Source organism: Arvicanthis niloticus, chromosome 6 (assembly GCF_011762505.2).
Source record: "Arvicanthis niloticus isolate mArvNil1 chromosome 6, mArvNil1.pat.X, whole genome shotgun sequence".
Taxonomy (NCBI): domain Eukaryota; kingdom Metazoa; phylum Chordata; class Mammalia; order Rodentia; family Muridae; genus Arvicanthis; species Arvicanthis niloticus.
In genome coordinates, this window is record NC_047663.1 from 38,857,645 (window position 1) to 38,916,895 (window position 59,251).

General features: G+C 44.4%; 2 protein-coding genes and 1 long non-coding RNA gene across 3 annotated transcripts; 1 reads left to right on the top strand and 2 right to left on the bottom strand.

Moving 5' to 3' along the window:
• Positions 1–10,557: 10,557 nt before the first annotated feature.
• Positions 10,558–16,314, bottom strand: LOC117710933 (schlafen family member 2-like). The gene is made up of 2 exons (XM_034506253.2): positions 15,833–16,314; positions 10,558–12,077 (listed from the first exon to the last, which is right to left on the bottom strand). Exons 1-2 carry the CDS (start codon positions 15,880–15,882, stop codon positions 10,994–10,996), a joined length of 1,134 nt encoding a protein of 377 aa, XP_034362144.1. The 5' UTR covers positions 15,883–16,314; the 3' UTR covers positions 10,558–10,993.
• Positions 16,315–22,395: 6,081 nt separating this feature from the next.
• On the bottom strand, positions 22,396–30,715 carry LOC143442725 (uncharacterized). Its single transcript, XR_013111141.1, has 2 exons — positions 30,188–30,715; positions 22,396–23,443 (listed from the first exon to the last, which is right to left on the bottom strand). It is a non-coding gene; the product is annotated as an uncharacterized LOC143442725 (long non-coding RNA).
• A 94-nt stretch (positions 30,716–30,809) lies between these two features.
• Positions 30,810–41,905, top strand: LOC117711173 (schlafen family member 9-like). The gene is made up of 5 exons (XM_076936163.1): positions 30,810–30,984; positions 33,577–34,643; positions 37,915–38,067; positions 39,570–40,293; positions 40,463–41,905. Exons 2-5 carry the CDS (start codon positions 33,584–33,586, stop codon positions 41,337–41,339), a joined length of 2,814 nt encoding a protein of 937 aa, XP_076792278.1. The 5' UTR covers positions 30,810–30,984; positions 33,577–33,583; the 3' UTR covers positions 41,340–41,905.
• Positions 41,906–59,251: the final 17,346 nt, after the last annotated feature.

Consider the following 59,251-nt stretch of genomic DNA (forward strand, 5'->3'; position numbering starts at 1 on the left):
TAGGGACTTTGTCAATTTCAAGGTGTAGCTGACTTTCACCATCAGGGTCCACTTGGCAAACATTCCCATCAGGCTCCTCTGTGGACAGCGGCTGGTAATCCTGTAACAGGAACCGATTAATAGTTTGCTTAGAAATGTTTTGTATTTGTAGTTGAAGGAATGTAGAAACAAGATTAATGAGGCAGGAAGCAAATAATAATTCCAGGAAGATGACTAGGGAAGGTGTTAGGACTGGGAGCATCCAGGGACTGGAGAGATGGCTCATTGGTTAAGAGCACTGACAGCTCTTCCAGAGGTCCTGAGTTCAATTCCTAACAACCACATGGTGGCTCACAACCATCTGTAATGGAATCCTATGCCCTCTTCTGGTGTGTCTGGAGAGAGCGACAATGTACACACATACATAAAATAGCAAATAAATAAATCTTTTTTTAAAAAAAGAAAGGAAGGAAGGAAGGGAGAGAGAGAGGGAGGGAGGGAGGGTGGAGAGAGGGAGAGAGAGAGGGAGAGAGAGAAAGAGAGAGAGAGAGAGCGAGAGAGAGAGAGAGAGAGAGAGAGAGATAGAGAGAAAGGAGTATCCACTTCCATATAGGGTTTTCGAATATCCAGGAATTGGAGGCCTCACATTGCCTGCAATTCTGCATATCTGATTGTAGCTGTTGGATTTTATTCCTCACTATCCCAGATTGGTTGACATAGAAACAGCATTCTTCTTGGAGGAACAGGCTAAGACCACCTTCTTTGGCTGTTAGGACATCTAGCTCCCATCGGTTCTGAAGCACCACAGCTGCCAAAGAATTGATCTGTTTCTGGATGATAAGCATGGTTTCAGACATCTCTTGAAAACCAGTGCTAAGCTCGGAAGTGAACTTATACTGGGTCATGGAAGTCACTATCCCTGCAATTCCAGTACCAGCACCTATAGCTATTCCCTCAGTGACCAGAAGTGGCACGACCTGAACTGCCCTCTTATGTTGGGCAGCTATCATATCTACAACTGGGACTGACAGAGGCTCATTTCCCTGGATTACTCCTAGTTCAGGGAAAAGGAATACCAACGTGCAAACTCCTGACCAGCTGGCAGGTAGGCGATGATATACCTGAGTGCCACAAAGAATTGCTATATTTTGGACTGCAGGAAACTGTGGCAGAGATGATATATCAAGCGTGGTTATACTGCAGTCTAGGGAGCTTAGCGTTCCTATAGAACATGTCCTGGAGGTCTTGAAACAGTTTGCCATGCTGAAAAGAGGGATAGAGGAAAGATATGGAGCCATGTCAACATCAGAGTCAGGGTAGCTGACAAAAGGTGAGGTAACACTATCTGGCAGTATCACCAGAGAGGTTGTAAGTTGGCAACTGTGAGTTAGTTCCAGGGGGTACGCATAGTTACCAATCTTTAAAGCGACCTGGTCGGGTGACATTAAGGATTTGGTACACTAAGGTCAAGGTGTGAAGCAAAAGGCGAAATCACAAGTTAGTGCCAATTATGAGGGAGGCTATCAAGGAGGTAAGGACCTCGGAAGAGTGTTTGATTACTTCTACTTTTCCAATATCTACAGGTTGGGCAATTGAGACATATTTTCTCTGGATGTGGATAGTACTTACTGGAGACACAGCTTAGTTTTTATGGTAGAGCTTACTAACAACTCCTGTCTCCCACCTGCGATTCCATGGGTCTTGTATGTAGAAAAAGAGTGTCTTGGGTTGTTGATAGAAGAAGTGATTGGACCATGATCCTAGCATATGTATCTGGCAAGACCATTATGGGCAGCCCTCGTATTCATCTGGCCAATTCTACAATCATATTTTGTCTGGTCCGAGGAAAAAAGCAAAGAGATCATAATATTTAGATAGGATAACAGATACAGAGATGCCAGCACTTTAGATTGGTTTCTGGAATCCAGCTATGGAGGAGTTTCCTGACCCTCCAGAGGTAAGGGCTACCCTGGATGGAAACGAACAGCAAGGGGAGGATGAGAAGCCCATGTCTAATCCAGTGTGGTTGAGCGCAGCTGCCGGAGGGGAGTGTCATTTTCTGGGATTGGGGACCAGGTGGGTGGTTTCGATGTCTTCTGGAGTTTAACAGAGCATGGTCCTCTTAAGGTCCACGTGTATGAAAAATTTTTAGGTGGAGGGATGAAAGGTTTGAGATGAGACAGGTGGACAAATGAGTGAGTCCCTCAAGTGTGGCAGCTGTAGGGGTCACAGGGATTACTTTGAAAGGGCCCTGCCATTTAGGAGAGAGGGGTGAGGCCTGATGGTCTGGAGAGGATACAAGGACTTGGTTTCCAATGTTGACAGGCAGTGAACAGGGGACAGTGTGTGGTCGTGGTAAATGATGGTCAGCAAAGTTCCATAGGAGAGAGCAGAGGTGGCAAAGTAATAGGGTGAGTAGATGATCTGGGAGCAGGGAGCATTTAAGTGAAAGACCAGGAGTTAGGACTGGATGTCTATACATGAGTTCAAAGGGTGATATGAGGAGAGGTCACTTGGGGAGAGCTCATAGCCTGAAAAGAGCCAGAAGTAGGAGTTTTACCCAATTGAGGTGAAGTTCCTGTGACAGCTTGACAAGATTGGTTTTTAAAGAGTGATTGGTTCTTTCTATCTTATCTGAGGATTGAGGGTGGTAGGGAATATGAAAATGCCAGGGGATGTCTAGGGCCTTAGATAGCATTTGAGAAATTTGGGAAGTAAATTCAGAGCCATTGTCTGACTTGAGGGAGGTTAGGACCAAATCAGGGGATGATTTCTTGGAGGAGGAGACCAGAAACTGTCTGAGTTCTTTTGTTGATTTTGGGAAATGACTCCACCCACCCCAAGAAGGTGTCCACCAAAGCCTGGAGGTACTTGGCACATTTGACAGTGGGCATATGGGTAAAGTCAAGTTGCCAGTTGGTTCCAGAAAAGGAACCTCTAGCCTGATGGGTAGGAAAAGGGTTGCTATGATACCTTGAGTTGGAGTCTGGCATCTGACAGATTTTGCAAGAGGCAGTGATAGATTTTCAGAAACTTAACTCCTCAGGAGTAGGCTGTAGGTGGGTCTTAACAGAATAAGACAACGCTTGGCTGATTGGATGAAAGAGTTGGTGATGATAGGACAGAGTTTGAGAGTGTCAGGGAGTGAGGGTGAGGATGTGGGTTGCAGTGTAAGAATGTCCTGGGGAGGGTGAGATGAGTCTAGGCCCCTAAGGGCTGAAGCTCTAGCTGCCTCATCGGCTCGGTTGTTTCCCCTGGAGACAATAGAGTCATTTGTCTGGTGGGATCTGCAGTGGACAATCTCAGTATCTGTGGGGAGATGGAGACCTTTAACATGGCCGTTAGTTGCATTAGTTACTGATCCTCCTTTGGTCACATGTAACCCTAGCTCCTTCCAGACAGCTGTGTGAGACAGGAGGATATGGAAAGCATATTTGGAATCTGTGTAGATGTTGAGGGATTGTTCCTGTGCCAGTTGAAGAGCATGGGGAAGGGCTAGTAGTTCAGCCTGTTGATTGGTGGTATGAGCAGGAAGCACCCGTGCCTCAACCACTTCTATGTCTGACACTATGGCAGAGCCAGCTCTTCTGGCCCCTTCATATAGAAAGGAGCTTCCATCTGTATACCAGGTGTAGATGGCCTGAGGCAATGTGCCCTCCTGTATGTGTGAAGGATGAGGTAATAGTTCCTCTAACGTTTCAGTGCAAGAGTGAGATACGGAGTGGTTAGTATTTGGTGGAGGAAGAAGATTGGAAATATTAAGAGACAGGCATGATTAGAAGGTGAGTGTGGAGTCTTCTATTAGAGCTACCTGAAGAGAAAGAACCCTGGAGGGAGGTAGAGTCTGTAAGCCTTTGTAAGTTAGGAGCTGTGACAGGTTATGAGAAGAGAAGCCATAGGCAACCCAGAGGTTAGTTTTCTTGACTCTCAAATAAGGAGTTGAACAGCTGAGAAGGTACCAATACAAGGTGCCCATTCTGGATGGTTAGATCTAGTGTTTCTGACAAGTGTGCCACAGGGGCATAAGAGGGTCCCACTTGGTGACCTAGGAATCTAAGGGCAAAGCCCTCGTTTATAGTTATGTAGAGAGAAAAAGGGCAAGTTAGGTCAGGGAGATGTAAGACTAGGGCCTTGAGGAGAGTCTGTTTAGCAACAGAGGGGTTCTGGGTGTCCCAGACTCAGGGTCTACTTGAGAAGCTGGTAAAGGAAACAGCATGTTAGGGTTAGTAGGTTGACTGGCTAGAAGAAGGAGCAAGGGGCTGCTGGCAAGCTTGGAATTAGGTGAATGTGGGGAGAGCAAAGGAAATAGAGGATCCCAACTTAGCTAGAGGGTCCCCTTCCAATAAGGGGAGAGGACGCGTTGGCTATATTAGAAAGGGATGGGTGAGAGGTACACTCCTAAAAATGTAACTAAGTGGTGAGGTCTGGTGAGGAAGGTAAGGTTGTCCTACCCTGATGAGAGGGAGATGAGAGGGGGAATGTAGGGCCCCAAAACTCAGAAATGAGTAAATGGCCCAGTGTCCAAGAGGAAAGAAATGGGCCACCCACATACCATGATGACTACCCAGGGCTCCCTGCTAGTGATGGCCGTGATCGGGTCAAGGGAGCTCAAGCCTCTTCAGTCATCCATAGCCAAGCCTAGGAGATTGGCTGGAGGGTTACTTGAGAGTGATGTTCCTCTGTCCTGCGCGACATGAGGGCAATCGACAGCCCAATGTCCCACATGATGGAACCTAGGAAGTGGCCTCTTTGGCTTGCAGAGGTTAGGGCAAGCCCTCGCCCAGTGACCTTGTTGACCACATCTGTAGCAGGAGCCTGGTGGTCTCTGAGTCTTAGAAGACCAGAAGTCTGGGGCAGTGACTGGTCGCACAGACTTTGCCAGCATATGGTATTTTTGTCTGAGGGCCTTTTCATCTCTCTAATGGTACACTTGGAAGGCCAGTGCCAAAACTTCTGCCTGTGGAGTTAGGGGCTGCTTCTCCAACTGCCTAAGTTTTGCTGTTATGTTGGGGTAGCTCTGGGGGAGCCGGGGGTGGGGGAATGTAGGTCATCAGAAGCTGCTTACCTTCTGGGTTTTCAGCATCTAAATTAATATATTGTAATAAGGCTTTTGTAAGGCGTTCTAAAAACTGAAACAGGTTTTCTTATTTGTCCTGGGTGACATCTTGGAGTTTTTCAAAGTTTACTATTTTTAAGACTGCCCTCAGAGACCAGCCAGGAGGCAGGTTATGAGTCTATCTCGGGCTAAAATACCACCTGTGGAATGACAATTCCATCAAGGATCCTGGTCAGGTACTCAGATCCAATTGGATATCCATCTGTTTGATGAGTCTCATCTGCACACATTCTTGCCTGCTCCCAAACTCACCTGTGTTCATCAGGAAGTAAATTATTAGTGAGGATCATATGTACATCGTGGAAAGTCAAGCTATAAGGATGAGTATTGTACTGAAACACTTTAATAAAGGTGGGGGAGGGGGATTAGAGGTATAGGAACCCAGTCTGCTTTCTGTTTGAGGGAGTTCACTCAGCGAGAAAGGAACATGTACTCTGACAAGGCAATCTACTCCAGCAACTTCCCTTAAGGGAAGGGCTGATGCTGGGTTAGGTGTCCCAGGGGTAGAAGGACTTGGGAGTTTAGCTGTGGCCTTAGAGCAGGTGATCAGAGGGCTGAGGGTAGGTGCCAATGTAGGATGATTAGAGCGACCTGCAGCTGGCACAGGAGTAGGAGACGGGTCTGAAGAGGTCGTGGATGGAGGCTCTGGGGTACCCTGGAGAAGGAGAAAGTGAGAGGGTGATTTGGGTTTTCAGAGGTGTGGAAACAGGACTGTGGCAGAAAGGAGGTGGAGAAAGTTAGCTGGATGGAGGGTTGTGGTGTCATCTGGTGGAGGTTTCATGGCTAAGAGAAGTGGGGTTGGGGGAGAAGAACAGACATGGGTTGGAGCGAAGATAGGTAAACGTTTGGGCATAGGGGACCTCTTTCCATTTACCAGACCGCTGGCAGTATGTATGAAGATTCCGTAAAGTAATTGTATCTAATGTGCCATCAAGTGGTCATTTAGAGCCGTTGTCTAATGGGTACTGAATCCAGACCTTATTGCAGAGGTGTACTAACTCTGATACCCTCAAGTAGGACATTAACCTTAAAGATTTGAGATTTTGCAGGAAACGTCCCAGTGGGGAGCCCAAAGGCACAGTTGAAAATGACAATGAGACGCCCATTAGGTGACAGGGATATTAATAAGCGATTCATACAGGCGTCCTGAGAAAGTTGAACAATTAGTATAAGTCAGGCTAGATGTCCAGGTCATCACATGGACCATCTAGGGGCTACACAGCGAGTCACGGACTCACCAGAAAGCATTTCTACCTAGGCCTAGGTGTTTCTGAACAGCTACAGAAGCTGGAGGTTGGGGGGCATCAGAAACTGCTTTCAAGAGAGAAATCACCAAAGGGTCAAAGTCCTTATCTTGCACATCAGCGAGGAGGCTGATCATAAGGACCGTGACCATGAAATGCCAACCCCTTAGCCCATAGAGGCTTGGCAGGCCTTTTCTGGAAAATCAGGCCCTCCCTGCCAACTGGAGGAAAAACCTTACGAATCTTCTGGTGTTTGTGTGAGAATTTTAGCAGTCTGGGAGCAGGAAAAGTGGAACTGTATGGTTGGCAGGCCCATCCAAATGATGTTTGGCCCATGGGGCTTGCCCACGTGGCAGGAGCTAGCCCACGTGGTAGACCACAGTGCCAGTAGCTCACACGGTGGAAGTCTGTGAGTCCCGCAATGGCCGGTGGTCTGTAGCTGCCATGACATAAATCCATGTGGCAGTGTCGGTGACTGTAGCGGCAGTGGCTGGGGCAGGGTTGCGGCTAAAGTCAAAATCCAGGCATGTGTTGGCGACGGCAGGCGCATGGCAGCGGTGTAGCATTCCACGTGGTAGTGGTTGTGGTAGTCAATCGGTCAGGGTCAATCGCCAGGTCACTGGGTCTCTGCAGCACACCTGGATTTAGCAATTTCTTGAATCTCTGCAATGTTGTGTTAGAACCGAGGCTTGTCTGGACAGATCACACCAGACCAGTACAGTTCCATGGGAGAGGTTTCTTGTGGGGGGGAAAAGGACAACAGGGGGCAATGAAGACAAAGAGATAAAGGGACAAAGGTCAGGAGAGGTCTGCCTTTTATTTGGGCTGTGACATAACTGCTCGTAGATAAAGATGGGAGGTGGACCAGGTGAATGCTGGAATGTGTGGTAATTGCCATGGCAACAGATGCGTGGTTCTTGTCGCCCATGGGTGACATCACCATCATCACTGGACTCAGAGGTGACTTGCTGGCTCTTGACTGTAAAGCCAGTTCCTGATGCCAACAGGGTTGGCAACCACCTGAATATCCAGGTGCTGTGCATAACTGGCCCTGCTCCTCACTAGTTATGGTGCTCCAGAGAACTGGCTCCATCTCTCACAGGTGGCAGCACTCAGGAGAGCAGGCCCTATACATCAACCAGGCAGCATAGTGGAGCTGACCCTAGTCAGGGGTGTGACTGAGCTGGCCTCAAGAACATGAGTGTGGGAGAGCTGACCCTACCACTGTCTGCTGTGGGGTGGCACAGGCACAGAGACAATGCCTCCCCCTCCCCCACCTTGACACCTCTGGAAGCCAGATACAATGCCCACAAGGGTCATGAGCTCAGGACAGCTAGCCCTGCACCTCACTAGCTGTAGCACTAGGGAGAGCAGAGCCCTGCACCTCACCTGGGCAGGACAGCAGAACTGACCCTGGTGGTGGTGGCACAGGTGAGCCAGCCCAAGGGCAGGATCAAGGAAGAGCTGGCCCTGCCACTCCTCTACTACGAGGTGGTTTGGACGGGGGTTTGGGGAGATATGTCCTCCACCCACTAGCTCCATACCACCGGAGGTAGTCAGGAGAGCTGGCCCTAGGTTCACAAGAGCAGGTCAAGTGGCCTTGCTCCTTACCAGCTGTCGCACTGAGTAAAAGGGCCCTGTGCCTTATCTGGGCAGCACAGTAGAACTGGCCCTGGTTCCGGGAACAGAGGGTTGAGCCAGCCCTGACACCCAGAGTACAAGAGAACTGATCACACCACTCCTCTGCAATGAGGTGGTGTGGGTGCTGAGGTAATCCATTCCCCCCTCACTCCTAGCCCACCCCCCACACCTTGCCACCTGCAGCTCTCTGGAAAACAGGCCTCAGGGTCATGAGAGCTGGTGAGTTGACCCTGTTCATCACAGGTTGCAGTGACATTAGTACAATTTGATTGGCTACTATGTTAGTTCTATATTTAGACAGTGTTAGGTGATCTAAAAGTTCATTGGTAAGTGCTGAGAAGGTGACATGAGTCAGCTTCTGATTGGCTTGTGCCAGGCAAAGTCTGCATTCCTATGTCATGAACTGACCACAGGATATGATCACCATAGGATGAGATAAGAGTGCCCAGCACAGACAAACAGCCCATCCTAAGATAAAATATTTTCCCTTCCTTGTGGTTATCTCCAGCCTGTTCTTTGGCACAGGGATTTTATGATCTTATTTCTGGAATTTATGGTCTGTTCCTGGAACGGGTGACTTATGGCCTAGTTCCTGGGACTGGTGACTTTTCTTTAGAAGTAAGGCCTGGTTCTAAAATGGGGACAAATGGGGTTTATGTCATTCTTACAATATGAGGGGACAGGGAAATGAGCAGGATTGGGTTCCATGATTTGGAACTCACAAAGAATCAATAAAAAGTTAAAAAGAAATATACAAACAACTCCCAAGATAATCAGCTATCACAACTCTCCAGAAGATGGCTCCAAAATAACTGATTCAAAAACTACAGACACTAAGGTTTTCGGTAAAGAGAAACAGAGATTCTCTTGGGGGAACACCCCTTGTAGGGTGGGTAGGAAGGATACAGCTTCCCTGAACCATTACCCACAACACCCTTCACTTTTGATAATATGTTGCCTTGGTGTGATCCACAGTACTGTAAGTAACCCCATAATATCTTCAATTCACCAAGCTAGACTGGGGTACAGTTAATTCTTTGGATTGTGTTCAGAGCCCATCTGGGATGAAAATGAGTTTATTCATATCTTCCTAAGAAAAGTCACAGCAATGTGCCAAGTGAAGACTAGAGAAAGCAAAGCTGTGTTGGGCCTGGGAGGTTTAATCACTCCCACCCAGCAGAACTGATCTTCTATCCCACAGTTAGTGAAAAGATGGAGCAACGTGTCCTCCTCGGGCCCACGCAAACACGGGTGTAGCTGGAGCCTCTATAGCCACAGCGCAGGCTGCACCTCTCAGTTCCTGGGTCTCTTTTCTGACCGTCCTTTCTATTGAGAGTGTATGGTGTAATCTCTCCAAATAATCTGGATTTACCTGGGGAACTAAGAAGTCCCACACATCTGCTCTCCTGAAAACAGAGAAAGGTTCTGAAACCCTGATCAGGAAAACATCCAGGAACCTGTTCAGGAGTCCTGAGCTGGACTGAGCTGGACAGAGCTGGACAGAGCTGGGTGGAACCCTTCAGGAGGAGGGAAGCAAGTCCAGGCAAAAGGCCAGGTTTGACTTCCTTTCTGAGGCCTTGCCCTTGTTAGGTTTTCATTTCTTCATGTTAGGTTTCGATTTCTCAGAAAAGAAAAACAGAACACTCTCATTCCCTCTGTGCTTTTCAACCTCAAAGGGGAAAAAAAACATCAACCGTCATTTCCTCCTTCATAGAACACTAAAAATCAGGGGAAGAAAGTAAGTTCTGGGGGGGAATGGGGTAAGGGGATAAAATCTGAAATGTAAATATATTATCCAATAAAAAGAAAAAAGAAAGTAAGTTCTGACTTGAGGCCATTTCTCAGAAGGATCTAAGGATACACTGGAAAACACAATGTTGCAGCTCTTTTTCAATGTTTACTAAACTGTTGCTTTTATATTTATTTCTCTAACCTATTTTTCCTTTCTTTGTCTCACCTCATTTTTTTAAAGCAGAGTACACAAGTGTCTTAAATGCTTGAACCTCTTGCCTTCTCCTCCCCAGTTCTGAGATTCCAGGCCTGTGCTACCAAGTCTAGGTTATGTTTATCTTTAGCATAAAGGATAATGGGTTTCATTGTGTCATTTCCATAGTTGTATCCTGTAGGTTGTCACATTCAATCGTTGATTGCCTCTTCATCTCTCTCAAAAGATGCCCTTCTGATTGCTAGGTTCTATAAATGAAAAAAAAAAAAAAAAAAAAAAAAAAAAGCCTAAGTGTCCATCTGTGTTTCCCCCGTTTTCTTTCCCTGGTCCAGTCAGTCTGACCCACACCTGAGATTCAGTGACCTCACCCACCCTGTGATACCACCATCCTTGCCCCCACTACCTAGAGCACAGCCAGTGGGCTGCAGTACGAATTTATTCACACACACATTACATAGAGCAGGTGTCACACTTAGGGTTTCTATCACTGCAATGAGCCATCAATACCAAAGTGCAGGTGGAGAAAAGGGGTTATTTGGGGTCCACTTCCATAGGGTAGTCAAATGTGAGAGGAAGTCAGGAGGGGAATACAAACAAGGCAAGAACCTGGAAGCAGGAACTGATGCAGAGGCTGAATTTTTTTTTCAAATATTTATTTACACTAGAAAAGGGCAGCAGGGGCTGGACAGACAGCTCAGTGGTTAAGAGCACTGACTGCTCCTTCAGACTTCCTGAGTTCAATTCCCAGCAACACCATGGTGGCTCACAACCATCTGTAATGGAAATCTGATGCCCTGTTCAGGTGTGTCTGAAGACAGTGACAGTGTACTCCCATACATAAGAGGAGTGACTATCAACCCTTCTTGTTAATTCCCAGCAGCTGCAGTTGGCCGGATATGTTTCACCTTGGACCCGATTCTTTGTCTAAAGTTAGGTCTCCCGGCCTCTGCTTAGGTTTCTCAGTTTCTCAATCCCACTATACATGGTTGGTGGGAATTGAACTCAGGACCTCTGGAAGAGCCACTGAGTCATCTCTCCAATCCTCGTAGCCTGGTTATTAATCCTCCTTCAACCTGCTGGGGCATCCATCTGGTGCTTCACCCATTCCTCTGCGGTGAACCTCTTCACACAGCTGTCTTCCACGTGCCAGGATTCAGGATGTGCAGCGAACACTGCACAGCAGAACCTCTCCACTCTGAGCGCACACACATATCCACGCACAGCTCCGGATTCGTGCACTTCGATGAATTTGCATGTGTACTTGATCTTCTCCTTCTCCTCACAGAAGTGAGTGACAGGCAGCTGTCTGATGCCCTTTTCTATTTCAGTCTCTAGAAGCTCGAGGTCACTCTTCTCTGCTTCAAAACCAATAATTTGCTGGGTTTTGCCATCCAAACCAATGAACAAATATCCCCCATCCGTGTTTGCGAAAGCAGAAACAGTCCGAGGGAGGAGCCCTTTGATGTGCTTTCGCAGGCGTTTCGCGGAAGGCGATGTAACTTCAACGTATGTGGATCTGGTAAAGTGGAACGTCTCCTTGTACTGAAATTCTGTCTTGTTAAAAAGTGCAGTAGCCAAATCCTCCAGGTGACATTCTTCTTCTACCCCAGGGCAGGCTCTACTTGCAGGCGACTCCGATCTGACACGGGGTCTCCCTCCAGTTTCCTCCAGGTCCTGGAGAAATTCTAGAGCAGCGTCAGCACTCACCTGCATGGAGGATGACAAGCTCCTCGCATACAAATTGGTTCTCAGGGTGCCAATAGGCAGTCCAAAGATTTCCTGGCTCCACGAATTCACGTAGATATAAAGGTAGCCTTCGCTCTCCGAGAAGTTCAGGTGCCACTGGACAAACGGCAGGCATTTAGAAACAGAGGCTTCCAAATCTAGTCCCAAGCCATCCCTAATGAAACTATAATTTTCGTTTTCAACTTTAACCTTGATGGCTCCACCTCCCGAATTCAGGAGAGCACATACAGCTAGAGAGATGTTTTCATTCTCCTTCTTCCTGAGGGTAGAGTTCATTTTCTTTCTATCCTTCTCTCCAAGTGTGATTGCTCCTAGATTTAGACCCAGCTTAGCATATGTGGCTTCCAGATCGACGCTGATGTCCATTTTCCCAGCAGCCTTTGCATTTTCCAGCTGAATGTCATTCCTGGAAAACAGACAGAGACGTTAGAATGAGAGCTAACCAGGAGAGAGCATCTTCTGTACCGTGAGACCAACAGCACAGTCCTCGGGTCATAGGCTCCACGGGCTCAGTCAGTGTGCAGGTAGAGAAATGGTTGGGTTTTTTTTTTTTTTTTTTTTTTTTTTTGCAGACTTTGCACTTATTAGCAGAACTTTTATGCCTACTAGTTTTTAGATGTAATGTTACAGGTATAGTTGAGCGTGTTCAAATTTTTAATCCCATTTTAATCTTTTCTCATTTCTTTTCTGGTCCTTAATATTGTATTCAGTCTTCTTTCAATAATCCCTCAGTGGAATCTGTATTGGTCTTTTCTGTACCACAGGCTTTAGTTATGCAGTGATGTAAACGTGCTTATTTTGTGTCTATTGGCGGTTTGCCTGCATGGATGTACCATGTGCCTGCAGTAACCCTGGAGGCCAGAAGAGGGGATCGTATCCCCAAGAACTGGAACTACAGGTGGTTGTTAGCCCCATGTTGGTGCTGGGAAGTGAATCTGGTGCTCCAGAAGAGCAGCCAGTGCTCTTAACCCCTGAGCTATCTCTCCAGCCCAGTTTCAAATTATTTATGATTATTATGATTGTAAATAAGATGAAGAACAATACAAAGACATCTGACATTGACCTCTGTCCTCTAAACTCCAAACATTACAAGCGATTACTATTCCTTAATCCCAGTATCTTTTTCTATCTTAGGAAGGCTGTCCAGATGTGAAGGCTGTCCATTTGCTCTACCGACCACATAAGGGAAAGCCTCTGTCTCCATCTGGAAATGCCACTGAGAGCCATAGATGCTGGTATCCACCTACTTTCCCGGCACATGGATTGCTAAAGCATAAACTGTAGGTTTGTGTCAGTGGTTTTTGCATGAGAATGGCCCCCATAGACTCATATATTTGAACAATTGTCTCCAGTTGATGAAAATGTTTGAGAAGTATATAGCAGGTGTGGCCTTGTTGGAGAAGGTATGTCACTGGGGATGGTCTTTGAAGTTTTAAGAGACTCACCCATTCCCAGTTAGCGTTCTCTCTCTCTTTCTCTCTCTCTCTGTCTCTCTCTGTGTGTCTCTCTCTGTCTCTGTCTTTCTCTCTCTCTCTGTCTCTCTCTGTGTGTCTCTCTCTGTCTCTGTCTTTCTCTCTGTCTCTGTCTCTCTCTGTCTGTCTCTGTCTCTCTCTCTGTCTCTCTGTCTCTCTCTCTCTCTCTCTCTCTCTCTCTCTCTCTCTCTTCAATTCAAGATGTGAGCTCTCAGCAGTTCTGTTACCATGGACTCTAACCCTCTAAAACCCTAAAGCAAATTAAATTCTACTTTCATAAGTTCACTTGATATCTTAGTTATGGTTATTATTCCTATGATGAAACACTGTGACCAAAAAGAAGATGTGGAGGAATCGGTTTGCTTAGGTTACTTCCACATCACATTCCATCATTGAAGGAAGTCAGAACAGGAACTCAAACAGGGCAGGAACCTAGAGGCAGGGGCTGATGCAAAGACTATAGAGGGGTGCTGCTTACTGGCTTGTTCCCCATGGCTTGGTTAGTCTGGTTTCTTCCAGAACCCAGAACCACCAACCCAGGGGATGGCACAACCTACAGTGGGCTGTGCCTTCTTCCATCAATCACTAAGAAAATGTCCTATGGGCTTGCCTGCAGCCCAGCCTTACAAAGGCATTTCCTTCATCAAGGTTTCTCCTCTGAGTTGATTGACTATAACATGTCAGGTTGACATACACATAGCCAGCATAACCGACTGCTTGTCAGTTGTTGTGGGTTAGCCTGATGCCACTTGTACTCTGATGCTAATATTGGTTCCTTAAGACAAGAGTCTGCACATAGGCCCAAGGAACAGCATGTGACCTTGCCTCCAAGTTATTTCTGATTGGTGAATAAAGATGCCAACAGCCAATAGCTGGGCAGAAGAGACAGAGGCAGGTTGGGGCCTGATAGGAGAAACAGGAAGAAAGTGCAAAAGCCACCGCCATGAGTCAGATGAGTTCATAAAAATGTAGTCCCGAGGGCTGGCCACTTGGATTTCAGAGGAGCCGAGATGAAACACAGTAAGTAATACTCGGGGTTATCAATAGGGAGGTAGATTCTAACCGCATAGACAGTAGATATCTGCCCAGCTCTTGTGCTGTTTAAGGCTTGTTGTAAATAAAGTTGTGTGGGCCTTTTATCCGGGAACTGAATGATCACAGCAGGGTAGAAACCGTGGTAATGGACTAAAAATGTCTACAATAGTCAGTCTGTTAAGCCACCACCTTTTTTTTTTTTTTTTTTTTTCTTGTTCAAACCTACCAAAACCAAAAGCAAGCTTTCAAAAGTCCTTTCAGTTCTGCCCAGTCAGAAGCTGCAGCCCACCCTGTTCCATGCTCTTCCCCATTCCCTCCCAGGCCCTCACCCAGCATCCCCTATTCTCAGCCAGCACCACATCTCACACCAAAGTACAAAAGAACAAAGGTCATGACATCCCCAGCCCCGGAAAATTCAGAGATCACAGGTCTATAGTGCAGTCACATTTACAGGAGCTGTGGGCTAGCCTACAATACTGGCCATTGCACTGGTACCTCTGTGACTAAGAAAAATTGTCGTTCATTTAAAATGCGCATCTTTTAGGCAGGTATCTGAGACTTTTTCCTTCAAAAGCAAACAGGTGCGCTATAAACCCAGGCATGTAAACTCATTAACCAACCTTGCAGTTTTAGGTCTGCTTTACCATTCAGATTCCCATCCCCCCTGCCCCCTTCCCCCACTCCACCCCTGAAATTCTAGTGTTGGCTGAAGAAAGTTCTCTGAGACTTTGGTTTGGAATTTAAAGTGTCTTGTTAGCTGTTCTCAGAGGGCAAGAACTTGGCACCCAGATTCGGGCATTGCAGGTTGGCAGGGAGACACAGAGGCAGGAGCAGTAGCTGCCTCATGGAGAATAAGGAGAGATGGTGCATTTTCCCACACCTCTGAAACTGTTTTGCAGTTGGTTTGAGAGAACATTATAAGCTTTGCAGGGCTCTAGCACCTACCTCATTTTTTCATCTTGAATACAGTTCCACTTCCTCCCTCCCTATTGGTCATAATTACTCATCTCCCCAGCAGGTCAGGTGGGGAACCCTCAAGAGGCTCCTGAGACCAGCAGAGCTGGTCTTAGCTGAGCAGAGCCTTAGCTGCTGTGTGTCTCCAGTTTCCTCTGTCTGCATGTCTCTCCCTGTCTGCCCTTATCTCTCCTTTATGTTTCAACTCTGAGGTACCTTTCACTCTCTTCCTAATAAACCTCTTAGACTAGATCTGTTGTGTGACATATTTTGTCAGGGATACACCAGGGCACAGACCTGCCAAAAGTACACAATGCCTGGCTTGCATTTTTATCCTATGCCCTCTGCCTCTATAGTTCAGGCTCAGACTAAGCAGAACCTGAGCTCTCTCCCTGGACTCTTAAGCCCTCCCTCCACCCAAGAAGACACAGGCATTTGCCCTCCTCCACAGCTCACCAGGTTGCCCAAGCCCTTCACAGCCAGTTTGTTAACACTTTCTTAAAATGGGCTATCAAGACTCTAAGGAGCCAAGATTCCTAGTAGAGACAGAAACTAACCAAAGTTCCAGAGAGAGGTGGGTTGTACTGATGACCCCCCAGATGGTCCCAGAGCAACTAGACTGTACCCAGGAGTGGAAGTGAGAGACAGAAAGGGCATTAGGGGTGGGGCTTGAGTAGGCTGTAATTCAGTGGTCACGTACCTTTGAGCTCTGTCGTTGCCTTGCTCAGTTGCCTGAAGTCCAGTGCCCATGCCAGCAGACAGCCCCCTTGGTGAGGCAGGCTAGTGTCACCTGAGAAAGACCCTCTGTCTGCCACAAGTCCTGGCCAGCAGATGTCTTCGACAGTGGGCTTTAATACTTGGAAGAGTTCTAACTGCCACCCTGGCTGTGTGCTCGCCTCTAAGCCCACCTGAGTTCTTTGTTCTTTGCTGCATTAAAGCCTTGCACAGATGGATCCCATCTCAGCTCTGGTGGAAGACTGAAAATCCCAGAACTGTGAATGTCTTTAATCACCCTCCCTCCAGGAAGTGAAAGCCCTAGGCAAGAAGGAACCACCACAGGGGTTTTCCATTGGTCAGAATGAAACACAAACCTCACCAGTTGAGCAATCAGATCTTTTACTTGCTAAGTGCCTCAACCATTCCCAGGGCAGCAGGCAGTTCATTTGCTTAAAAGAGCAGGTTCTCTGTTAAGGCCTCTAGAATCCCTCCAGTCCAGGGCTTAAGACAGGCACAGCACTCCCTGGCAGGAAAAGGAGGATCCTGTCTGCCCCCAGATTCCTAGAGCCCTCTGGGAATACTCTCTATGGGTTTCCCAGAGCTAGAGTAAAGCACTACACCTCTCCTGCCACTTTGTTACTGTAACACCTCCCTAACTCAGTACATCAAAATTTGCCTTAAGAACTGATTCTGGGGAAAGGGAGAATGGGACAGGGGGAGGGGGCGTGAGGGGCGGGAACCAGGAAAGGGTTTCATTTACATTTGAAATGTAAATAAAGAAAATATCCAATAAAACATATTTAAAAAAGAAATATTGTCAGCATGCATTTTAAACTTTCAAGGATGTTAATTTTTATTACAATTTAACTGCATGTTTTAGTACTATGTTAGTCTTAATATATAATTTTTGACTTGTAGAAAAAATAAATTACTGACTTGTGAATTAAAAAAAAAAAAAGTAACTGATTCTGTTTCTGAGTGCTTTGGAACTGAACACAATATTCAGTTCCTTTGTTACATTTTTACACCTGCTCCGCCCACTGTCTCCCTCTCTTACCCAACTGCCTGCACTCCCACACCCCCAAATCACAGGCTTAGGATGTTCAGCTCACTGGGGCTTCTCTGCTGTGTATCTCTTTGTATGGGGAGCATCACCTCATTCCTACTCCAGACTCTTCTGCCTTCCAGAAGAAGTGCAGCCCAGAACTCCACCCTAAGGGTCCAGAACCAGGGCTCTTCCATGTGGGCTGTTTCACTGCCTGTCACCACCAGTTTCTGAGGAAACTGACTCAGAGACCTTTAGAATCTCTTTTTTGATCTCTAATTTAAGAGATGAAGTGTAGAAACTTTCCGGAGGTGGCGAGGGTTGCGGAAAACATGCAAAACTTAAAGGGGAATAGATGCATCAACACCCAGAAACTGAACAAAAAAAAATCCCCCTTTGTGCTTGGGTATCAGGAGGTGATAAGAGGAAGTGGTTAGGGGGTGAGGCTTAGCCAAGCCAGTCCAATGAGCATATGAATTGAACACAGCTGAACTCCTCCCCCACCCCAGCACAGCCTCTTGCTCAGGACTGAACCCTCCCATTTCTAAGGAATGTCCCAAGACTAGCCAGAGGCCAGGGCAAGCCAACAACCAGGGCTTTGAGGGACCTGAGGAAGAAAAGAAGAGGGGTAGGAAAAGTGGGGGAAGCCAGGGAGGAGCAGCATCTGGATAGAGGAGGCTGCTGGGTGGAGAGAGTCCGGTGCTCATGCTCTGTGTGCCTGCAGACTTCCCAGTTGTCTTCTTTCCTTCCCCTCTCCTCTCCCCTCCCTCTTCCTTGCTTGTCTCCCAGTCCTTCCTCAGAGCCAAGGTTCAGTTCCAAAGTCAGTGAAAAGCAATTCAACTCCAAAGGTCAGGGATTAGAACTGCAGCAAACTCTGGAACTTTGAGATCAAGTACAAAGTGCAGGGTCCAGGCTTAAGGAAGAAGCCAGCCAGGAGAGCATTTGTAAGGAGACAGTTGTCTGAGTCCAGCCACCTCAGGGACAAGTTCTCCCTCTGCTGACAGGGTCCAGCTTAGTTCCTGATCCCAGCCAGGAGCCAGCTCTATTGTTCCCTTCTCATCTTGAGTTACAGGCCAAATATGGGGGGGTGGGGGGGGGTGGTGCCGTGCCATGGCTACCAGGCCTCTGAGTCAGAGACCTTGAAGCCAGGTGGCTCAAATAAGGCCTAATCACCAACTAATCACCAATGCTTTCTCCTGTCTTGTGACTGACAATTGCCCCGCCTACCTCCCCACCCCCACCCTCCCTGAGTCAGAGCAAAGCACAATGGAGATTCCATTGCCCAACCCCTTGTGTCAAAATATGACTATACAAGAATACAGGCCACCACACTCCACCTCCTTCTGTGGTCTCATCCTTTAAGTATGCGATGCAATTTCCCTTGAGGGACACAGTCAGCTCCTGACTTGAGTGACAACGCCTTTGTTCCTGACTGGTCAGTTTTTGCTGCCTAATTGAAATACAGAGATTGCTTTGCTGAATTCTCCTGACAAGCTGCTTGATTTGTCTTGGCTTTCCGGACTCCCAACACATTGAAGAAAGACCAGAAACAGAACAAACTCCGCCGACCATTGTTTCAAAATTGATCTAAGTTCATCTCCAAGCCCCGAGTTATAGGGTAACCACATTTATTAACCATCCAGGAGTGTCTGCACTGGATGGAGAGAGGGAGAAGAAAGGACATGTTATTTAACCAGAGATGAGGTAACAGAAATACAACAGTTAGGTTTCACTGCTTCAAAACTAAAGTTCTCTCTGATGAATCGAATCTGAATCTTGATGGAGCCACCTTGAGAGTCTGGGGAAATCCAAAGGAAATCTGGAAAGTTTGTGAGGAAAGTGGTTGGTTTTGGACCCTGGGACAAGGGACTGAGGCACATATTTTACATATGAGGTGCATATTTTACATAAGAGCAGACCTGGCCTCAAGGTTCTCCCAGCATCCCTCAGTCCCTACCTGGCATACCCTGCCCCCATTTTCCTCCTCCTCGTCCTTCTTCTCTTCCTCCTGCTCTTCCTCCTCTTCCTTTTCTTCTCTCTGTGGGGAAGAAATCTCGCGGTCAGGGGGAGGGAGTCCGGCGGCAGGGTCCGAGGGCGGTCCGGCATCAGGGTCCAGGGCGGGCTTCCCACATCGCCAGCGGAGAGTCCCACATTCACGCAGCTGTCGGTGGGCGGGCCGGCGGCTGCATCGACAAGGTTCCAGGGTTCCAAAAGCTGGGAATCAGGCGGAGAGACCATGGGACACGTGGAGTCCGGTTTTCCAAAGCTTTATTGTTCATGACATGGTTAATAGATGTAAGTGGTACGCGCTTCCCCCGCCAAAAGCCAGGGGAGACCAATCTTATAGGGAAGGGAGAAAGGGGAGGGAATAACTTAATTAGCTACGCCCCTGGCCTTTTGATAATTCATTAATATTTAAATCTCTGGAGGTGGAGACTTGTTAATCTCGCCCTCTACCTGTGTCCTACCTGACTGAAGGTAACAGGTTAAATGGAGTTACCTTGTCCAAGGCCCAACATCTCTCTGTGTGTCCCTTTCTCTCTTTCTCCTCCCCGGGGCCTCCTTCCCATGGAGACTTCCCTGTCCTTCTTCCTTGGGGCCAGTGAACTTGATCATCCAAGAGCAGCTTCCCAACAAACCTGTTTTTAATATATTCTAATCTGGCTTGAATTAGATCATTCCACTAGTGGTGAAGGAATATAACCTATCAGAAAAGCATAAGTCTGCAGGATGAACATCCAAGGTGCACTTGAGACAGGAGACTTCGTTGGATTCGGTGTTTGGCTCCAGCCCTTTAAGAATTCCATGGTTCCTGATGTAGATGATGAGGGAGAAAGAGGACATGAGGTGGAAGAGGAGAAGGGTGAAGGATAGAGTTGAGGATGAAGAATGTGAAGATGAGGAGGAATGGGAGGATGGAGAAGAGGTGGAGTAAGAAAGAACACTGATGGGCTCCAGCCTTCTTTATATTTTTCTGGTTTCCCCAAGCCCGTGGAGCAAGCTGGAGCCTCTGCTTCACCCCCATAGTGCTCATGGCTGTTAGGTCTCAAACCTGGGACAAACTGGGTGACTGAGATACTCATTAACATATTAGAGCCGGCCATGGCCTCCAGGTTCTCCCAGCATCCCTCAGTTCCTACCTGTATTAGCCAGGGTTCTCGAGAGTCACAGAACTTATGGAATGTCTCTCTATATTGAGGGGATTTATTGTGATGACTTACAGTCTCTAGTGCAACTAACCCAACAATGGGCGGCTATGAATGGGAAGTCCAAGAATCTAGTAGTTGCTCAGTCCCATGAGGCCCTTTGTTTCAGCTGGTTGTCTGTAGAAGTAGGTTCTAACAAATGGGCTAGCAAGTAAGTGCAGGCAGTCAAAGAGTGTATCTTCCTTCTTCCAATGTCTACATAGGTCTCCAGCAGAAGGTGTGGCCCAGATTAAAGGTATGTACCACCACACCTGGATCTAGGACTTGCTTTGTCTCAGGCTGATCTTGAACTCAGAGATCTCCTTGTTTCAGTCTCCTGGGATTAAAGGCATGTATTACCTAAGCTTTTCATGGCCACTATGCCTCAAGATCTCCATGCCAAAATCCAGGTCAGAAACTTGTGTCTTCGAGCGTCAAGATCTGGATCACAGGTGTGCCCTCCAATTCTGGATCATAGTTCATTACAGATATAGTCAAGTTGACAACCAGGAAGAACCATTACCCTACCTGTTACAGGGTCCTCCTGGCTGGCACACTCTGCCCCCTATAATAATCTTCTCCAACTCAAACACTAGACTGGTCTTTCCCTTCCCCAGCATCTTTGAGTCCTCTATAACCCAGCCAGGCTGCCTATGCCTTCCCCTTTGCCCTTTTGCCCTTTGGCGTCCTGGCCTCTTGGCTGCAGGCTCCCCTCTCTCCTCATTCTCCTCACATGGCCTCGCTCAGTCTGCCAGTCACATCCACTGTGGACCCATTTTGATGCCCATTTTCTCCCTCATATCCTCATATCCTCCACACCTAGGAGTAGCCTGTCACCTTTGACCTCTGTTTCTCATTCAATGGCCCCTATCTTTTAGGTCTCAATGCCCTTCTCAAGGGTTATCAACTTTTGTCAAGATATACACTGGACAAAATACAGTGGGGAAAGGATCTCTACACTTGTTTATTATAAATTCATTTTTATCGTTTGCTGTCTTAGGGGGTAACCTGGAAGGAATCCACACCTCTTAGCTATGGCTGTGGGGTCCTATGAGGGGCAGAATGCTCTATCTCACTCTGTTGGAAACTGGACGGTGTTGGGCCCCTGTGTAGTGGAGAATAGTGTCAGGCCCACGGGAAACTCCAGTTCCCCACACTCCAAAAGGCAGTCCAAATAACTTGTGAAGCCAGTTTCTATCTGCCAGAATGAGTCATTTACCCTACCTCTGTCAACAGGGACTCATGGCTCTCCAAGAAACAAGTACCTGTGCCACCTCTCAGCACAGCAAGGCCCCTGCTAGTTTCCAGGCTCCCTCAGTCCCTACTCACCAACACTTCTTTAAACACCTCAAAGCCTCCAGTCCATTCTCCTGGCTTTCCCCGCCCCCCACCCCCACTGTCTCTTCATGTGACCCAGTTATTCTGCTATTCTCACCATGGTCTGTCCCTGCTCCTCTCCCCTCCCTTGCATGTAGCCTTTTTCCAGGTCCGACCTTGGCCATGTTCAGTCCACTTCTTTCTCTCTCTGCTCTGGACTCTGCAGAGGCCTCTGGCTGTTCTCTCTCCCTCTCTCTAAATAAAACCTTAATCTTCCCATGGAACAGTCATGTAGGCAGTGTCTTTATTGCCGCCCCTCACATAACACACATATACCTGGTGCCAAAACCCTCAGATACACATGAAAATACAGTTTTCCCATTTCATTCTATATACACTGAACCCAAAGGCTACGTTGTATCTGTTCATATGTTAGCATTTACCAACAGGTGACTTTCTCCTTTTCCTGTTTAGTAAAAGGGACTGCTTTTAAAAAGGAGTTAATAAGCTTAGCAACAGGTAGGTCTGAGATGTTTCGGGAGTTATTTTGAAAACACACTTTCTCCTTTGACATGATTAACTGCAGTCTTTAATGTACATCTCTACAGTGTAAGGTGACACTGTGTGTATGTGCATGTATATGTGAGGTGTGTGTGCCTGCTCCTGTGCATGTTGGGTGCATACTTGTGTGTATGTGTGTATGCGTGTGTATGTGCATGGACGTGTGGGAGTATGTGTACACATGTGTGTGCCTGTGTGTTTTTGTGTGTGCTGAGGGGGATGCACATGTGTGTGCTACTGAGTTTAATATGCAAAAAATTTACATACAATACTTACATCTATCTTCAATAGGGCAATTGGTCTTTGGTTATATTTCTGTAAGCACCCCACTTACTTACCAGACCAAGGTCAGTTAATATGGTCTCAAGGAATTAAACCAGGCCCATCGGAGGGGATACATTAAGCCAGAGGTAGTGACAATGTTATTGAGATCAATCAGACTTTTTATACCTTTATTAGAAACAGACTATAGTGGCAATTGCCAGGATCAATACAGTTGTTGACAGAATACAGTGATGATTGCAAACTTTATAGGTTACACAGATTGGTCTCTAAGACCAGTTGTCCTGTCAAGTTTCCATGTCTCATTGACTACTGAAGAAATACATAGAGAAACACAAAGTGACCTGAATGCTTCAGTACCTGAGGAAGTGCCTCAGTCTCTCAGGAACAGGGAGGCACATTGTGCCCCAGGAGCCATGGACTCCAACCTGAAAAATCCATGACCCACTCCTCTCAAGTTCAGCTAGGCCAAGCCCACTCCATTACTCCTGGTAATTTTCAGGTTGTGGTTTTTAATTTTAGGCTATACAAGACAATCTTCAAAGCAGACAGGAGCAGCAGATTAATATTAAGGCTATGATACTTTCCAGCAAAACCAACAGAAAACTTCTCAGAGACATTACAATGAGACATAGTTTAGAGGACCAATTAGAAACAGAAAAATAAAGATTAAATATCTTGGCTGTGTTCTCCGGAGCAATGGAAGAGGGTAATCCATCCAACTTTGAATGCCAAGTGGTTTATATTGCATCATGCAAGGCCTGAACATACTCAAAATATCATGTGACCATCCTAGTTTGGGGAATAAGATTAGCTGTGGGGGCACCCACAAGATCTCAGAGTCGTTGACATGAATAGGAATATTATTCTCTTCCCGGTTAACAAATGAGGCACAGGAGGACCAGACACGTAAGCACAGTTTATGTTATGCTTCAGTAAGAACAGATGCATTTAACAAAGACAACATAGTAAGAAACAGCAACTCAGCAGGTACACCTAAGACTTCATTAATTCTTTCTCTTCAGTCACTAGTTTCCTCCTCTGAGTCATTGTTGGTAGAAAGACCCTGTTCTTCATGACTCCACAATCCTTTCACCCTGGTCTCCTCCTTTTCTTCAGGCCTCTGCAGATGCCTTAGACACTCTTCATCTGACTTCCACTGGTCTACTCAGTCTTTCAGCTGTCCACACCAACTTTTAGCAGCCTGAGGGAAAAACACAAACAGTCATGACTTCAAAGAATCTCTGGAACCCAGTGATTCAATTGGCCAGGCATAGCATCTCTCCAATAGACCATGGCCCTGAATTTTTCTGGAGGAGTCCAAAAATGTTCTGCAGCAGTGAGGTCATCCTTGTCCAAGAGTAAATAGAAGATGAGATATTGTGAAAAGTGGCCATATTACCTTTCTCTCTCTCCTATATTTTTAAATGAAGTTTAAGCTGTCCTTTAGCTCTTTCCTGAAAGATGAATTCTGAGGGTCACATGGGATGCTGGGGATACAGGTTATGCCAAACTGTTAGCAAAATTGTTGAAAAGGCTTGGCAACAATGATGTACACAGGAGCATCATCCGCTTTATAATATTTTGCATGGACCCAAAACAGCAAAAGCTCTGAGGAAAAAAGGTAAGGGGAACAGCAAAAATGAGCACCTAATGAGTCGATGTCCACAACGACACGAACATATTTCAGACTCCCGAAGCTAGGGACATGAGTAATATCCATGTGCCAAATGTGAATTGTCAACAATTCTTGTGAAGTCCCAGGGCAAGGGATGGCCCTATTTCTAAGATGGCTTCCTTTTTTTGTCGTGAGCCAAAGCCCTCTGTCCTGAGTTGGTGTGTTTTCTGATATGTTACCGTGTGTTGGGTTATTTGAACTTTTGGTGGGCATACTCAGAATCCCAGAGTCTAACTCTGCAGCCCTACAAATAAAGAGACTATGTACTGAAATAAACGACTATTCTTTAGAACCAAGGACTCTCAATATATGTGGACTGATGTTATTGGGGGATTGAGACACAAGGACCTCTCAGCATGATCAAAGTTCAAATTAGGCTTAGAGAGAAACACTGCTCACAGAACAGCCTCAACTGCACATAACAGGGATTTTTTATTAATTTATATTATGTATATAGTATTCTTCCTGCATGTATACCTGCATGGCAGAATCGGGCATCAGACCCTAGTATAGATGGTTGTGAGGCACAATGTGGTTGCTGAGAACTGAACTCAGGACCTCTGGAAGAGCAGTTATATCGACTGGCTTTGTGCATCAACTTGACACAAGCTGGAATTATCACAGAGAAAGGAGATTCCCTTGAGTAAATGCCTCCATGATGCAGCTATTTCTCAATTAGTGATCATTAGTGAGAGGGCCCCTTGTGGGTGGTGCCATCCCTGGGCTGGTAGTCTTGAGTTCTATAAGAAAGCAAGCTGAGCAAGCCAGGGAAAGCAAGCTAGTAAGTAACATCCCTCCATGGCCTCTGCATCAGCTCCTGCTTCCTGACCTGCTTGGGTTCCAAGCCTGAATTCCTTTGGTGATGAACAGCAATATGGAAGTGTAAGCTGAATAAACCCTTTCCTCCCCAGCTTGCTTCTTGGTCATGATATTTTGTGCAGGAATAGAAACCCTGACTAAGACAGCAGACCATGCTCTTAAACTCGCAGATATCTCCCCAGCCCTACAGAAAATTTTTTAAGACAACACAGAAAAACTACATCCTTGTTGCAGTTGTAGGGGAAAGTAAAGCAAGCAAACCGTTTAACAAGAGCCAAAATATACAGTTAGCCAGGGCATTTCCACCTTGAGTTTCTAGAACATGGTTGGGGGCTTTCCAGGGCAGGGGTAAAAAAGATGCATTTGTGGGCCAGGGTCAGTTTCAGTTTAAAAGATGCCTTCAGCTGAGACAAAATAGAGTAACCTTTGTCCTGTTCACTATCACCAGTATTCAGAGACTTGTCTGGGAGGCACTAGCTAAAAAGCAGCCCCCACAGTGTCAGAAATAATTCATTTAAAGTCAAACATGAATTATGGCTTAGGATATGGTGAAATACCAAAGAAAACATCCACTAAGTCAAGGACACAAAACCACAGTTTCGTTAGGGAAAAACTATAATAGTAGAGGTATTTGGGACTGCTGAATACAGATGAGTCTCTCCTTCATGACTTGCCCTTAGATCCTGAGGCAGCCGCAGTCCATACTCCACAACATCTTATAATTCTAGAAGTATTGAGATGTTACATGTAGGTGGTGGGGTGACACAAGGTCATAACTGAGAAAAGATAACATAAGGCACTCAAGTGTCTGGAGTGGCTTTGGTTTAAGAAGACACATACATGACACATGTCTGGTGCACTCAGGGGGCAGAAGATGGCAGGGGATGCTATGGAACCGGAGTTACAGACAGTCATAGCTGTCATGTGGGTACTGGGACTTGAACCTGGGTTCTCCAGAAGAGCAGCCCATGCTTCTAATCTCTGAGCCATCACTCCAGTCCCATTGTGAGTGTCTTTTGACTAAATAAACAGCCAGTAAAATATTAATTATCTACCATGGAGTCACTACACCACAGAATTGTGGCTCTCCTTGAGGAACTATTTCTACAGCAAGCGACCTTTGAGGTATGGTTCTTTACCACCTTTGCATAAAGCACATTTGTAGAAGGAAGGTTCCACTCGAGCAAGCTAAAAGGTCTCCTTCTAACAAAATTGTAGGACATCTGAAAGACCTAAAAGATGAGAGAAACTAAGTCTCCAAGTTTTCCTGTTCACAGTTCAATGAATCTTTGCAGGTTCTAATCAGCATCAACTTTTACAATTTCAGGCAGGGAGCTGAACTGGGGTCAGTAGGCAGAGGATGACTTTGTATTTAAGAAAAAGTAACATTTTACCTGAGACACTAGGACTCAAGTTGCTTAAGTGACTATAGTGGTTTGAATATGCTTTACCCAGGAAGTGGCAGTGTTTGGAGGTGAGGCCTTGTTGGAGTAGGTATGTCACTGTGGGTGTGAGATTTAGGACCCTCCTCCTAGCTGCCTGGAAGCCAGTCTTCTCCTAAAGACCTTCAGATGAAGATTTAGAATTCTCAGCTCCTCCTGTACCATGCCTGCCTGTACATTGCCATGCTTCCACCTTGATGATAATGGATTGAACCTCTGAACCTGTAAGCCAGCCCCAATTAAATGTTGTCCTCATGAAAGTTGCCTTGGTCATGGTGTCTGTTCATAGCAGTAAAACCCTAACTAAGACAGTGACCTTCAAGCAGGAACAGCAGTGCTGGAGCTACCACAATACTCATCCTCAAGCTTCATCCAGAGTCCTAGTAACAGAAATAGTGTGGGACTGACACAAACCCACACACGTAGGCCAGGGGAATAAAACAGAGGTCCCAGAAATGATGCATATAGCTACAGCTTCCACACTTTGACAAAGCTGTAAACAGACAAACAAACAACCCATATATTGGTACATTCAGGAAGACAGCCTCAGCCAGGAGGTAGAGGCCAGCCTGGTGTACAGAGAAAGTTACAGAACAGCTTGTCTCCAAAAACCAAAAGAAAAAAAAATGGAGAAAAAGAAGAAGAGGAGGAAGAAGAGGAGAAGGAAGAAAAAGAGGAGGAAAAAGAGGAGGAGGAAGAGGAGAGGAAAGAGGAGGAGGAAGAAGAGGAGGGGGAGGAAGAAGAGGAAGAGAAAGAGTAGGAGGAGGAGGAAAACATTTAATTGGGGCTGCACTGCAGTTTCGGAGGTTTAGTCCATTATTGTCATTCATGGTGGGAAGCATGGCAATGTACGGGCAGGCATCAATGCTGGAGGAGCAGAAAATTCTAGATCCATATCAAGGGCAGTAGTAACAGACAGTGAGCCACTAGACCTGAATCAAGCTTCTGAGACCTCAAAGCTTACCCCCTAGTGATGCACTTCCTCCAACAAGGCCACACCTACTCCAACAAGGCCACAGCTTCAATAATGCCACTCCCTATGAGCCAACAGGGGCCATTGTTTTTCAAACAAACATACACAGTAATTATAAGCTTTTGGTTTCCACTGTGCTTAGTGGCATCTCTGGGGCTTACACTACCTGGGTTTAACTTATCACAGCTGAATTACATGCTACTTCATGAATGATGCAGAAGCATTGCAATAGCCTCATACATTCCCTTCCTTCTTTTGTGTTGTTATTATCACAAAATCTTAAGCATTTATTTTTAAATTGTGTATGCATGTGCCCATGTGTGTAACTGTAACTATTTATGCCCACCCTTGCTCTGAATAAGGACACAGAAACTTATTGTATTTATTATAAGCTTTGGCCACTGTAGCTGGGCAGATTCTCAGTTATTCTAACCTGACAACACTAGCCTGCTCTACATCTCACTGTAAGGGTCTGAAAATTGCTGAAGGAAGACCCCAGACTCAGATAGTAAGCAAAGACAAAGAGTTATTCTGCAGAAACATCTAGCATGCAAGAGTTACCACTGTTTCCAAATAGCAACACTCGCAGAAACATTATAACAGGACTGCTTCATTGCTTCAGAGATAACAGCAGACTTCTAAAACTTAGAGCACTTTCCAAGGGGATACAGAAACATTAACTGGAGGTCATAAAGAACCCAGGTGCAAAAGCAGGATATAACATATTCTGAGGATAGAACATATAACTGAGTTTGTCAAAACTTCAAGGATGGCTTAGCTATAATCTAAAACGTTTTCATGACACTGCAAGATAGTAACAAATGGTCAAAGTTAAGCCAGATAATTGCTCCTAGTGTATATGCACCTAGGCATTGTCTGGTATAACCTCTTATTCTATTTATGACCTGATTAATGTGCAAACCTGCAGTGAGTTTTTTTCACCATGTAAACACGTGCTCTGAGAGTCTTACAAGTACTGAGAACATAGGGCACAGATAAGTCCCCCTCCCCTTTTCTCCCAATATAGGGAAGAACAACTCCCTGCAGAGGCTTTACCTAGCCCACCCCCCTTGTCACTTTGAGATGCTAACTGGATGCTGGGGAAGCCAGCCTTAAAGCAACTAGTCAGGCAGATCACCTGTAGATCTGCAGAAGCATAGATAGCAAATGGTCTAAATGGTCCACGGCTTAGTTTCTGAATGGGATATGAAAAATGAACCCCTCACTCACCACATGGCCGACCTCCTGTCTATTTTAGTCTAGTCCTGGCACCGACTTCTTCATCCTTGTCTGGCTGGTGATCTGGCTTCTGGTTCCCATCTGAGACCCTCTCTTTTTGCCCAGAAGTCCCACCTTTACTCTCCAGCTCAGCTATTGGCCATTCAGCTCTTTATTTGACCAATCAAGAGGTGATGGAGAACAATGTTTACAAAATGCTAAGATTGGGGCTGGAGAGATGGCTCATGCTCTTCTGGAGTTTCTGAGTTCAAATCCCAGCAACCACATGGTGGCTTACAATAACCATCTGTAATGACATCTGATGGGCGTATGAAGACAGCTACAGTGTACAGTGTACTTACATACAGTGTACTTACATATAATAAATAAATAAAGCTTTGGGCTGGAGCAAGGGGGGGGCAAAAGGGAAAGGGGAAAAAGAAAAGAAAAAAAAGAAGACAGGATATGCTTCATAATAATTACAATACCAAAGTCCAGCTGCAATCAGATCTCTGCCACACAGAAATTAGTATTTGAATAATACAAGAATAGTCTTTACACGGTGCTCAAACAGTGCACAAAAACATTACTCCAATGAGCACCTCTCAGGTGCTCACCAAGGCCGGAGGCAGGGAACTGGAGTTACTAGGGCCTGTGAGAAGCCACCCGTGGGTGCTGGGAGTCAAAGCCAGGTCCTCTACAAGACTGTGCTCTGAGTCCCTGAGTCGTCTTTCCAGCCTCCTGTAATTATCACAATTTTTTATTTCTACATTTTATATAAGCACCATAATACAGTTGTATCTTTATCTTTTCAGTAATTTTTGAATACCGAAAATGATGAAATACCTTTTAATATTCACATAATTACTCCTGTAGCATAGGCTTTATTCATGTGACTCTAAGTGTCAGTCTGGTACAAAGTTCCATCAGCCTTTAACATTTCATGTGACAAAGATCTCCTGGTGACAAAGCCCTTGTTGAATTGCTTTGTTTCACCAGAAAAAGATACCATTCTTTTCTATCCACTAGGTGAAGTGTGTATGTGTGTGTGTGTGTGCGCGCGCACACACACACACACACACATTGAATTGTAGTTTGACAGTCTTTTTTTTTTCGACACTGTACAGTCTGAAAAGTAAGAATTTTAAAGAAAAATGACTACGATGGTATGAAAATATACTGAAATGGGAAGTTTGGAACCATGGAAAGACAGGTTTTGAACTAGAAAACATATCCTGACGCCGTTAACCGTGTTAACCATGTGTATGTAATAAGCGCACATGCAGTAGGCACACACAGCAGATGAAGGTCTGCAAGTATCAGGGGTTACAGTGCTTAGTTCTCAACTCTGAGCTCAGGAGGTGAGATCCTCATAAAAGCTTCACTCTCACTTTCCTTCCCCTAGATCCTTGTGAATCTGTGCCCCTTCCCAGGCTTTTCACAGCAGGGAATGCCTTCAGGCTGAGAAGGCTGTAGGTCACTGCAGCAAGGAGGCCGGCCCACAGCCAAGGATGGGGGCTTAGCTGGAAAAGGGCAGCTAAACAGTCGGATCCATCAAAACAAACAAACAAACAAACAAACAAAAACCAGTGAGTTCAATCTGGCAGCATGCCTGCACAGCAGGCCAAAACATCCGAGCAGTTTCGTGCCCCGCCCCCCAAACCCCCTGCGTCCCAAACAAGCAATCCAACAGCTAGAAAGACTGAGCCAGTTCGCTGTGACCACTACTAGCCAAACCCACGCTGGAGCCGGGGCTGCTCCCTGGGCCTCACAGGCGGGTGACCAATCCACCCGGTGCAACACCACCCGGCCACAGACCTGAAGGATCTGGATCGGAGGCTGGATTCCGGAAGGAAAGGGAGCCCTTATTACATTCTGCTCGGTTTCCAAATTCTGCTTTCTGAAGCGGCCCCGGGAAGGAGATGGAGAGAACTCTTCGGGAGTCTTTCCGCTCAGACTGGAAACGGTGGATGAGGGTCCCGGTGTGACCTGCGAGGGGGCCAGGGACAGACGGGAGGCGGGCACCAGAGGGAAGGGCCTGGAGAAGAGTTTATCTCCTTTTGAATACGTTTTATCCTGTCTTGTGTAATTTGTATGAATAGATTCCATAAATAGATTGGTTAGTTAGTAAATAGATACAGACAGATGGGCCGGTGACGGAACACTAGAATAAAGGAAGTGAGAGGAGAAAAGAGGAAGAAAGAAGTGGGGAGAGGGCGGAGACCAAAACGAACTAGAAACACCAAGAACCATCCGAAAGCCCAATATAGCTAAAGTTCAGAATTATTAAAGTTTAGTTCATTAAGCACTTTCTGAGTTTCAAGGTTCCCGGTATTTAGTAGGCTTCCCATTGGTTTCTTCCCGCGGCCGGTCAGGAGAGGGTGGGTGGGGAGCCAATCAGTGAAAAGGAAAGGCGGGAATTCAATGCCACCGCGCGCGCTGACGTCTGGAGCGCGCTCTGGGATCTGGAGCACACAGTACCTGGACGAACTGGCTCCAATTCTTCGATTCTTCGCGAGGTGCTTAGAGACGCTCAGTTTCCTTACACTCTCACCGAGGTCTAGCCCACCAGATACGATCCGGGACTGGGTGGCCTGAGCAGCCCGGGAACCAAGGTGACATCTGTGTGTCTTTCCTGTCTGAAGGCCGGAATATTTTATCAAACTCAGCGACTAGTTCCTTTTAAAGTAGATGCTGAGGACTTGAGGGGCGTGAGGGTGAAAGGGGATGATCCAGGTGGGTGAGAGTCTGACCAGTCCAGCACAGGAGAAGGGGGACAGCAGAGAAGCAAAGAGATAACGTAGGGAGTCTGTCTCTGTCTGTCTCTCTCTCTTGCTTGCTTGCTTGCTTGCTTGCTTGCTTGCTTGCTTGCTTGCTTGCTTGCTAGCTGGCTGGCTCTCCCACACTCTCAAAAGGAAGTCTCTGAGCTGGCAGAACCTGTTACTCTTAGTAGGTGCATGGTAGAAAACAAGCTTCAGACCCCAAGGTGCAGTTTTGAAATTACAATGTTGACAGGGATTCTACAGATGCGACTGAGCAACCCCTCCCTCTAAGATACTGTCTTTAAGGAAGGAGCTAAGAGGCAGAAACAGAATTGTTACTATCTAACCCAGGGTTTATAATCTAGAAGCTATTGGAAAAGAGCCAAAGACCCCGTGATTTCAGTTTCCCAAATATCACGGGTTCTCCAGCCTGTTTCCTTTCTGTCCCAGTTCTGCCCCAAGATGATCAGTCTCAATTTGTTTTGCCCAGTGTACTGCCCCAGCCCATCCGGAGTCTTGTGTGTTCCACTCTTACCTTCTACACGCATTCACCAGAGGCCTAATCTTTCACTGTTTATATGGTTGTATAAGGGAGACAAGCTCACCTTTCTGCCGTTCTCACGGAATGGTGCCATTGCTATAGACCAGTTGTCCCACCAGCCCCTACAATCGTTTAACATTGGCAGACATCCTCTAGTACAGCTTTATTCGGTGTCATATGACATTTTTAGGATTTTACTCCCGAAAAAAAAAAACTCAATTATATATAGATCTGGAGAGATGACTCAGCCGTTAAGAACATTTCTGGTTCCTGCAGAAGACCCAGGTTCAATTCCCAGCACTCACATGGTAGTGAGCAACTCTCATAACAGGTCCCAGAGGATCTGATGTCCTTTTCTGACCAGGCACTAGGCGGGTGATGTACAGACATACATACAAGTAAAATACTCATATACCACTGAGCCATCTCTCCAGGACCATTGTCTTTAATTTTTATGCAAATATTATCATAATGTAATACCTTGCTATAGAATTGTTTTTTCAAATCATTATTACATATTACAAATGTATAGATTTGTATATGTCGGATGCATGAACACATGGTATAGTGGCACTCACTATATCACCTTGATGGGATATGGGATCTCCTAGGAGAAAGGCCTCCAGGCACACACATGAGAAAGGGGGCTGCATTAGAAAACTTCCCTCCTATCATAACCTAACCTCCATCAGGCCCGCTGTTTGCCTTTCTCCTCTCCTTCACCTTCTCCTCCCAGTTCCTGGACCACCATCATTTCCAAACCTTGATGCTCGGGATTCTGTTGTTTTAGTCCCTCAGCCTCTTGCTCTATCTTTAAGTTCTCACTTCTGTTCTGGCTCTCTCTCTCTCTCTCTCTCTCTCTCTCTCTCTCTCTCTCTCTCATCCATGGTAAATATTGTTAGCGTTCCCATCTTAAAGAGAACCTTCAACTTCTCTTTCTTTGTGTTCATTTCTGTGCCTCTCATTTCTTTAGTAAGTCTATCTAGTGGCTTTTTCTCTACCTGGTTTTCATTTCTCAATGCATTGTGACAATTCATAGTTTTGCTTACTAGACATCTATGAGCCAAAGCATCTGGGTCTTTTCAAAGTTGCCAGTTATGTCATTTCACTAAACACCCTTCCCACCACCACCCTGCCACGCCCCCAGACAGGGTTTCTCTGTGCAGCCCTGGCTGTCCTGGACTCACTCTGTAGACCAGGCTGGCCTCGGAACTCAGAGATCCTCCTGCCTCTGTCTCCCAAGTGCTGGGATTAAAGGCGTGTACCACCACTGCTTGGCATTTCACTAAATCGTTCAGTAAGACTTCCTAATCTCAATGTGCAGCACTCATCAGCAGCTTATAAACCTGGAAAGTCTGAGCAGGCTGCCTTGAGCTCCATGACACCATGATCCTCTTGCTTTTCGCCCACCTCTGGGTTTTCACATCCTGTTTGACATCTCCTTCCAGTATAGCCTTCTTTTATCTCTTAATTTATTAGAAATATGTTCCAAGCTGTGATATCTCACTCCATGGCACACCCTTGGATTTATTGATCCCTCCTGGTCCTGTACCTCAATGCTGATGGCTTCACCCTGACAATTCTGGTAACTAGGTGACATTATCTCCTCCAGAGAGCATTATCGAATCACAGTTTAGTGGCTAAATTGTTCAGACACCTCCTTAATATGTTTTCCCTCCTATAGCCCATATCACATGTGATGATAAGTTCTACTTTCATTGGCCCCTCAAAACAGTTTCTAAGGAGAGGGGACTATTTTTATCTTACTTGATATTTTGTTGCTTTGACAGAATATATTTGGCTCATATTAAGTATGTTTCAATAAGTAGATGAGTGAATTGTGTGCATGGGAAAATTAATTTTTTAGTAAAAGTAAAACAAATGTTTGGATTGTTTGACTGTAGGGTCAGCATGGAGACACATCCCTCCTTAGAGGTGGAACTGTCTTACCCAGACTTGATCATCTATGTAGGAGAAGTGACTCTTGGAGAAAAAGATCGAAATAAAATGGACTCAAAGAAGAGAAGGCTGGAGAAGACAAGAATTACAGAGGCTGCTTGTGCTCTGTTAAACTCCGGAGGAGGAGTGATTGCTATGCAAATGGCCAGCAAGAGTGAGCATCCTGTGGAGATAGGACTGGACTTGGAACAGTCTTTGAGGGAGCTTATTCGGCCCTCTGATTTGCAGGCTTTCTTTGAGACCAAGCAACAAGAGGACCAGTTTTACATTTTTGTTAAATCTTGGAGCTGCAGCCCTGAAGATGGTTCCACTAACCCTCGAATTTGCAGCCTGGCCTCTTCCCTGTCCTGTAGATCTTTTACTTCTGTGGTTGCCATGGATTCAAGAAAAGCATTTAACTTTCTGAAGGACAAGAAGAGGTGTGTCAAATGCAGTCCTACTGATGACAGAGCTCCACCTGTTAAAATTCCCAGAGCCGAGAGTCAGAACAGCCTTGAATCAAATCCTGCTTTTGAAATTTTTCAAAGGAAGAAACTCGAATATGGCCAACGCTTGCTTTTTTCTGAATCCACATTTATAGAGTTTAAACAATTCTCTACCAACCATGTTCAAGAATATATAAAAAATATAATTCCAGAGTACATCTCCGCATTTGCAAACACCGAGGGAGGCTATCTTTTCATTGGAGTAGATGATAAGAGTAAGACAGTCCTGGGATGCCCAAAAGACAACGTTGACCGTGACTCTTTGAAAACAGTGGCAAATAAAGCAATATCCAAGTTGCCAGTTTTCCATTTTTGTTCATCTAAAGACAAGGTGTCTTATGAGACCAGAGTCATAGATGTGTTTAAAGAGGGAAGTTTGTATAGTTATCTCTGTGTGATCAAAGTAGAGAAGTTCTGCTGTGTGGTGTTCTCAGAGGCCCCCGTTTCATGGATGGTAGACAAGGAGAAAGGTGTCTACAGCTTGAAGACCGAGGAATGGGTACGCATGATGGTGGATGTTGGCCCAGGTAAGAGTTTTGCCTTCTCAGTCCTTTCTTTCTGCCTCTTTTGAGTTCCTCTGTATCCTTCAAGCTCTGGAAATCTGAGTTTATTATACCCACTGAAGTTAGCTTTCTCTGCATTTTGTTTTCTTTTGTTAGTTTCAAGATAGTGTTTCTCCATTTAGCCTTGGCTGTCCTGAAATTTGCTCTGTAGACAAGCTGGACTCAAATTCACAGAGATCCACCTGCCTCTGCCTCCCAAGTACTGGGATTAAAGGCCTATGCCACCACCATCTGGCATATATTGTTTATTGTATTCTACTACTGAAAGGGTTTTGTGGCAAAAGAGGAGGGCCAAGGAACGCCACAAAATCATGCCATGCAAATGTTGGGAGTGATATCCAAATGGTTTGCCTCTGAGTGGGGTTGGAAAAGAGAGAGAGCAGGCCATGATGGTGCCGGCTTTATAGGGGGTATTGAGCACTCAAATCATAATTATAACAATGGTGGAAATGTCTTTTAGTGATGACAGGGCTGCTGGCACCGAGTCACTGAGTGGGGTGGGGGATGGGAGCACCTGGGTGGGGGATGGGAGCACCTGGATCAGGAATGTGAGAAGTTCTATTGGCTAGTAATAATTTCAGCTTGGTATGAACAATGGTTGCTAGCTTAATCAATCTAGTTTAGACATTAAGTAATTTCCCCTTAAGAAATGATTGGTTGTTGTTAGGAGTAGCTATTAGCCTGGGGAATTGTGATTGTTACCAGGGTGACGTGGCTCCTGGAACAAGTCGGATTTTTTTCCAGTAGATGATTTGATTCAGAGAGCAAATTAATCACAAAATGTAGTCTGAAAGCAAAATGCAGTTTGTAGTGTTAAGCTGAGCCCTTCAAGCTGGGCCCTACAGCGCTCAACATGGTTGGAAGAAAAACCCAGTGTGACTGGAGAAGAAAAAAGCCCACTAACATTGCAGAAAGCAGAGGAGGAATTCACCTGGAATTTTCTCCAAAGCAAGCATCTGTTCTTCAAGTTTGGTTGGACACCCAGGGAGACTTGGGAGACCCTGGAGCAGGCAACCACTTCACAGGAAGTGAACATAAGAAAACCTAGGAAAGAGAAAGGAGGGTTGTGGGGCCCTGAAAGGGTATCTTGGTTCTTGGGTGGGCGTGGGCCTTGAACCCCGACTCCAATGGAGAAATGGCAGGTGTTCAGCCACGCCTCCAGAACCCAAGGTCCTGACATGCATCTAAACTCCATTAACCTTCACCAGTCAGTCACATAAGGACATTGCAGTTCCTCCCAGAGAGGTTTGTGTCCCAATCCACAGGAAGAGGGTATGACTACAGGCCTCAGCCCTAGAGAGATTTCCATATTAATGAGTTACCTAAAGACCAGAAGCTGTAGCTAATTAAGTTATTCCCACCCAAATCTTCCTCTCTTGCCCCTCCCTATTTAAGCCAGGCCCACTCTGGCTTAAGTGTGGGGTGCACCAAGACCATTTACATTCGCCATGAACAATAAAGCTTTAGAACTGGACTTTCTCGTGTTTTGGGGACTGCCTTCGCAGAGGACTTCCCTGCGTCCCAGCTACCTGTTCCAGTTACCAGTCACTGTAGCTTTTACCACAGAGGGTCTTTGAATTGAAGGCTATTTAAGACAATGTGGAAAAGGAGCTTTTGTCTTCTGGGATGTTGGTGGAGTAGGAAGGTCAGTTGGGTGCTTTCTCTGTCTCTCTGAGCTAGCAGGCTTTCACCACAGTGTCTGGCTACTAAGTCTTCATTTGGTAAATCGAACATTTAGGATTTTGTTTTAAAAACAACAACTGATTAATTGTTTGATTAGAGATTTTTAAAAATTTGTTGTTAAAGACTCATAGAGAAGACATTGATAAAACTGGATGCAATTAGTAAAAGCAGGAAAACAAGAACCAGGGGTCAGGAAGGGTAGTATCCAACTCCCTATTCTCAAAGGCTCTCAAAAGACCGAGGGGCTAGGTCATCAAGTTGTTCGTTACATTTTTGGAGATCTGTTTGAAGTTGTTGGACTTTGTTTTTTTTTTACTCCACCAGGTTGATTGACACAGAAGCAGCATTCCTCTTGGAGGAAGAGGCATTTCAGCTATAAGATCCAGTGCCTTTTTCTTGTTTGTTTGTTTGTTTGTTTGTTTGTTTTTTGAGACAGGGTTTCTCTGTGTAGCTCTGGCGTCCTGGAACTCACGCTATAGACCAGGCTGGCCTCAAACTCAGAAGTCCACCTGCCTCTATCTCCCAAGTGCTGGGATTAGGCTTTTCAGCTATAAGAAGATCCAGTGCCAGCCAGAAGTGGTGGCACACGCCTTTAATCCCAGCACTTAGGAGGTAGAGGCCGGCAGAATTCTGAGTTCGAGGCCAGCATGGTCTACAGAGTGAGTTCCAGGACAGCCAGAGATACACAGAGAAACCCTGTTGAAAAACAAACAAACAAACAACAAAAAAGAGAAGATCCAGTGCCCATCAGTTTGGGAGAACCAGCAGGAAGCCAGGGTGGGTTGATGAGGAGAGCCAGCGGCTAGAGAGGGAGAAGGGGAGGCCAAAGGAGCTGGAGGAAGGGCAGGAGCTACGGGTGGAAGCCAGCAAAGCAGGGCTCAAAATGGGATCAAAAGCAGGGGAGGAATCATTTTGTTCAGACTTCTAAGCTAGAAGGAGCTGAGTTGGGGAACAGGAACTGAATGGTTGTGAACCATCATGTAGGTGCTGAGAACCGAACCTTGATCCTCTCCAAGATCAGCCAGTACTCTTAACCTCTGAGCCATCTCTCCATTGCCAACCTTCACTTTCTATGTGCGGCCTCCTGCTACCTGAACTATTTGGCATGCTCACCTTCCATCGCTGTCTCCTACCCTGGAACTGTAGCAGGCTGACACCAGGAGCCCTGATCTGAGTTCTTACTGTCAGGATCGCAGGGTATCAACCAGTGATTCTCTATCATAGAGTTGTCAGTCAGTGAACTGACAAAATGGTCCTAGTCTCTACCACTTACCCATGATGCCAGAGGGGTCCCTGCTTCCCCAGAACCTCCAATTGGATTTGAAGCTTTTGATGATTGTGCCTTTGTCACATGGGTAGGACTGCCAGTCTCTGCACGGGGGGGGGGGGGGGGGGGGGGGGGCTGCTTATGTTACCTTCTGGATCAAGTTTTGGCTTCCCTCTTTGTGGTTTCTGATGTCTTTCCAACTCGCCCCTCCCCACCCTCAGCCCCACCCTGGACTACAGCCTACACTTTGTTACTCTGACTCTTTTCATTTACTGTGTCTCACAGAGGCAGCTTTCAATGAGCAATCTTCCCTCAATGACCTATCTAAAGATTTTGAATGTCAGCTGAGTCTATCCAACAGCCCTCCACGCTGCAGACCAGTGTATTCTAAAAAAGGATTGGAACATAAAGTTGACCTGCAGGAGCGATTATTTCAAGGTAAGAACAGATAGTATTTCCATTAAGAGAAAAAGACCATTTAATAACTTTGGTTAAAAAGCAGTCAGTGAGATGGCCTTCTGGGACACCACATTTATGAAGCAGCAGTGCTACAAACCTCTTGGAAATGGGGTGCAGGTACCCTTGAAATCATCTAACATAGGGCTAGCAAAATCCGATAGTTAAATGTGCAGAGGCCGAGGCCCCCACCAGGGATTTAAATCATATCATTCCCAGGGGCAAGACTTAAGCATATGCACTTGAGGCAGCTTCTTAAGGAGTTCTGATCCTGTATCTGGAACTCACTGATCCAGTACAGCCATAGCAAAAGCCTCGCATGGGAAACACAGTGATAGAATTGGCCCCTCAGTCAGCTTTTAAGGATGGAGGGAAAACATAAACATTCATATGGCAGATAAGAGCGCACTGAGGAGCCATTAGTAATTTGTCTTAAGAGAAGGTAGTGAGACAGAGTCACCAGGGTCTAATCTTGGTACAAAGTAATCACTTCAGACCATGGATAATGTTAGACTTCAACTAGGTTTTGTCTAAGGAAAGATCCAGGTTTCTGAAGGTAGGAAATAGCTTCTTTAACATCGCACTTGGAACATACGTGAGATCTATTAATCACATCTGATGCAGAGACATCCTGTGTATGGTATAAGTATTTATTAGTGCCCTGGTAATAATATATTAGAAGGACTTTAGATTCGCTTTCAAAATTAATTTACCTGAGCTCCTTGTTATTAGCTTATCAGAATTGTTTTCAAACTTTCCACAAAGGAATCTGATGCAAGAATTTACTTTAAAAAAAAATTTAAGGCTCAATAAATTCCATTTTGGTTGACACAGATCTTTCTAAGATAATGGGAGGGCAACATCTTTCCATCAGCTTGGAGGGATATGACTGAAGGAGAATGTATACACATGGAGTTTCTCCTGCTTGTCTTTCGTAGACTACACATAAGGCTTAGTGCTCCTTTTTATTTTTAAAATTTTTTTTATAAGCTTAATCTTGATTGAGAATAGTATTTTTCATACAATATATCCTAATCATGATTTCCCCTCTCCCAACTCCACCCAGATCCTTTCTTCACCTCCCGCTCCACACTCAACTCCACAGCCTTCTATCCTCTCTCTCATTAGAAAACTAACAGGCAACTAAAACAAACAACCAGAATAGAACAAACAGGGCCGGGGGGTGGGGGTGGGGGGAGAACCTAAGTAAAAGAACAAGAAACACATACATAGCAGATACACTTACACACACTCTCATACTCTCACACACACACATTCCATAAGAACACAAAATCAGAAACCATAATAAATAAGCAAAGGAGATATATGTATATATCTCCAGACAAAACAATCTTCCAAAAAATATCATTGGGCTTGTTCTATATTGGCCACCTACTTAATTCTCCATTTTAAATGTAATACGTGAGTTGTTTGAAACAATACAAATATTTATTTGAAATCTTGTTGATTCTTTTCATCTCCAGTGTCACCAGACTGCTTAAAGTACACTCCTGAATCGCTCTGGAGGGAGCTGTGTTCTCAGCATGAGAAACTAGAGAATTTAGTAAACCAGCAAATGTGTTCTTTCTCCTGTGGTCTGCTGATCCTCTCTAGAAGCTGGGCTGTGGACCTAAACTTGAAAGGGAAGCAGGGCGTCATCTGTGATGCTCTGCTGATTGCAGAGAATAGCCCCCCGACACTCTACACCATCGTTGGGAAGCAGGATGAGCAAGGTCAGGACTACTGCACCCGCACTGCCTTTACTCTGAAGCAGAAGCTGGTGAACACTGGGGGCTACACTGGGAGAGTGTGTGTCATGACCAAGGTCCTCTGCCTGAGTTCTCAGAACAATACTGAGACCAATGGGGGATCAGTCTCTCCTATTGATTACCCACGCTCCTATAACCTTGCAAACATCCAGGAAATGCAGGCCTTGCTTCAGGCCCTTGTGATTGTCTTGCTCAACTTCAGGTCTTTCTTGAGTGACCAGCTTGGCTGTGAAATTTTGAATCTTCTCACAGCCCAACAGTATGAGATACTCTCAAAAAGTCTCCACAAAACCAGAGAGCTGTTTGTGCATGGCTTGCCAGGCTCAGGGAAGACGATCATGGCCATGAAAGTCATGGAAAAGATCAGAAACACATTCCATTGTGAAACAGATAGCATTCTCTACATCTGTGAAAATCAGCCATTGAGGGACTTCATCCGGTAAGTGTTTGGATCTTGGTCTGTGTGTTTTCAATCCAGGTTGAACTTTTCTATTATGTTACCCTGATTCTTGGAAATTAGTCAGTAAAACGATCTGAGACAGCAGTGCTGTGTTGCTGGGAATATGATATAGTCAGCAAAACACCTTATGTCTTTTTCACTGTTACAGGGCAAAAACTATCTGCCAATCAGTGACCCGGAAAACCTTCATGAAAACTAACTTTGAGACTGAGAGGATACAACACATCATTATTGATGAAGCCCAGAATTTCCGCACTGAGAATGGTAACTGGTATAAGAAGGCAAAAAGGATCACTAGGAGAGTGAAAAATTGTCCTGGAATTCTCTGGCTCTTTCTGGACTATTTTCAAACCAGTCACTTGCAGGAGAGTGGCCTCCCAGATTTCTCACACCAGTTTCCAAAGGAAGAGCTCACACAAGTGGTACGCAATGCAGATAAAATAGCTGAGTTCCTACAACAAGAATTGCAGGAAATCAGAGATAACCCTCCATACAGCATCCCTCCAGAGTCCCTAAATATGCTCCATGAATTTAACTGGTCCCAAGGTGTATCAGGCACCTGTGAGCTTATATACTTGAGTTTGGGAAAGATGGTGAGCTATGTAGCAGATAAGTGTGATTTTTTCTTGAGTAATGGCTATTCTCCCCAAGATATTGCAGTGCTTTTCAGCACAGACAATGACAAGAAAGCCTATGAGCTTACGTTCCTGAGAGAAATAAGGAAGAGGAGAGTGTCTCAGAGGAATGTTGCCTCTGTCTGTCTTTCTAACATGTTTGACAGCATCCGTCGATTCTCAGGCCTGGAAAGAAGCATTGTGTTTGGTATTAATCCCCGTGCAACTGAGCAGCCCATTTTCCACAACCTATTGCTCTGCCTAGCTTCCAGAGCGAGGAAACATCTGTATATTCTGAAGTCTCCTACCCTTTCAACTCCTGAGGGGCATAGCTCAACAGTTGCATGTTTGAATGAGATGTATGAGGTCATAGGTTCAATCACTGATGATGAGATAGTAAAACCTAGTTGAGGTCCTTCAGGACAAGAAGAAAGATAAAGATACAACAAAGCCTTGTTCCATAGTTGTGGAAAATGTAGAAAAAATTAACAGTGGATATTGTAGCTAACTAAGACTGAAAAGAGAGTTGGGGAGATGGCTGGCAAGACAATGTACACATGACATATGCTATGGGAATATTGAGACTGCAATGAAGACAACACAATACAGTAAGTCATATCTGATTATTACAACAGACTTCCATTTTAAATTGGAAAATACATTTATTAAAATATTCTATAAAGATAAATAAAAGACACTAAAAATGCAATACTAAGTAGTACTGGATAGTCCGGTTCTTTCCACCTAAATACAGCTTTCCACAATCTTGCAGGCAGCCAGATTAAGAGGTCAATGGAAGGAGACAGTGCACTGGGATTCTGCAGTGTCCTTGCAGCTCTGTTCTTTGTACTGCTTGAGGTTTAAAAAAAAGAGAAGGAGGAAGAAGAGAGGGAGGGAGAGGGGGAGGAGAAGGATAAACTGACCAGATCAGTACTTGGAATGATTGCATTCAAAGACAATGAGTCTGGAAGACACAAAGAAGGAAGGAAAGAGAAATGCACACAAGATAGATGAAACCCTCACCCCCCACCCCCCACCCCACACACACATGGGAAGAAACTCAGCAAAGGAGGGAAAGCCTGAGGAGAAGGAAGAACAAGTCAGAAGAGAAGGACAAATCAGAAGAAACTTGTATGGAAAGATTGATTCAGGGTCTTCAGGATTTGGAGAGGAGACACACAGTGGGCATTTGAGCAGTGGGAGGGATGCTTAGGGGAGCTGATAAACTAGAGATGCTTTGGGAGGCTAATTTACTGTAGTTTGCCTTGATGGCTATTTTATCTGATGTTGCCATGACAACTTAGCTTTCTTTTTCTTGGCATATTTCTAACATACATTTGCCCATCTTCTGACACTGAACCTGTCTCTGTTGGTGGTTTTAGATAGAACTCTTAAGTCTGTTTTCACGTTTATTATACTTGAAATCAATCTACAAGTCTCTGACTTTTATTTAATAAGTGTGCTTTACTGATGTGTAAAAACATGAGCTTCTGATGGGGAACAAAGTGAGAAAAGATTACAAAGTAATGTGAGAATATCACATTTTTGGAAGACAAAGAGTACCTTTGCATGTTACATATGTGAACACATAAACTTATGAAAAATGAAAGAATCCAATTTCAGTGGTCAAATTATAAATATTTTCTGCTTATTTTTATTTCCCACATTCCTAAAATGAACATATATTATTCTTGCTAAAAAAAAATACACTTTTTATAACAAGAAAGAGAGAGAGAGAGAGAGAGAGAGAGAGAGAGAGAGAGAGAGAGGAAGGAGGAAAGAAGGAAACCAGGTAGTAGATAAATAATGGAGGGGGGAACACATCTTTGGGGTAATGGGGTAATAAGTCTCATTGGGAGAGAATTGTGTGGGGGGTGGGGAGAGAGAGAGAGAAAGAGAGAGAGAGAAGTCAGTTCAGTTTTCTGGGTTTTTTGTTTGTGGTTGGTTGGTTTGGTTTGGTTTGGTTTGGAGACAAGTTATCTTAATTACTGATCTATTGCTGTGAAGAGACACCACGACCAAAGCAATGAAAATGAAAACATTTAATTGGTGACTTGTTTATAGTTTTAAAAGGTTAGCAGTCCATGATCATCACCGCAGGAATCACAAGGCATGACATTGGAGCAGTTGCTGGGAGCTTTATATCCTAATCAGCAGGTGACAGAAAGAGACTGGGCCTGAGTGCTATTCAAACTTCAAAGCACACCTCCAGGGGCACACCTCCTCCAACAAAGCCCCACCATCTCAAATATCTATGTAGCAACCAATCAATTTCTCCTTTATAATCAGGATCAGTCACGTCCTAAGTACAGTTAACTTTTCTGACAATCGGTTCAGCAACCCCAGAAGCCCAACAAGGTCAAGACAAGAGTCTTGGCACATTATGTCTTAGAACTTGGTGAGTATTGGGAACTCCAAGACTACCGGACAAGATAGTTATGGCAGCAAAAGTTCCCTAAAACCATTATTAAATATCATCATGAGATGGTCTACTGTGATTCATTCCATCTCTTGGTTGTCAAACAGGTGTGGTCTAGTATATACTGCCCCCTGTAGGAGGATCTCAACCTTGTGGTGGTGTCTCCAAGCTTGAGCTGAGACTAATCCTGTAACTGGTAATGAATACATTTGTATACAGCTCAGCAGATCCTGAATGAGGGATACATGATCCAAGAGTTTTATGACCATGAGGCCAATGCTATACCACTGTGGTATACTTTCATCTGGAATATCTTCACTCAGGTTCCCCTAAAGAAGCCTGCTACTGTGAAGACTTATGTGTCAGAGAGTTATCTTTCAGTACTGTTGCCTTTCTGTTCTTTCTTAGTAAGGGGACGTTCATGTTTCTTAGCTCTCCATTTCAGAAATATGGGATCACACCAGGATTCCAGAGTATGGAACCCCAAATGTTTACCCTACCTCCAAAGGAGATTTAGAACCAAATGGAAAACCTTAGACTCAAACAATCTTACTAGATTTATGGAACACATAGGGATAGATAATTCCATTGTTGTGCAAATTGTTCCAGAGCTTTGAAAAAAGATCACTCTTTATTTGCAAGGACATTTTGGAGGAAAGCATGTAGAAGTTCCAATAAAATGGGTGCAGAATGTTTCTTTACCTGTGGGTAAGTTCAACACAGCTGTATCTGCCATTTTTCTTCTTGGGATCAGTTGCCTGAAAAGCAAGAAGGAAGGAAGGAAGAAAGGGAAGAAGGAAGGAAGGAAGGAAGGAAGGAAGGAAGGAAGGAAGGAAGGAAGGAAGGAAGGGTGAGTTTATTTTGGGATTTATAGTTTGAGGTTCTAACCTAGTGATGGTGGGAGAATGGGGCTGCTTTTAATGGAATTAAATTTAAAATATTTTACAGGGGAAAAAATCACTGCTTTATATCATGTATCCAGTCAGGAAGCAGAGAGAAATGGATGCTCATGCCAATCCCATGCAATGATGCCACCCACAATTAAGTTGGACCACTTCATTTACCCAAATCTAGACACTCCCTGGCATACGTGCCCAGGTATTTGTCTCCAGGTAGTTCTAGATCTTGACAAGTTGACAATATTTTTTATTTATATTTTGAGACAAGACAAGTTCCTGGCTGTCTGGAACTGGCTATGTAGACCAAGCTAGCCTGGAAGTCACAGAGATCCACTTGTCTCTACCTCCCTAGTGCTGGGAGTAAAGGCATATACCACTATGACTGGCTACAAGTTGATAATTGTAACTACCATTACAGGGTAGCTGGCATTTTAAAACAATGTATCATTGTTCACATAATTCTCTTCTCCCATGAATGTAACAGATTCATTTATACTAAGATGCAAGATTCAGTTTAACATGAAAAAATACATTGTGCTCCATTGCATCACAGTTTGTTAAGGGAGAAAACTGACAATTATCCGGGTGAGGCAGAAAGACAACATAGAATTACAGGTTGTGACTTTCAGAAAAAGCAGGGTTTTTTCCTCCAAACCCAGGAGCCAGTAGGAGCTGAAGCCCTCATCCCAGGCTTCAGCTCCAGTTAAGTCCAGATAAGAATCCTGTCTGTACCTCACATTTACTTCAGTGGTGGACTGTGAGCTGAACCTGCAGAAACACTCACCTTCTTGGGGAAGAGGTAGTAGCATCCCTTTCTGCCAGTGGGGATGCAGGTACATACCTCTTAACCATCATCCCTGGCCAAGGGCAAGTGAGACCCAGGTTGACCAACAGCCTGCCAGTATGCCAGCTGACAACAACCTGGACTTAAGATACAAATGAGATCATCTAAGGTCTGAATAAACTCAGACATAAATTCCTTCAACAACAAGGTATACCTTGTTAAGCAAGACAGGCACCCTCATGGTGCCTGTAACAATAATACATCTATTTTCAGCCAAAACTTTGTCTGATCCTAGCTGAACAGCCCAGAAGTATCCCTGTCCATCACAATAATATGACATGTGTGATCCACAACTTTGAACTAAATACACACAAAAATATGTCTACTAACATTTTCTTTTCCAATTATGACCTTAAAATAAGCATGCTTAGATATGTACTCCTTAACTGAGCATGCTCAGGAATAGGCCACGTAGTGGCTTGAATGGGAAAGGCCCCATAGGTTCATAGACTTGAATGTGTGGTCTGTAGTTGGTAGAATTGTTTGGAAGTAGATTGGAAAATATAGCCATGGAGGAGATATGTCACATTGGGAGTAGGCTTTGAAATTTCAAAAGCCCATGCCAAGCCAGGTGATGGTGGCATACACCTTTAATCCCAGCACTAAGGAAGTAGACATGGGTGAATCTCTGAGTTTGAGGCCAGCCAATCTACAGAGGGAGTTCTAGAATGGCCTGGGCTACACAGAGAAACCTATCTCAAAAAAACAAAGAAGGAGGAGGAGGTGGAGGAAGAGGAGGAGGAGAAGAAGGAGGAGGAGAGGAAGAGGAAGAAGACTACTACTACTACTACAACAACCAAGCCATTCTCAGTTAACCCTCTCTGTTCTTATGCTTATGGATTAAGATGTATGCTCTCAGCTCCTGCTCCTACATTGTTTGTTAGTCCCACTGAGCAAGAATAAGACCACTACCACAATTTTAAGGCAAATTTGAAGCAAGCTTTATTAAATACTGGCCAGGTCCATACCTGAGATTCCCAGAGAATGACCCTAAATCACATTAGACAGGAGATTATAAAGGCAAAACCCACAAGGCTACATACCTCCCACCTTTGTCCACTCTGGGGCAAGCATACATCCTGACATGCTTTCTATCTATGTATCTCCTGCCTACATACCTTTTGTCTGCCTGTGTATGATCAAGCACACATCTTATGCAATTAGTGCAACCATGCTTGTTTGAAGAAGTGAAAACACTAGGCTTGTTATCTTACGTGAACAGCCCCCAGAATTCTAGGAAATTATCTGTCCTTGGGCAAGTGGGGCTTACTGGTTAGAAACATTTTTGTTTTAAAGATCTCTAAAGCACAGTAATTTAAATATAAAACATAACTTTAGTGAACACACACATACACACTCAAGTTATATCCTGTGTCAAATCCTGGATTCTATGGTGAGATATTGGGATCTAATAATCATCAGTTTAATGGCACCAAGATGTGTATTTATGTATCTAGTTAATGAATTACTGATGCAAGGGGAAACACTAACTAGAAGAAACAGAAGGGCCAAAGGCATCAAAGTTGCTTTCTAGGAGGAGCCTGAAAAAGAGAATAGGAACCGGTCATTTATTTCATCTCAGGTCCCTTTTTAGCAATGTTTTGTTTTATTTTGTACTGCTAGATCATCTCTAATGATACTGAGTGGTTTGCATAGAAACATTTGTTTTCTTAAAGACACACAATAACCCCCTTCTTTTACAGAGTAGGTTGGGTGCCCTGTCAAATAGAACTACTTCAGCTAATGAATCTACCAATTAATAGATCTGGGTCTACTTGCTTTTAATAGGCATCTTTCCTGGTATGCCACCAGACACTTTAGGTAGCCATTTTGCCACCTGTGCCAGGGACTTTCCATTTGACTTAACTAACATTCCAGCCTTTTGTTGAGGATAAGGAACAAAGTATTCTCTTCTGTAACTACTTCCTGCTAAAATTAGTATCAAGATCCCAGGAGAACTTGACACCCAGGTACTGAGGTGGAACATGTCAAATGAACCAGAAACTGATGACTTCTGGCAGTTTACTCTCTCTTGCTATTCTGAGGCCAAAGGCTGACAGATTCTAGCAAGTAACACTCTTTTAATATTTTGAAGGCCAAAGCTGATGGCTTCTGGCAATTGACTCCTGCTGGTAGCAGCAGGGGATTAATAAAAGAAATTTAGTTACTTTGGGCTCTTTACTCTTTTAACTCAGAGTGGGGTGGAGTCTGCTTGTTGGCCAGGGAGAGCCTTAGAGTTCATTAACTCTTCATGAGCCAGAGAGAAAGGAAAAGAAAGTCAGGCACACACACACACACACACACACACACACATGCACACTGGATGAAAGAGAAAAGGGATTCTTTACCACTTTACTTGTGTTCTTAGTTTTCATACTTTCTCAGATAAAAATTACCTCACAGCAATTATCAAGTAGAAACCTTACATCAGGATAATCAGTGGTTTTCTAAACACATTTAGATTCTATAAGTTCACAGTAAGTTTAAGGCAATAGTTCACATCACAGGTGGAGACGATTTAAGGAGGTACAGCAGAATTGTTGACATGTCTTTCCATTAAGTCTAGTACCTGACTAAACATCCCTTATCTATTTTCTAGTTCCATAAGTTCATTATAAGTTTAAAGCAACAATTTTTATGTCACAAGTTAGCAAGGTTTTGTCAAGAGACAAAACATCTGCCATGTGTCTTATTATTTTAAAGTCTTTTTTTTATTAGATATTTTATTTACACTTCAGATGCCATCCCCTTTCCCCATTCCCCCCCCCCCTTAGAAAACCCCTATCCCATGCCCCTTTTCCTTTTTGCATTTATACATTTTTTTCAAATAATGTTAATCATAAGCGTTATAAGTTTGGAATTGTTCAGAGGTGTAACCCACTGACCGACCTAGATATAACAACTATCTTTGACTGGTGGAGATACATGAATATCTGCCTCCCTGTCTCCCCCCTCTTTCTCTCTTTCATCACCTAGCTTCTCCTATCCTTCTTCTCCTCCTCTTCTTACTCCTTTTCTTCCTCTCAGTACTCCTCCTACCTTAGCTCCTCCTACACATCACCCTTCCTGTTAAAATGAAACTTTTCTCTCAAAATGCAATTAGAGCATAATTATGCCAATTTGTACCAGTGAGGTACAAGATAGTCCTAATACCCAGTCCATCATTTTGTTGACTAACCAGCACCTCTGTCATCTATCCTAACTAAAATATTTACTTCTGAACCTGGCTTTAGGATGAATGTCAGCTGACGACCATCCACTCAAATCTTTTCTCTTACGGTAAATAGCTATAAGTTTTCAACCCCGTCAGAAATCCAGAATGACTGAGTTAACTATGATTGTGGGAAGCACAAAGCATAGCTTCTAAAACTTAGCCAATTTATAGAGACCTCTGAACACCTGAAAAGCCCCTATACTACTGAACGTTGGAGCATCAAATCTTCAGCCTTCTGGCCCAGAATCATCTGACAGACCTTGGTGATGCAGGATTATTAAGGACTGATTACTCTGTCTAGGCAGATATAATCAGTCAACTATTCTGCATGTGTGTCCTTTTCTGGACAATAATTTGTCTGTAGATGGAGAGAGGCAATTCTTGCCTAGTGGCTGTTACCACACAACTGGAGTAACTCCAAGGATGCTCAATTTCTTCTTAGAATCCATGACAGGAAGCTGTCAGGAGCAGACAGGTCTCTAATCAATATGAACATTAATATATAAATATTTGTAGCATCAGTTCTATGGACTTCTGATGTTTTGAAAACCAACTATCCATGTAAGGTAACCTGGACTGTTTTCTGTTAACTCCTCTCAGCTATTTCTAAGTAAAATATGGAAAGCACCCTAACAATAAACTCAAAACCATGAATTTGCTATAGTCCCTTAACTCATAGGTTAACCATCCCAAATCAGTTAAAAAAGTTAAAAAAGGGCTGGGTCTAGGCATTGTATTCCTAAATGTGTTATACAGGCACAATGCCCATGAGTGTATCAATATTCATCTCATTTTTATATTAATAAGAGGCTCGTACCAATGAAACCCTTAAATTTGAGATCAAAGTAAATTTTGTACCATTTAAGAATTTATAACTTCATCTTGATAATAATTATACAGATTTCTACCAGTAGGTTATGGCTACGCAGTAAGTCCTAGCTAATCCCCCCTGTTCCAACAAAACCACTACTTGTCCCTAGAAAGACAGACCATTATTAACCACATTAGTCCCCAAGCTCAGGGAATAGGGGCGCTGACTCTTCTTTAACTTTTTCAAGCTGATTAAGGGCGTTGAGATTGTAGAAGAGGGGTGGGGGGGAGAGTAAGTTGATAAGCCTTTGATGCTGTGTCTTCACTGAATCCAGATGGAATTCCAGGACATCAGAGGTTTGGGCAGGTCTGCTCAGTATGCTTGATGAGTAGATACACCAAGGCTGTGTATTCTGCAATATACAATTCTCAGAACAAGTTTTAGTATCAAGAAAAAAAAAATTCCCACCCCCAGGGGGCTGACATTTTTTTTAAAGATGTTGGTTCTGAAGACTTTTTTCCCCCCCCGCTTCTTAAAATTGGTTGTAGTATTTACGTTTCAGATTTTATCCCCTTAGCCTACTTCCTCCCACCACCCAGAAACCTATCCCATCCCCCTCCTCATGCTTCTATGAGGCAGTGACCACACCTACCCCCCTCACTATCCCCTCCCAGCCCTCACATCCCCCCCCCACTGTGTGTTCATTCATTCATTTTTCATTCATTTTTTTTATGGGACCAAGAAACTCCTCTCCCACCTATGTCTGACAGGGCCATCCTCCCCTACATATACCTCTGGAGTCTTGGGTCCCTCCCTATGTGTTCCCAGGCTGGTGGTTTAGACCCTGGGGGGCTCTGGTTGTTTGGTATTGTTGCTTTCCACCTGGGGTCAATAACCCTTTCTGCTCCTTCAGTCCTCTCACTAAGTTCTCCATTGGGAAACCCCTGATCATATCAGTGGTTAATTGTGAACATTGTCCTCTGAGTGTGTTAGTCTTTGGCTGACCTCTAAGGCTGTATCATGTTCCTCACATTATGTACTTCCAGCCATCCACAACAGTGTTTAGATTAGGTGGCTGTACATGGGGTGAATACCCAGGTGGAAAGGTCTCCTGATGGCCCCTCCTTCAGTTTCTGTTCCATGTTTTGTTTCCCTATTTGCTCCCTTGAGCATTTTTATTTCTCGTTCTAAGTAGAACTGAGGCATCCCCTCTTGGTCTTCCTTCTTCATGAGCTTCATGTGGTCTGTGGGTTGAGTCTTCGTTAATCCAAGCTTTTGGGCTAACATCCGTGGAGATATGTTTGTGTAACTATCTTCTTTTGGGGTTTTTGGAAGATTACTTTCTTGCTTTTTCTAGGTTGTAGTTTCCCTCCTTGTGTTGGAGTTTTCCACCAATTATTCTTTGAAGTGCTGGATTTGTGTTGAGATAATGTGTAAATTTGGATTTGTCATGGAATATTTTGGTTTCTCCATCAATAATGATTGACAGTTTTGCTGGGTATAGTAGTCTGGGCTGGCATTTGTGTTCTCTTAGGGTTGTATGATATCAGTCCAGGATCTTCTGGCTTTTATGGTCTCTGGTGAGAAGTCTGGTGTAATTCTTATAGGTCTGCCTTTATAAGTTACTTTGCCTTTTTCCCTTACTGCTTTTAGTATTTTTTCTTTGTTTTGTACATTTGATGTTTTGACTATTATATGGCGGGAAGTATTTCTTTTCTGGTCTAAACTATTTGGAGTTCTGTAAGCTTCTTGTATATTTATGGACATCTCTTTCTTTAGGTTAGGGAAGTTTTCCTCTATAATTTTGTTGAGGATATTTACTGGTCCTTTTAGTTGGGAGTCTTCCCCCTCATCTATACCTATTATCCTTAGGTTTGTCCTTCTCATTGTGTCTTGGATTTCCTGTATATTTTGGGTTAGTAGCTTTTTGTATTTTGCATTTTCTTTGACAGTTGTGTCAATGTTTTCCATGGTATCTTCTGCACATGAGATTCTCTCTTCCATCTCTTGTATTCTGTTGGTGATACTTGTGTCTATGACTCCTGATCTTTTTTTTAGGTTTTCTATCTCCAGGGTATTGTCCGTTTGTGATTTCTTTATTGTTCCTACTTCCATTTTTAGATCCTGCATGGTTCTGTTTAATTCCTTTTCCCGTTTGGTTGCATTTTCTTGCAATTCCTTAAGGGATTTTTGTGTTTCCTCTTTAAGGGTTTCTATCTGTCTACCAGTGCTCTCCTTAAGTTCTTTGAGAGTGTTATTTATGTCTTTCTTAAAGCCCTCTATCATCATCATGAGAAGTGATTTTAATTCTGATTCCTGCTTTTCTGGTGTGATGGGGTGTTCAGGGCTTGCTCTGATGGGGGAGCTGGGTTCTGATGATGCCATGTAACTTTGGTTTCTGTTGCTTACATTCTTGCTCTTGCCTTTTGCCATCTGGTTAACTCTAGTGCTGCCTGTACTTGCTCTCTCTGACTGAAGCCTGTCTTTCCAGTTATCTAGCTTGTGTCTGATCTCCTAGGGGTCCAGATGTCTCTGTGATCTTTTCCAGCTGCACTGATTACAGTGGTACCTCTAGGATGCCTCAGGATATGGTGCCTCCAAGGTAGTAGTCCAGCTAGGTGTCTGCTGTTCTGGGTGCAGTGTCTCCTCTAGAATATCTCAGGATATGTTGTCTGAAGCTCTGAGTTCATTTGTTCCTCTGTGGTTCTGGATTGAGTGGAACTTCCAGTATGTCTCAGGTGGAATCCGGGGTCCACACAACAGCAGACCTGGCAGAGGTCTGATCTAGGCCTCAGATCTGAGAACTAGTTTCTAAGACACTGTCCAAGTTAGAGCGCCTGGGATCCCTGCTTCCTCTGGGTTCTTGGAGGTTGGGGACAGAGCTGCCACCCAAGATCTGCTCAGTGCTCTGGCCCAGACCGGAAGGAACCAGTGTTCCGGGCCAGGAGTAACTTCCTGGGTCCTTTTGGTTCCTAGTTACTCCCTGTTTAGGGCAGGCCCTGCTGTCTGCTTACCTAGGATACTGCCTGAGTTCGAGTGCCTGGGATCCCTGCTTCCTCTGGGTTCTTGGATGTTGGGGGCAGAGCTGCCACCCAAGATCTGCTCAGTGCTCTGGCCCAGACCGCTATTTTAAAGTCTTGTATAAACTACTCAACATTTATTTTCTGTCCTTATACCTACAATAAATTTCTCTTTACCAGTTTATGACCTTTAATTACTGAGATTAGTAGCCTCAGTCCTAACTTAAAAGGAAGGTTTTCCTCGACCATAAATTTATTCCAAGCCTATTTGCTTTTCCTAGTTCAATTAGCTGGTGACACAGAATTCTATTTGCAGCTTTTTATTCTACATGGGGGCTTAAAATTACTTGAATCAATTCAGGAGTTCTATAAAATCATCATCAGAAACTATGAAATCATCAATTCATGTAAACAGCATTATTACATGAAAGTACATCTTCAGATTGAGCTGCAGGAAATTTGACAAATAAGGTGATATTCAGGATTCATTGGGTTATGTAATGAAGTAGGAAAGGCATATCAACATCAAGAAGCAGTCCTGGGATGAAGTCTCTGGGATCCATGCTTCTCATGGCTCACCCACTGCAACCATGCAGAACAGTGGGCCATCTCCAGAAAAACTCCCTTGTTTGCCATAACCTTTCCTGCATGGCTCTTGTCAAATTAAAATGTTGTCAACACAGAATGTTAGTCAAAGATTAGGAAGGAATTCAGTCAAGGGGCATTCATGCAATGGGGCGTTCATGCAATGGGGCAGTCATGCAATGGGGCATTTATGGGAAGCAGCTAGTTTGCTGACCCAGATGAAGAGACAGGAAGCAGTCACATTAGCTGTATAGGCTCACATCAGCTTTAGCACGTCCAGGGCTTGCAGCTATTTGGAATAGTTTGTAGTCTGCAGCTGATTCCTGGATGGCATCTGTCATCCAATTGAAACTGCTGGGACATATATAACTAAAGACAGAAATTAAAGCTTAAGAACTTAAAGGAAATACTGCATTTGGAACTCTGAAGCCCATGGTTCTGGTAGTTGAATGAAGGGAAAAGTCCCAAGACCAGAGGAGAGAGAAAGATCCCACCCTCAGGAGGCATGGCCCCCACCCTTGAGGTCTGTGAAAATCACGAAATGTCCCTGGCAGTTGCAATAGACACAGCAGCTGCAGCTAGCTGATAACAACATCGTGGGCTAAGAAAACATAAGTTGTTCTCAGGGAAAGATGCTCCTTTTTGATGTATGCTCCCTCCTTGTGGTTTAACCAGGTGCTGTAAAACAATTAGCTTAAAGGCCAACATTCCTTTACCCTCTAGTAGTGCCAAGGCTTGGAAACCCCTGCTTGCTTTTTGTTTGTTTGTTTGTTTGTTTGTTTGTTTGTTTTTTCCTTTATAAACTCCCTTCCCCCAGACCTCGGGGCTGCACTCCTGTCCTTTTGCATCGGAAGATTTGTGGCCTGAGCTCAAGTTTGAATAAAGATTCTCATGCGCTTGCATCAGAGTTGTGATTCCTGGTGATTTCTATGAGTTTTCGAAACCTGGGCTTAACAATACTGGTCTGCCTACCAGGAGCTATCCGTGGAGATCTGAAGGGTTCTGGCCTGTCTGGAGCAGCCAAAGGGTAGCAGCTCTCCAAGGGGGAGCTAAAGCAAGGTGGGCTGCTTGCTTCTTCTGCAGCTGCTGCTGCCCCTGAGTCAGGGGCAGGCAGCAGGAAGCAAGGGGCAACTAGGAGGCAAGGTCAGGGCCACTGAGCAGGAGGTGGCTGCAGTAGGCTACAGCAACTTCCAACAAGGAAAGTTTCAGAAAGGAATCCTCTTCCCTTAGGGTGTTACAGTTGGATAAAACAGGCGCTCTAAGGCAGTCTTTAGTGAAATAAGTCATGCACTTTATTCCTTGTAGATAGGATCTTAGAAACATTTTGGGGTGGGTTGGGGTCTAAGGGCAGATGCTTTATATTGGCTTGGTCTGAGATGTTAGGAATGCCTCATCTGTATGTGGAGAGGCTTTGGGTGTTGCCCCTGCATGACTGATTGTCACAGTCCTCTCCATGTGGTGTCATGGTCACGTGTTCCAGAACTCTAACCTGGTCAGTAGTAGATTAAACACCTACCATTCTGAATTATGAGAATTGCCGGGGTTCCTGAATTATTCCCCTTCGACCTTATCAGTTTTTCTGTCTGGTAGCATAGTCCAGTACCTCACATCCTCTGCGGGGGGGACAGCCCCAGCTTGGTGGGAGGAGAAGAGATCTTCTTTTTCTCCTCCTGGGTTGTTGAGGCAGCCTCGGGCATGGGAAGAGCGTCGGCATGGGGTAAGGCCTAGAGTTATGCCACTGTATCTGGCCTGCCCTCTGCTATTCTTTGACCAGAAACTGCAGCCTCTGGCACTTAGCACCTCAGCTCAAAGACAGCAAATGATTAGGTAAATAGCCTTGTACTATCCTAAAAACTTCTGAGGGTAAAAGACTGTAGGCTTAGGTGATTAACACCTGTAGCCTAACAGCAGAGGATTAGGCAAACAGCCTTTGTACTCTCTCAGCAGGAACTGCTAGGCCCCTGACTTATGCTTGCTAGCCTGAGGTCTCAGGAAGAAAAAACACTTAGAAAAGTTATAATAGAGTTTATTACTAAGTTTTATTACTAAAAAGTTTCCTATGAAAGCTATCTAAGGGGAAAGGTGAAAAGGTCCTAAGTGAGGAAAAGAAAAAAAATTCTAAGAAAGGAAAAATTCTAAGGGAAAAAAATTCTAGGCAGGGGAAAAGGAAAGAACAAATGGCTCCTAACGACCGTCCCCTTTGTCTTCATCCTCAGTACTTATACATTGTTCAGAACACATGATCACATGTTACAAAGTTCATCACAAGTTCACACCAAAATTCAAATCATAAATTGAAATAGAAGTTTACAACAGAGAATGTTTACATGCATATCCATTAGGAGTAATTATCTGGCTAAACATCCATCACCTGTCTAGCTTCATAGGTTCACTGAAGGTTTAAAACTATAACTAAGAAATTAGTGAAGCTTTGTATAGATAAACCCAGGCAATATTTTATCTTCTGTCCTAGCACCTATAATAAATCATAAGTTCCCTTTTAGTGACCTTTGGTTAATTGTTTATGACCTCTTGGAATGTGCTCTGAGCAGGAGAAAGTCTGGTTACTAAGGACAATTAACTGATGACACTCGGAGACTGGCAGAGTTCTCATTGCAGTTTTGATTATCAGAGAGAGACCTAATAGCAGTCCCATTATAAAAGAGCTTAATAATCATTGATATTATTTTAGGAATTCTTATAGGAGCTTCATTAAGACTTAAGAAGTCATCTATTTGTCTATATAGCATCACTACAAGACAGTACATCTTCATGGATCTGCAGAGATCTGCTCCAAAGGGGTATGCTATTGCTTAGTGATTGTTACATATGTTTAATAATAATAGGAAAAGCATATTAATAGCAGGAATCTTTCCTAAAATAAGTCCCCCACAGCCTTGCTGGATGGGGCTCCCTTGTTGCAGATTATATAATAATCCAAGGCAAGCATTTCAGGATGATCATCTGCTAGTTATTAGCTTGTCCCATTATGGCTCCTGACAATCCTCAGACCTTTCCATACCTTACAACACTTTCTTAGACCCTCCGAACTTACATGAACTTAAAACCTTTTTTATCTGATCAAATACCATGAAACACAGGTGGCTGATACTGAGAGCAGTCACTGCAAAGCAGTTCCTTTCAATTAAGGAATAGTATAAGTTATATCTAAAGCTTTCAGGGGATCAGCCTCGACTGAGGACAGGGCCTGAAGAAGGGTGGATGCAAGAATGGTGAAGGGAAGGATCAAACACAGGACATAGTTTGTTTCATGAGAGATGGGGACGGAGAGGGAACACATCTCAGTATGGCTTCTCCTACTCTGACAACAGGTGTCTCTTCCAGGCATTACTTATATGTAAAATCATTTCCTCAGAAATTTTATTCATTGATTACACAGCTTTTCAAAATACATTTTGTTCAAAAGTCTTCCTTGATTACATAAGAATATTGAAAGAAGAACAAAGCAAGCAAACAGCAATTTTATAAGAACTAAAAATTAACATTAAAATAAAATCAATTTTCTTTAAACTCAGCATCTTCTTCCTCAAAATTGGTGTCATAAAGCCTTGTGGTTACAGAAGTGCTAGACAGGATGACTCTGTTTGAATTTGATTCTGTTTCAGTTTGGCATAAGATCAACAGATCAAAAGTGATTTCCTACTACATATTATATCAAACTTGGCTTTCTACTAAAGTTAAATCTCTGACCCTTATTTAATGCTTCCTTTCCTTCCTCTATATTTCTTTAATACTTGGCATAAGACCACCACCCTTTTTCTTTGATTTTTAAAATATTGTATAGCCCCTTGCTTAAGCAAAGGCTGTCTATCAGAAAAGTTCTGATCTGGCAAGTCTCTTCAGGAGGGCAGGCAGTTCACTGAGCCAAGATGCTTTCTTCTGTGTCTCTGCCACAAGCCCCTGTTTCAATACGATTCTTAGCTTTATTACAATATTGTAAAGAACAGAAGAACAGCAAGATTCCTAAATCTGCTTACTTTTGCCTTCAGGAAGGTGCCAAGGCCTGTCATTAACTGTATGATCAAAATCTCTTTCTATTCATACAAGTTCCTTGTTTCTAAAATTAAACATAAAAAAAAAAAAAAACCTAGCAATTCAATTACAGTTTGTCAACTTCTAGAATTTCCCTAAGTTTTTCTTCTTTAATAATTCTTCTCAAACCCTCTCGTGCTTGCTAACAAATACTCTTTAATGATCTAAATGTTTATGTAAGTAATAAGTTCTTAGGAAAGACTCAGTTTTCTACATAACTGTTTTTCCTGGGGAATTTTCATTTAATTTTATTTTTGTTTACACTAGCTTTTTGTTATTCCAGCTCTAGCTTTTGGAGAGAGACTTTTAACAGTGAGAAATATAAGCATAGCAAAGTATGTGTAGCAAAAGTCCACCAATGGCTGTGGGGAGTCCGTCTAGGTTGTCCAAGCACCGGAACATTGTCAAGCAGCACCTTCGGGATCCTTGGCATCTCAGGGACTTGTTTATCCTTTAATATGAAGCCTGTCAGCAAGGCAAACCAGTCTGTGAGTTTGCCTTTTTCATCAGGAGACCTAATAGCTCTAGAAAGACAAAGCCTGATTTTCATATATGATATACACTGACCGGGCAGCTGCAACCTTAAAAGAGAAACTTGCTGCCTGTGGCTGACAAACTGACAAAGTTACAGTTGGCTGCCAACAGCACCAGGAATCGCAGAAGGATAAATTATAGCAGGAAGTATAGACCAAATGGCCTCTGTATTGATTAGAATGACAGGGACTTACCAGCTACCTGGTCTATTGCTCTAGTAGGCTGCCATTACCTCGATGGCTTCATTGTGGGGCAGAAGCCATAGGTCTTCAGCTGTCACACAGGACAACACATCTTCAGCTGCTGCATAGGACAGCATAGGCCTTCAGCTACCAGACCCAGAAGGTCTTCAAGATCTTCATGTGGAGGATGAACTTGGGAAAATTGGCCTACCTTAACTTAGGCAGAGTAGGGCAGTCAACCCAACAGTGTCTAGTTTGTTCAGGGTCCTAGCAGGAGGCAAGACATGGGACAGTTTGCCCAGTGGTTAGTGTTACCACAATCTATCTGTCAAGAATCTCATGTAGGTAGTGCAAATGTTTTGCTTTTTGCCCTGGACAGGAGAGTATTTGTTCCTGCAGAACACCTTCTCATCTCAGATTGGGATCCTAACAGAAGTGATGTCATAGAAAATTACTATGATTTACCAGGGGAAGCCTCTGAGGATGCTTGCAGCTTTTCTTAGCATAGCAGTTCACGCTGAGATTTACAAAACCAAAAGTATGCCTCAGACCCTTGAAAAGTCTCAAGGTGTGCTTCCTGAGGCAGCCCTTCCAACTCTGAGGTATGGCTTTAGATCTGTTCTCACTGGGCCTCAAGAAAATGTTAATCCCACCAGGCAAGAATAAGACCACTACCACAATTTTTGAGCCAAATTTGAAGCAAGCTTTATTAAATATTCATGGTCCTGGCCAAATCCATGAATACTGGCCAGGTTCTTACCTGGAATTTTGAGAGTATGGCCCTGAATTACATTAGACATGGGCTTATAAAAGCAAACCCCACAAGGTTACATATTTCCCACCTTCATCCAATCAGGGACAAACATATGTTTTGACTTACTTCCTGCCTACATGTGACCAAGCATATATATCCTGCACAATTGGTGCCACTATGCTTTTTTAAAGAAATGAATATACAGGGCTTGTTATCTTACATGAATAGCCCCCAGCATTGCAGAAAATTATCTATCTTCAGACAAGTGGAGTTACATGTTAGAGGTGATTTTGTCTTCTATATGTCTTAATAATTAAAATGTAATTAAAGCATAACTATAGTAATCACAAATGCCCACCCATAAAGTGGAAACTTAAGGGTCCTTTGGAAAGTCAATTGTATTGGATGGTGTTTTGCTGAGGCAAAAAACACATGAAGGAGTATTTTTCCTGAAGTAAACACAAGTGATGTTTTACTAAGGCAGGCAAGTGAAGGAAATTTTCACTGAAGCAGACACAGGTAAAAAGGTGTTCTGCTAAGACAAGCATAAGTGAAAAGACATGCGATAAAAGGTTCTTCATTAACAACACACGTGCATTGGCCCGACTTACACTGAGTAATTGAGCTCCATTGTTGCAGCTCCATAGAGAAAAATTCACTAAAAAACTTCTGGGGGCGTGCCAAGGCTTCTTGCCGCTTCCACAGACTCAGGCTTGGTGGATTGTGGTGTGCTCGTGGGACCTGTTCGGTTGATGTGTGGGTCCCGCCTCTGTCTCGCCATGTGGCTAGGGACTCTCGTGGGGACAGAGGTGTGGGAATTTGACTGTGTTCACTCCACGCTGGCACCGGGCGGACATGGGGCTATGTGAAGCTGCAGGACTTCGCTCAGGGATGGGGAGCACAGTCTGATGTCTCTTGCGGGGAGGGATGAGCTCATGTTGTGTCCTGCAGAGGTGAGAGTCTTGGTCACAAGTTCACTTGATTGGGTCATTGCTGGCTTGGCTCGTT

Excerpts from the sequence above, each read along its gene's own strand:
- LOC117711173 (XM_076936163.1), top strand. The coding sequence starts at position 33,584 with ATGGAGACACATCCCTCCTTAGAGGTGGAACTGTCTTACCCAGACTTG. Across the intron at positions 34,644-37,914 it reads GATGGTGGATGTTGGCCCAG|AGGCAGCTTTCAATGAGCAA; the intron begins GTAAGAGTTTTG and ends TGTGTCTCACAG. Across the intron at positions 40,294-40,462 it reads CCATTGAGGGACTTCATCCG|GGCAAAAACTATCTGCCAAT; the intron begins GTAAGTGTTTGG and ends TCACTGTTACAG.
- LOC117710933 (XM_034506253.2), bottom strand. The coding sequence starts at position 15,882 with ATGGGCACTGGACTTCAGGCAACTGAGCAAGGCAACGACAGAGCTCAA. Across the intron at positions 12,078-15,832 it reads GGCAACGACAGAGCTCAAAG|GAATGACATTCAGCTGGAAA; the intron begins GTACGTGACCAC and ends TCTGTTTTCCAG.